Source organism: Solanum stenotomum, chromosome 5, assembly GCF_019186545.1.
Source record: "Solanum stenotomum isolate F172 chromosome 5, ASM1918654v1, whole genome shotgun sequence".
Taxonomy (NCBI): Eukaryota; Viridiplantae; Streptophyta; class Magnoliopsida; order Solanales; family Solanaceae; genus Solanum; species Solanum stenotomum.
Window position 1 is genome coordinate 22,975,465 of NC_064286.1, and position 72,089 is coordinate 23,047,553.

General features: G+C 34.8%; 1 protein-coding gene across 1 annotated transcript; it reads right to left on the minus strand.

The window, feature by feature from the left end:
- Positions 1-19,501: 19,501 nt before the first annotated feature.
- LOC125865071 (protein EI24 homolog) lies at positions 19,502-56,321 on the minus strand. The gene is made up of 11 exons (XM_049545244.1): positions 56,178-56,321; positions 56,041-56,106; positions 49,985-50,135; positions 35,644-35,696; positions 30,292-30,426; positions 30,091-30,154; positions 29,893-29,978; positions 29,733-29,815; positions 29,192-29,268; positions 25,818-25,933; positions 19,502-19,594 (listed from the first exon to the last, which is right to left on the minus strand). Exons 1-11 carry the CDS (start codon positions 56,297-56,299, stop codon positions 19,528-19,530), a joined length of 1,020 nt encoding a protein of 339 aa, XP_049401201.1. The 5' UTR covers positions 56,300-56,321; the 3' UTR covers positions 19,502-19,527.
- Positions 56,322-72,089: the final 15,768 nt, after the last annotated feature.

The following is a 72,089-nucleotide window of genomic DNA, read 5'->3' on the forward strand; positions in this document are numbered from 1 at the left end:
GTCGTAAAAAGTATATTTTTTGTAGATAATAGTATGTTTTGTCACTAAAAAGGTTATTACTACCGACAAAATTATATCGGCGCTAATGACTATATTTTATATACCAAAAATTATTTTGTTATTATATGTATTAATTAGGGACAATTTTATTATTATAAAAAAAAATCAATTTTCTTATTGTCACTAAAAGCGAACAATTAGTGACGAATTTGATGTCGTAGCTAATAATTTTGTAGCTATATATCATATTTGTTGTAGTATATTATTTAAACCTTGTTCAAGATATTTAACAAATTCACATTTATTAGAAGAATAAAGACCAAGTTTATGTTTCATTCTACCATGGGTACCTACCCGAGGCAAAGAAGTTTGAGGATTTTCAACATTGTCTAAGGAACAATATTTATCATACATTTCTTTAGCAAGTAATCTGATACTATTTTGACATGTTACCAAATCAAGTTTTTCATCTAGTTGAATATCTAAATTTTGATAAATGCATTCAACTAAAGCTTTTGGACCATATTCTTTATATTCAGGGTTGAAAAGAATTGCAGTTAAATAAATTTCAGCAATAGGAAAAAAAATTCTTAAATTTTGTAATCATATCTTCAATAAAATTTGTAAATAATTCATTTGTTTTATATTCAGAAAAGAGAGATGAAATCTCACATACATGTATTAAAATTTCAAAAATAGTAGGATAATACATTCCAGAAAAAAATTTAGTAGCATCATAAAATGATTTTCAAAAATATTCCAGGTTCATTTACTTTCGTCCAAACACTAATCATTAAGTTTTAGATCATGATAAATATTATGATCATTAAATTGCATAGTAATAGATTTTCTATATGCATAAGCAACTTCAAACATATCATAAAAGGAATTCCATCTAGTTTTTACATGCTTTGGAACTTTTCTATACTGAAGCTTACAAGTATTACAAAGCTCTTTAAATTGATTAATTCCCCTACTACTATGCATATGAAAAATAAAAATAAAAAGCATTTTCAACTTTTACAACTATTTTCAAATAATTTCACATCATCACCAACAACCAAATTTAATATATCCGCAGCACATCTTACATGAAAAGCATATTTACTAATCGAACAAAGTCTAGGTTCTAGCATATTAATAACATTAAAATTAGCAAAATCATTATCTAAAGTAATAATAATGACTTTATCACAAAGACCAAAATATCTAAAATTTTCAACACAGTAGTAGCAATATAAATCCCAGTTTTTTATGTTCACAAATTTTATAACCGATAATTCTTTTTTGTAAATTCCAATTATAATCAATCCAATGCTCAGTAACAGTTAAATTAATAAAAACTATTAGGACTACGACCCATATCAGTGGTAATAGCAACTCTACAATTCATTATTTCAAAATAGAAACACAAATATTGATAATATTTTTCTTGAAATTCAAAAATGTCTCATTTTACCATGCTTCTTGATAAACCATCAAAACTAGGATTATATGCATCATGAATATATACATTAAAACTCGAATGTTCTCCAAAACTAAAATGTAAACCACAAACAACAATGAATTTAGCAAAATTTTCACGATCACGGTCCTTATTATAGGGTCGTTGTGTAAGAGGACCACTTGGGTTTGAAGGATTTAGTCACCTTGAACCATATTTGACCCTCTAACCGATGCTCCAACTCTAGAATCTTCACAAACACCAAGAGAAGATAAATATGCAAACCACTCTTTACTATGTTTTTGAACCAAATATTTTTTTAAACCACCGTTGAACCTCCAGTCCCACTAGATTTATATTTAAAATGTTGTTTACAAAGATTACAATACTAAAAGTTCTTTCATCATTCAAATAACAAAATTTCCACACATGTGATTTTAAAGTATATTGTACCTTGGTCTTACCCCTACTTGGAACAATAGGGGGACGACTAGTTCCAACTAGAGGATTGTCTTAAGGTGGAGCTTCGATACATTGATGACAGGACTAGTCGATGTATCATCTAAATCTAGTGCTTCATCAATTTCTACTTCTTTATTTTCTTGACAATTACCATAATATCTTTTATAAACCTCTACGGGAACTAAAAGAGTATCTGAATTAATTTCTATACGACCGGGTTGAGAAAAACTAGTTTCATTCACATGTGTAAATTCATTTATATTCATTCTAACAAGAGAAAATTTAGATTTAGAAGAACTAGAACATTTATCCTTTTTTATTAAACAAATTTTTTACTCCTTGTGTAATCGATTTTTTACGTCCGCTGTTTTTAGAAGAATCCACGATATAAAATATGAAATTTAACAAGAACAAATAAAATATAATAAATATAACAAGAATATCTTACATATAATAAATACAAAAATAAATATACGATTAGAGAGTGGAATGAAGGTACCAAACGTTTGTGTAAAGAATAAATGGTTATAACCGAAAATTGAAAAATTGATGTCAAAACTTGAAGTTTGAAGAAGATTGCTCCTCCAAAATACACCAAATGATAATTCAAATCTTCAAAATTACAAAATAATATGATTGGAAGTTGAAACTTGAAACTTTGAGAGAGATTAAGAGTTGAGAGAAAATTAATAATTGATATTGTAAATTTATGATTAAAAATGTAAAGAGAGGGAGTATTTATAGTTTTTAGAAATAAAAGGGGAGTAGGGGACTTGAGGGTCAAAATTTGATTTTGACCTTTAGAAAAAAAGTGTCGTTGAAGTCAGACATGAAAAAAATGTGTCGTTGGCACTTGGCAATTTTGCATATTTGAAAATTGCAATTTTGCTTGCATAAATGCACTGCCAATTTGAAAAGAGTGTGACACATGTTGTCAGTAGCTCTGCATGTCTGCCACTGCCACATGCTGGCCTTTTCAATTTTTTAAAAAAGATTTCACGGGACTAGACCAGACCGAATCGGACTGGAATCTGGATGAACCGAGATTATCGGTACCAAATTATGATACCGTACTGTTTCAAGTACCGGTTCAATGTATCACATTCCATCCCGACGGAGGGAAACGGACCGGAAAGTTAACCAAAATGAACCGAAACGGTACCGGTATAACCTGGTCTGGTCCCCAATCTTTCTTGAGAGTAAGGGAAAGTGATATCTCAAAGATGACTTTTCGAACTCGATATGGTCACTATGAGATTTTGGTGATGTTGTTTGATTCGACTAATTCCCCAACAACATTCATGGATCTTATGAACAGAGTGTTCAAACAATATCTTGACATGTTTGTGATTGTATTTATTGATGATATTTTAATTTATTCAAGGAGTGAGGATGAACATATTGACCATTTCAGGATAGTTTTGCAAATTCTAAAGGATCGTCAATTGTTTGCTAAGTTTAGCAAGTGTAGACTTTTATTGAAGTTCATTGCTTTCCTTGGCCATATTGTCTACAGAGAGGGTATTCAAGTTGATTCTAAAAATATTGAGGTAGTTAAGAGCTAGCCTAGACCTCTTTCCATTTCAGCTATTTGGAGTTTCTTGGGTTCGAACGATTATTATAGAAGGCTTGTGGAAGGATTTTCCTCTATTCCTTTGTCGCTGACTATGTTGACTCAAAAGAAGGTGAAATTCCAATGGTCAGAAGCTTTTGAGAAAAGTTTCCAAGAGTTGAAAGATAGACTCATTTTAGCCCCTATTTTAACCTTACCGAAATGATCTGATGGTTTTGTGGTTTATTGTGATGCTTTGTGGATTGATCTTGGTTGTGTTATTATGCAACATGGGAAAGTAAGTGCTTATGCTTCAACACAATTGAAGGTGCATGAAAATAATTATCTGACTCATAATTTGGAGTTAGCGACGGTGGTTTTTGCTTTGAAGATTTGGAGATAGTATCTTTATGGTGTTCATGTTGATGTGTTCACGAATCACAAGAATTTACAATACGTCTTTAAGCAAAAGGATTTGAATATTCACAAAAGGAGATGGTTGGAATTATTGAAAGATTACGATATAAGTGTCCTTTATCATCTAGGTTAGGTGAATGTGGTTACCGATTCTCTTAGTCAATTGTCGATGGGTAGTGTTTCTCACGTTTAATGGTAAGAAAGATTAAGTTTTTGGTGTTCATAGACTAGCCTGGTTGGGTGTTCGCTTAGTTGATTCTGAGGATGGTAGTGTCATTATTCAAAATGGTTTAGAATTGTCTCTTGTTTTGGTTGTGAATGCTAAGGAAGATCTTGATCCGATTATGATGGAGGTGAAGAAGTTAGTTTTAAAAAAATCCATTGAAGCTTTATCCCAAGGAGGAGATGGTGCGCTTCATAACCAAGGTTGGTTGTGTGTTCCGAATGTTGATTAGTTAAGAAATCAGATTTTGGTAGAAGCTCAGAGTTCTTGATATTTTATTCATCTGGGATCCACCAAGATGTACTATGACTTGTAGGAGGTCTATTGGTTGAATGGGATGAAGAAAGATATTGCAAAATTTGTGGCGAAGTATCCTAATTGTCAACATGTGAAGGTTAAACATCAGAAATCCAGAGGTTTGTCTCAAGACATTAGAATTCCTACTTGGAAATGAGAATATTTGAATATGGACTTACGATTTTACCTCATATTCATCATCAATTTGATTCAGTTTGGGTTATTGTGGACCGAATGACTAAGTCGGCTCATTTTCTCCCGGTGAAAATTTCATTTTCAATTGACGACTATGATAGGCTTTACATACGAGAAATGGTGACGTTGCACGGGGTTCTTTTATCCATCATTTTACATAGAGGTACTCAGTTCACTTCAGTTTTGGAGATCCTTTCAGAGAGGAATTGTTACTCAAGTTAAGCTTAGCACAACGTTTTACCCACAGAAAGATGGTCAAGCTGAGCGGACTATTCATATTTTGAAAGATATGGTGAGAGCTTGTGTGATTGACTTTAAAGGTAATTGGGATTTTCATATACATTTTATTGAGTTTGCTTATAATAATAGTTATCACACAAATATTCAAATAGCTCTTTTTGAGGCTCTCTATTAGAGAAGGTGTAAGTCTCATGTTGGTTGGTTTGAAGTTGGTGAGGTCACTTTGATAGGGTCTGAGTTGGTTCATGATGTTATGAAGGAGGTTTGACTTATGAGAAAAAGGCTGAGAACAGCTCAAAGTTGATAAAAGTTATATGCCAATGTTAGAAAGAGAGAGCTTGAATTTGATGTTGATGATTGGGTTTACTTAAAAATCTCACCTATGAAGAGTGTGATGAGATTTGAGAAGAAAGGGGATCTTAGTCCCTGTTATGTAGGCTCATATCATATTTTGAGGCATTTTGGTAAGGTAGCTTATGAATTGAATTTTCCATCCGATTTGGCATCGGTGCATCTGGTTTTTTGTGTTTCTTTGTTGAAAAAGTATGTTGGTGATCCTACCTCTATTGTACCATTGGTAGTGTTGGTATTAAGGAAATTCTTTTGTATGAAGAGGTTCTGGTCAAAATTTTGGATCGACAAGTCTGGAAGTTGAGAGATAAAGAAGTTGTTTCCATGAAGGTTCTTTAGAGGAATCAATTAATTGAGGGTGCTATTTGGGAGGCCAAAACATATATGATGTCCAAGTATCCTCATCTTTTTCCCTCCACTCCTATTCTAGCTTGAGGTATTAGTTCCTCATGTTCACTCTTTTGGAATCATGAATTTTAGTCATCCTCACATTTCCATATGCATGCATGTTCATGAAAACTTATTTTAAGTTTATGTTTTAGTTTGGGGTTGATTACTCTTTGTTGATGTGCATTTTTATGTGATTTGTGTTCCTATTGGATTGTTAGATCTCTCTCTACTCTATTCATTCTTTCTTGAGTCCCATTCGAGGATAAATGTTTTCGGGGGAGATATTGTAACACCTCAGAAATTGGTAAGTTGAGTTTGAAAAGAAAAGTTTAGAAAGGTTGTTGGTGCACTGGTCTACGAACGGGTCTACGGTCCGTAGAACCCAGTCGTACAAGGTGAGTTGAAAAATTGGAAGATGTCAAGTCCCAGATTAGGGTCTATGGACCACCAAGACAGTCCATAGAAGGTCAATGGGTCATAGGATGGTCCTTAGGAAGGTTCAAGACTTAGTGAAAATTGGGACGACCTTGGGTTCTACGGATGGGGTCTACGAGTCCTACAAAGGTCAATGGTCCACAAAAGGCTCTCGTGGATATATTTTAGAAATTGGGTCCCCAATAAATGGTTCTACGGGTGATCAGTATAGTCCATAGAAAGTTATACGCATAGTAGGTCGACCCGTAGAAGCTGCCCGACAAATGTTTGATCAAGGTCATTTGGGTCTTTTCCTACTCTTTTAACACCTAAACCACATCATGTTGATCATATATATAAGCCTTGTAACAACTTTTACTCTTCTAAAACTAATTGTTCCCTCATATTCACTCAAAATCCAAATTTCCTCCAAGTTCATTTTCCTCTCTCAAGCTCTCAAGGGAAAAGGCTAGGTTTCTTGAAGCTACAAGGTTTCTTCTTCACTCTTTAGGAATTTGATCTCCAAGGTATGTGGAAACTTCACCAATAGATTCCTTTCATCCATTTGGTCCCAAGAGAAACTCAATGTTTCCTTTTGATTTCAATCCAATTTTTCTAGGGTTTCATGAAATTCTTCATGGCTTCAATTGTTTATGATTTATTTTTTTATAATTAATCTATTTGTGCATTATTTGATTCAAGTACATGTTTTCCAATGAATTTCATATGAACTTATATCTTATGCTTATAATATGATTATGAACTATGATTATGAAATTATGCATGAATCATAAAATTGAGAAATTTATGAATAAAAGATGTTTTAGATAAAGTATCAATATGATTTGTGAAAGATTTTCTCACTATGAAATATGATCATGATTTTTGATGCTTAGATAAGTGTCTTATTAACATGTTATGAAATCATGAATTTGAAAAGAGCTATTTTATGATATGAAGTTATTATTAGATTTGTATGACTAGATTACTACTTTTCCAAGTTTTATGATATGATTATGATTATGTTTATTACCGTGGGATTTTACTTAGCACTGAGAGGACTTTGGAATGGAGGCCCTACTACTAGTAGAGATTTGGTCTTTCAAAGCACTTTTGTTGTCTCTAACTATATGCCCATGTAGGATTTATCTTAGAATGACTTAGCTAGCGGATCCACCTAAGCTAATATGTATGGTACTTTCCTTGGCAAGTAGAACAATCTCTTTTCAGTGTGGTAAAGACACAAGATTCCATGTTATATATCACATGGCTTATGTCGGTTAATGGTTAAATATCCTACAAAAAAACTATGATTTACTTCAAATGGTTGTATGACTTCCTCAATGTTGATGACTTAAGCTTTTCTCATGACTTTCCAATGTGCATTGACCTTGTCCCATCATTCATGATTTAGCTTATTGAGCTTTAATATGTTTTACGTGGCCATGCATTATATTTCTTTAAACTCATTATGATATGATGTTTATATTAATGTATTTCCTCATACTCGGTACATTCAAAGTACTGACGCATACATTGTGCCTATATTAATTCAGAATAGGATCTGACGCTCCTCCGACTAGTTATGGCTAGTTGGATTGCTCCACTTAGCACTTGGATTGGTGAGTCCTCATAGTTCGAGGGCAAGGTAATTGTCATTTTATTGTTTTTGATGTATTTTCAAGTTTTTAGACTGTGTACGTGGTTTAGGGGTTTGTCCTAACCACATCTATGGTAGTAAAAGATTTGTCATACATAGTTGATTTCCCCATTATGTTAGTCATGTACTCTCTTGATGAGTTTCCTATGAGTTGGAAAGAATTTTGAGACTTACATTATGTTCTTATGTTGTATTCTCTTTATTTGATATTTATAGTATCATGCTTATGTCAATGGCTTGTTTAGGGCCTCATGGGTTCCTATTCGCCATGTCATGTCTCGAGTATAGTTTGGTTCGTGACACAAATTCTATAGAAAATTAAGAAACTATGATAACTATTACAGTAATTGTGATAGATAGTTGTTGCAGCAACTATGGTAATTACTAGAGCAATTACGATAGTTGTTGAAACAGGTATCGCAATTGCTTGAATTGTTACAACAACTTCAACAATTGTTTGAGTTTTTGCAACAATAGTTGAATTATTATAGCAACTTTTGCATAGTTGTTGCAGTAACTTCGACAATTGTTTGATTTTTTTGTTAGAAAATAAGGTGAAAGATGAACTGGTGAAGGAGATAGTGGTTGTGACAGAGGAGAAGGCTGGTGGTGATGGTGGAAGAAGAGATAATGATTGTTATGGTGACGGTGAAGGAGGAGAAAGTGGATGAGGTGGTAGTAGAGGAGGAAAAAACGTGGTGATGGTGGTGGTAGTGATGGAGGAGGAGACGATGGTAGTGACAACGATAGCGGCGGTAAAAAAGGGTGGGAATAATGGTAGTGGCAAAGAGGGAGGGTGAGGGGGAGGGAGAGGGTATGAGAAAATAGTATCTTTGTGTAAATAATAAAACTTAAGGATTTAAAATTAGTATTATTAACACTAATCTTAAAATTTTCACCTCTACTCAATTAATTAACTTGTATCACTTTTTCTTAGTTTTGAAACTTTTTTTTTGTCACCTTTAATTACTTTTGTCGAGTTGCTCAAGAAACTTGGGTAATTTGCTGATCAGACAGATGAAGCGTTTGTGCATAGGAGTTACTGGCTTTGTTGACTTGTCATCAATTTGCATTAAAGTAGTAGTAGATTTGGATTGGTTTTCTCAAGGAGCATCATTCAATACAGATGAATAAATTGTAAGGTGTTTTCAGAGGATTTTGGTTCCATTTTTTCTTTTCTTTATCCATCATTATGTCCTCTAGTGTTCTGTCTCCCTTCATTTTTATATTGTAATTTTAATTCTACTTGAGCTTCATCTAATTTTCATCCCCAATTTAAAATTGTAAATCTTGAATTATAATTTTATGTAATACGGACTTTAATTTAAGGTTTCAATCATATTATTCTCATAAATACTTCTAGTAAATGAAAATATTTGTTTGTACTCATTTATAATTAATAAAACCATAGGAAAATTATCTACAACTATGTATTACACTATTTAAATATGTTTTGATGTGAATAATCATATTGATGGTCAATCAAAATTAATATGGTTGTCAACAATATATAAGATGTTCTTTTCAGTCACAGCTAAGATTTGACGAAATAATAAACAAGACAAAACTAATATATATATACTTGAAAGAAAGTTAAATGAGGTAAAAATGAATGAAACAATTCTTAGGTAAATGAGTGATATTTTATTGATAACTCAATTTTTTCATAAAAAGGGAGAGTTCAAAATATTGAAGCTAACAATTGTAAACACAAACACAACTTAATGGGCCTTGATTTCCACCAGTACAAACACTATGGGCTAGGTATCACTTTTGATGAGAAAACACCATAACAACGTTTTGACCTTACAAGTGAAGAATTTAAGATTTATATACATATATTGTCATGGTTTTCGAAATCCATGACAACAAAGAGTGAAACTTCATTACAGATTCTGGAATTTCATCCTGAATAATATGATGGAGTTTGATAAACTCATGAATTCCCAAAAGAAAGAGAGACTATTTTTAATGATTTTTTTAATTTGCGGCTATTTTTCAATTAACAAGTCTAAAAATTGCCATTTTAAAAATTTTATCAAAAGAATTAGCATTGTTTTCTTTTATCATAAACACAACAATAAACATAGAAAAAACAATTTGGATACTGATTAATTTTTTTTAAAAAAAAATGAAATGATGAGAAAGAAGCAAATGATAGAGCTCAAAAACTTGGCCATATTGCTTATAGAATTTGATAAACTCAAATGTTTAAAGGAATTTCTAGAGTTGTGTGTTTTGGTAGAGCAAGGTGAAAAGGGCTTTTATAGTGTGAATTTTTTAGATCTATAATATACAACTTAATGGACAATTCAAATAAAAGAAATCATTAATGATATACAATTACATTACTAAACTTTCAAGATTATGACGTTGCTCTCATAAATGCTCTATTAATGCATTAAAATGAGCATTTTTGTCCTTAATTTTTTTATGTTTAGCTAAAAATTGTTCAAATTATAGATTTTCAAATTATATTAGTGAAAAAATTTAAAACAAGAAATTAAAATATCATCAATTTGAGATGAAAATGTTATATATTAAATAATATATTTCTTAAAATATTACATTATATTTAAAAAAGAATTACAAATATTAGATATTTAATTAATAGCATTATATGTAAAATAATATGTTCATTACAAAATAATACAAATAATATTAAAATAATGAAAAAGTGAATAGAGAAGTGAATAGTAGTTCTCCAAATTTGAAGAACTAGTATTCATCCCTCTATAAATAGTATTGTAATCTTTTATGAAAAAAAGTATTTCTTTATATATAGTAAAAGTTTTTTAAAATATTTTAAGCAATGTAATCATATCATATATATATATATATATAAAAGAGAATCCTAGGCCCGCCTACGTGGCGCAACCATAAATCAGAATTCCCTTTTAATTTATTTATTTCCAATACTAGCATTTCCTTTTCATGAAAAGTTGTGACTTTTATGAAAAGTTGTAACTTTTATGAAAACTTGTAACTTTTAGGAAGAGTTGCGACTTTTATATCAAAAGTTGTAACTTTTATGAAAAGTTGTGATTTTTATGAAGATGCGATTTTTATGAAAATTTGTGACTTTTATGAAAGGTTGTGACCTTTCCGAAGGGTTGTAACTTTTCCAAAGAGTTGTGACATTTCCGATAAGCCATAATAAACATTTGTTCACACTACCCTTTGTTGTCTATAAATAGAGGGATTTTCTGCTACAATTATTTGTAGGTGTTTTTCCGTTGTAGGGTAGTCGAATTTAAATACATTAATTAAGCTTCTTATGAAGTTTGTTTGATTCCTCAAAGTTTTCTTCCTCCTATTTCATGGAGCTTAGTGATTCATGTAATTATGACAATTTCTTTTTGTTATTTTGGTGACTTTTTTTTAACTCTGTTAAAAATTCAGCAAAATGATTGAAAATTGATCTTCTCTTTTGTCCTTTCTACAGGTTTCTTCGTATAAACAAAGAATATTGATTTTGATTGCAATGCAACATTACTATTCTTGCACCTCTCATTCAACAACTCATAACGTTTTTGAAATGGTTAAATTCATTACATTGGTTCTTCAGTAAACAAAACTTTTATTTTTGTCACTATTATTTGTAGGTTTTTTTTGCTATAGGGAGTCGAATTCAAGTACATTAATTAAACTTCTTATGAAGTGTGTTTCATTCCTCAAAGTTTTCTTCCTCATATTTCATGAAGCTTAATTTTTTACTGTAAGTCATAGTGATTCATGTATCTATTGCAATTTCTATTTGCTATTTTGGTGACTTTTTCTGAACTCTGTTAAAAATTTCAGTGAGGATGATTGAAAATTTATCTTCTCTTTTGTCCCTTTCTGTAGTTTTTTTCATGTACTTTTTGGGAAAATTTCTTGTGGGTCGTTGTGTTATATTTTATAGCACACAACTAGGGGTGTCAAATGGGCGGGTTGGGTTGAAATATAAATCGGGTTGGGTGTTGACCAGCTCAAGTTTACTTTGGGCTTAATGGGTTGGGCTCAAATGGGCTAAAAAATGGGTTGGGTCTTGACCCGCTTAATCTCAATAATTTTAACATAGTGATATTTAACTTTTATAATCACAATTTAAATTTCAACTCAAGATTTTTTATTTTTTTTAAAGTAATAAATTGATAGATAAATCCTAAACGATATTAAATAGATAATAATTCATACCTTCAATATAGGAACATATTTTAATAAAGAGTTTTAAAACAAGTTGAAATTAGAGATTGAATTGGACTCAATTGAGGATTCTCTTAAAATGGGTTAGGCTTGAAAGGGTTGAGATTGAACCCAATTCAAATTATCTTGAGCCCAACCCTTAAAATTTTGGGCAGGTTGGGCGGGTTACCTATGTTTGGGTTCATTTTTGACACCCCTACACATAACAACAAATATGTGATAACTAATACAGAACCAATGATGAAGTTACAAAGCAGATTGCTCTCTTGCTTGCCATAGTTAATATATTATTTTGATTGCTTTTTCTTAGGTACAAACAATTTTTATGTCATTGCACTCTTCCTAGAATATTAGTATAGGCACAATTAGTCCACTTCTTTTGTCGCAGGTTAAGTAGTTTGTCATATTTCTTCGTCTCTTCTTTTTGGGCATAATAAGAGATCAAGTTTTCTTGAAACAAACAAATATCTAGACTACACTATAATAAAAATAATTATCGGCAATAAATATGAACATTAATGAAAAGTGCTAGAGGCTTTACCGACATTAATTAATTGTCATTAGATTCAATGTTGCTATAAACTTTAGGGACATTTATAGAGAGTAACAATTGCCTCTGAAAATACATATTTAGCGACAATTAAGCTCTTAATTGCCGTTAAACATCATTTTTATGGTAGTGGTGACTCTTTATTTTGATATTCTCTTTGGTTTTTTTATAAAGAAGTAAGAACTCTTTCTCTTGGATTATTTCAATTAAATTTGTGAACTGTAAACTTGGATACAACTCAATACGCTATCTTTTTGAAAATATGTTAAGCAATATGCCTTTTTCTTCTTGATTGCTAGGAAAGTAAGGTTGTCTTTATTATTAGGCAGAATGGTCTGGTGGACCCTTGTACTTGTATCTATTTGTATTGTGAACCCTTATACTTATCCTTTTGTCATCTGGACCCCTGAACCCATCCAAACTCAACATTTTAAACACTTTTTTTGATGTGGCATCCTATGTGGAAAGACTCCACATGGAGCGTGTGATACACACAAGGTAAGAGCGTGAGATGCCTTAAAAATAAAGTAACGGTCAGATTTTGACCTTTAAAGGCCATCTTTCTTCTTTATTTTCACTCAAACACCATTGTTGGACAAATTTGAGCTTTTTTCTCCTCTTTTTCTCGATTTTGTCTTTTCAAATTTTTTTCTCTTTTATTTTTGGTGCCTTTATTTTTTCCTTCGATCTACTCATCTTTTTTTTGTGTGTGATTCTATTGTATTTTTGTTTCATCTTTTTTTTTTTTGTGGTTCTATTGTATTTTTGTTGGTTTGATTTTGTTGGTCTTCACAATGACGGTTCGATGTTGCTACTGTGGAATATATGCTGAACTAAAGACATCAAGAACACCAACTAATCCTGGAAGAATGTTTTGGGGTTGCCAAAAATATTCATCCGGTAATGGGTGTGGATTCTTCCGATGGGCTGATGCAAATGATTCAACATGCCAAGAACAATACAACACTAAGAATCCATCAACGAGTTCAGGGCAAGGAAGACAAGGAAGACAAGGAAGACATAGAAGACATAGAAGACAAGGAAGGCAAGGAAGACAAGGATCAAACACTAGTATTGATATCACTGTTATTGTGATTGTTGTTATTTGGTTTGTAGCCGTTATTTTTAAGATATATTAATTTGTACTAGGTGTTATTTGATAATGAAATGGACTGCATTTGCTTTAGAAATCTAAATAGCAACTTCATTCAAACACAAATTCATACAGAAAAACAAAGTCTTCCTAATAGCAACATAACACAAATTCATGTAGGCGCCATTCATATACAAAAACAAAGTCTTCCTAATAGCATAACCAAAACAATTGGGATCAAGTCATTAATCAAAATAAAGTTAGTTGGGATCAAGTCATTAAGCTAAACCAAGTGAAATCTAATGTGTGCCTTGAGTGCTTGGTGTGCCTTGAGTGCTTCTGTAACTCTCCTCCCGTAGCTGCCTTTGAGTAATTGCAGCTCTTCCCTTCCACCTTAGTCCATTGGGTTTGTAACCAAGATCAATATTGGTAGGAGTTGAACTTGACAATGTAGCACTATGTAATACCCTATCAGTATTTCCAGACTGAGAGAACAACAAAAATCTTAACTTAAAGATGAGCTAATATCAATTAAAGCAATTTAATGTGTTTAAATGATAAAATACATACCCTCGCAGTTACACTGCCACCTGATCCAAATAAGAGACCATAACCAGTTGTCTTTGCTTTTTTTGGTCTTGGTTTCTTATATGCAAGAGTTGCACCACCTCTCAAAGCTGTGCTAGTCTTTCTTTTTTGGCCACCTGCACTAGAAGTTGATTGTTGAGCACTAATTAGACCTGCACTTGGAGTGCAACCTGCACTTGGACCTGCACTTGGACATGCACTTGGACCTGCACTTGGACCTGCACTTGGAGTGCAACCTGCACTTGGACCTGCATTTACACTTGACTGGCTTCCAGCAGTTGCAGCACTTGCAACACTTGTTCCAGCAGCAACATTTGAAGTTGCAGCACCTGTTCCAGCAGCAACATTTTTCTACAAACATATTTTAAAGTCAAAAGTATAACAAGAGTAAAATTCAGTAACAAAGAGACATTAAAGCACAACTTACCAGAGTTGGACATCCTTTCTTGTTATGTCCAAAAGTCTTACACACAGAACATTTCATTTTTCTTCCCTTCCTTGTAGCCTTTCCAAACTTCTTCTTAACTGGCTCATCACTATCTTTTCTTCTATTTTTTCCTGGTCTTCCTGGCATAGCTGTAATTTCAGGTGGTTCAATGGCTGGTCTATCACTTTTTGGCCACATCTTCATGTTTGTCATAGGTTGAATAAACCTATTATATGCTTTCAAGTATGTTTCCTTCTTATACCAGTGATCAACAAATGTATCAACAACCCAATCCTTATAATGAATTGCTGTAAGTGCATGACCACAAGGAATTCCCTTTAATTGCCATGACCTACAACTACACACCTTCTTTCTTAGGTCAACAACATGTTTATATGGTGGATCATGAATCTCAAAGCCAAGATCACCATTAAACTTTACCTCACAATTATCTGCAATTTCAGCATTTTTTCTAAGAATATCCATAGCCATTGGTGCTACATCAGTAATCCATTTTTCTGAAAATTCTCTCATGTGATTCATTCTTTCCATAACTTTGACTCTTATTTCCTCTAGCATAGTGATTATTGATTTGAACCTAGCACCTAAAATCCAACTGTTGAAAGTCTCACACATGTTGTTCTCAACCACATCACACTTGCTATGTTCTTTAAAATATGCCCTACACCATGCTTCTTTGTTATACTTTAACAAAGCTTCTACAATGCCTACTCCTAACTCACTCAAGTCATCAAGTTTGGACTGTAAAAGTACCTCAAATGATGCCCTGGCAACCTGCCAGAATTTTCTTCTCCTTTCTTCACCCCTCCAGTCTTTCTTCCAGTTTGCCCATATATGCCTAGCACACCATCTAATTTCAGCATTTGGCAATACATCAATAAGTGCAAGATGAAGACCCTGTCAAATAAAGAACATTTGACATACAACAATGTTAAATATTAATTACTCCAAAAATGAAGAAATAAATTTAACAAATAATATAGTAATACCTTTTGCATATCAGACATCACTGTTAGTCCTTCACCTTCTGTAAGCTCCAAATCATGTTTGATGCACTTGAGAAACCAAGACCATGTGTCCTTGGTTTCTTTATCAACTACTGCCCATGCTATAGGGTACATCTGATTATTTCCATCTTTGGAAATGCAAGATAACAATTCACCTTTACATACACTTTTAAGAAATGCACCATCTAAACCAATAATCCTTCTACACCCTTCTTTCCATCCAATTTTTAAGGAACCAAGACAAATATAGATGCTCATAAACACCTCTTTTCCTGGAATTGTGTTCTTGGATGTCCTAATAGATACAGTAGTTCCAGGATTTGTGGTCTTTAATTGCTCAGCATAATCATACAACCTAGCAAACTCCTCTCTGAAATCTCCCATATGTTCATTCATAACTCTCAGTTTTGCCTTTCTACAACTTGTCTTACTAACATACAAACCATATTGCTTTTGTATCAAAAACTGAATCTGATGTAGTTTGATGGTAGGCTCACTCATAATCCTCTCCTTGTAATGTTTACTAATCCAAATGGGGGTACACAGTTTGTTTCTTGTTCTTTTAAAACACTTATGGACAGGAAAATATGTTTTAACACTGAAATTTCCAGTGTTACCATCAATACTTCCAAGAATATGCCAAGGACAACCTTTTTTATTACACTTTGCCCTTATCCTTTCCTTCTCATTAGGTTTCAACTTAATATTAACACCCTTCTGAATAGAGTAAGTTTGCAGTGCCTCCCTGAACTCTATGTGATTCAAAAATACCATATACAGTTGAAATAAAACCTTTTTAGCAGTTGGATCAAAGTAGATCTTTGTACTTTCCTTCCTAGGTGCTAGATCTACCACTTCATCATTCTCAACAGGATCCCCTTCATCTTCACTAATGTCACTACCAGGATCTGAGCTATCAAAATAAGGGTCATCACCACCCAAATTGCCTTCAAATCTCCCCCTCTTCTCCTTATAAATGTCTTCAAAACCAGCATCTATACCTACAGGACCAGATGGTATCTCATCTAGATTTACTCTAGCAGTCTTTTCTTTAACTTGTTCTTGAATATTAGACTGCCTAGCTTGAAGCAACTCCTCATCCAAATCACTCAAATCATCAATATTTTCATCAATATCATAGAGTGAATCAGAATCAGAATGTTCTTCAACTCTAGGGGCAGGGGCTTGTTCTTCAACTAAAGGGGACTGCTCTTCAACTAAAAGGGGCTGATTTTGGTTTAAATCCCTATTTTCATTTTCATCAAATGGTTGAGATGAAGACACATCAGCCCTATCTATTTGTGGGGAGGATGACAGATCAGCCCTATTTTTGTGTGGGGAGGAGGACACATCAGCATTATCTTGTTGTGGAGATGAGGACACATCAGCATTAGTGCTAGGCAATACAAGTATCTCCTCTACAACTAAAGGTATACTAATGGGATGTACAACATATACATCAACAAAATCAGCACCCTTCAAACCATTCAGAAAGTTTAAAACATCAGAATCAGTATTTAACATGTAAAAAACACCCTTCTTGTTGACTCTACATCCAAATGTCTCAACATTTTCAACACCCAATTCCATTGCTATTTTATGAAATAACATAATATGCAACTCATCTACATCTATATTAATCTTTTCAACACTACTGATTCCATTGACATACCTTAAAGTAGGATTAGATACAAAACAGCCCCCATAGTGAAATTGAAGTGTCACTATAGTTAAAGCCATGACCTTACGATGCCTGTAAAGTCAAAAATAATAACTACAGTTAAACCATAAACTTACCATGACTGTAACACAAAAATCCCTAATTTTTTTAAGGAAATAATGAATTGTTGTAACAGTTAAAGCCATTAACTTACCATGACTGTAATTGATGTAATAATGCTCAACTAACACTATCAATACCCAAGACAATTGACCAGAAATAAAATATTAATTTTAGTTGAAATTGGGATTTTACGAATAAACCCTAGAATCTACTCGAATTCACGAAATATGCCATTGAAGTCACTCAAAGTCATACATCAACTAAGAAAGCATATTACACTAATATTACATCTAAACCAAAGTAAAATCCCCAAAAAATTTCAGAAAATCGAATGACAATCGACCCTAAAATCAAACAGATACGCGCGAGAAAATGAAAAAGATCAGAACTAACGCAAAAGGCAAGAACTTACAACGAAAATCGGAGTGGAACTGAGCTTCAACTGAGCGAAGGTTTGGAGGAAAATCACAGATGAACGTCGCGGAGAGGAGAAGAGAAGAGGAGAAGAGGAGAAGTGTAAAAGTCGCGAAGGTTTGAAAAATTTCGCCGGAGTTAGGACTATTCTTAGTTTAAGGTGAGTCATTTGCCACGTGGAATATAATATCATACGTGGATTATTTTTTTTTCTTTTTGGCCAACGTGTACGTGTTTGTGCAACACGCTCCATACCACATCAAAAAAAGTGTTTAAAATGTTGAGTTTGGATGGGTTCAGGGGTCCAGATGACAAAAGGATAAGTATAAGGGTTCACAATACAAATAGATACAAGTACAAGGGTCCACCAGACCATTCTGCCTTATTATTATTTGTGAGTTCAAGTGCTCATAAAATTATGTTGTGAGATTTTAATATGTTATGTGTCAAAATTTTGGTTTAGAATATCCAGTTGTGAACAGTTCCATTCAGACCAAATAAGTTGGGGTCGGTGATATGAAACCTAAGCAATAGTAATGACTACTCTAAGACAATGAGGAAAAACATTTATAATACTAACAATTTTAGGGTCATTTTTAACATATATATGATACGTCATACTATAATAAAAACAGATTGATGGAGGTTCATAAGAAAGGAGTTGAAGGTCTTCCATTTGAGTTTAGTTAATTATGTTTTTGTATGGACGCGATGTTCCACTTTACTTGGGAGTGTTGTTGTTCGAGGCTTTTTGGTCTCTTCCTAAACGTCTGATGTTGTTCTTTATAACTTTTTTGGAATTTAGCAAATTTCATTACTTCTGACCAACTATTTCTATGGAGATTTTCTTAAGACTTCTTTTTTATACTTAAAATCTCTCTCTGACTCATAATTTTTCTATAACAAAAAATTAAAAATATAGCATTTAAGATTTCGGAGGAACGCTTTGTCTTAACCTAAAATGTTCTTGACAATGTAGTGTATGTATCGAAAATATGAATATTATAGAAAGATCATATGTAAGCTTAATGAAATAGTTCAATCCCATGCAAAGCACAAGTAATTTACCTAGTATAAATATATATTAAAGATTAATAACAATATCATGAACTTAATAGATTTCGATGAAATTCTTGATTACCAAAGATAAATAAATAATAATGTTTTAATTGAAACAAGTAATAGAACGTTAAATAGTGGTAAGGAAATTATTTTTCACTCATAAGCAGAGAGATTATTTTTCTTCTTTCATTGTATTAATTACCAAAAAATAACAATCTTTAATATAGGTGAGTACAAACTCAATATTTTCAAGTATAGCAACAAAGGAATTCATGAGCCCACCTCTACTTGGGAGTGTGTGGATGGAAGTGGGAATAGAGTTGAATAACAAATACTTGAGGATAAGTAATTTATGAGAATAATATGATTGAAACCATAAATTAAAGTTCGTCTGACATAAAATTAATCAGCATTCAGCTATGACAAAATTAAAGAAACATCACCCTCGTTTTTAATAACCTAGTACATAGAGATTTGTTAATATGAATGAACGACCAAACCAGTTACTAATTACTATGTACATAAAGATACAGAAAGAATCACCCCAAGTTGCTATCTTCAGCAGCACATCAGGATTTACTTCTTCCTCTTTTCCCTAAAAATTGATATATTATGAGCACGTGTTCATATTGTGATCGTGGATGAATTAGGAACATCTTTGACCCATACAAATGTAAATTTCATAAATAAAATACAAATTATCCATAGATATGGAGTGTTGGCAGTAGATCAGACATGTTTGTTCTATTTCAGAGTGCCTTGTTCTCTTTAATTTGATGGTGCGATTTCAAAGAAAATAATTTTAAGACTCGCATCCTGCAAAAGAAGACAGCAAAAAAATGAGTATTAACGCATAAAGAGGCAACCAGTATGACTAAGGCTGAAAGCAGAATAGCTAGAAAAGTTGGCATGAGAAAATTATTCAATATATGTTGTGTCATAAGTTTAGGACTGTAGGAGAGTATTATACTATTATACTTTTGAGGGGGAAGTAGATTTGATAAAAGGGAGGAATCAATTTAGGAGAGGAATTTCAGAGATATCATAGTAACAAAGGTTTACTCAGTGTGCTGTGATGATTTTAGCAGTACAAGGGATCAGGGTTTATGCACTTCAAGCAAGTAATTGGAAAGCTAGAAGAGAAGCTATTCAAGAGTACAGCAGCAAATGGGGCAAGAAGAAAATCCGCAGAGAATCCCACATAGATTAGGTAACGCTATAAGAATAATTAAATAAACGACTCAACTACATAGAAAGATTTTCCATAGAAATTAATCATGCTTTTCTACTATCGTCAATGGGAGGCCAAGAATAAATTAAGAAAAGGAAATTCAGACTAGCAAAGAAATGATAGGTTGTTCTCACTTCTTTTCTGAATTTAATTTAATTAGAGAATAGGTAGAAGCAAGAGAAAATTTCTCAAGGTAAAGCCCAAATCAAGAATGCCCTTCACTAAGTCATTTTTATCAGACTTATGTTTCTCCAACCGTGGCAGGTCCAGTAGAGCTCCCAAACTAAGTTATCAAATTATCCAATGAGAAAGGTCATCAAAACTATGTCTCTAATGTCTCCTATGCTTGTTTGTATGTACAGTAGTTTCTCAAATCCTACAAGGAAGAAGGTCCCAGTATTCACTTTCAGATAAACTCTTCAGAGATGGAAAATGATCAAGTTAATTGTTGTTTACGTAGATTCTTTAACATGGGGACATTCTGATGCAAAACCATTTGACTATTTTGAGTATTATGGAAGAGAGGGAGCATTCTGCCCTTATTAAAGAAGAAAAAATGGCAGAAATGTGGATTGCAGGATTTTTGGTCGAACATTGTAACCATGTCTCAGCCTACTAGTTGCTATTCTCTTTTAAAAAAAAAACTGATAATGTTGTATTCCTCAGCATTAAGGTACGCTAGAGACCTCCAAAAAGGTAACAAACTAAAACAAGAGATTAATTACAATAATCATAAAAGATCTACCGACTGTTCAGCATTTTCTATACAATATTCGTTACACCAAAAGTAGAAAGTTGCAATGCAACTCCCTTTGATATTCTGAATGTTGTTGAATCTATCTTCAAAGCTTCTTCCATTCCTCTCCCTCCAGATAGTCTATACAGTGTGGGATTATTCTCCACCACTTCTTTTATGTCTTGCTTCCCCCGCTCCGAATCCAACAACTTAACAAGTCTATTGTGTGCTCTGGCATTGACTATTTGGTATCTGTTAAACTGAGGATCAGACCATTCCTCTCCCTCTAGATAGTCTATACAGTGTGGGATCATTCTTCACTTCTTCTGTGTCTTACTTCCCCCACTCCTAATCCAACAACTTAATAAGTCTGTTGTGTGCTCTGGCATTGACCATTTGGCATCTGTTAAACAGAGGAACAGAGTCCAAAGCTGAGATGTGACTTAACAATGGAGAAACAGAGTCCGTTGTCTCTATCCTCTCTTTTTCATTCACCTTCTCTGTTTCATAGCCAAAAAATTTCTTAACCTAAAAAATTCTATCATCCTTTATCCCAACAAAATGACATCATTTGCATCCGGTAGTCTTAAGGGAAAGGGTTTTATGAGACCACCAAAAAAGTGTTGGAGTAGATTTTGATGACAAACCATTATGCAATCGTGTTAAATTTCAGCTGCAACCAATTAAAGATGTATATGGGAAAAAAGGGTTGTTGATTGTTCGGATGGATGGCTCGACACTAAAAGACAACCTTTAACCAATATAATGGCATCATCTAGTGGGAGTCCCATGTTTTTAAATTCAACCAATTCTAGTGCGATCATTAAGGATGTGGAATATATTGCTAAATTATTTATTATTGAAGCAATAGAAAATATAGGTCCAAATAATGTTGTTCAGTTATTACGAATAACACAAGTAATATGAAACTTGTCGGTTCTATCGTGGAACAAAAATTTCCTTGTATATTTTGGACCCCTTGTGTTGTTCATTGTTTGAATTTGTCTTTGAAAATTATGTGCCAACCTTCGGATAAATCTCCTCACTTTACTAATTGCAAATGGATTTTAGAGTTACTTAATGAAGTGAGTAATTTGAACAACTTTGCTGTGAATCATGATTTGACACATGCACTTTTTCAAAAACATTTAGATTTATGTTTATTGGAAATTGGTGAAACAAGATTTGCCTAGCATATTATTATGACCATCGTGTTCACAAAGTGAAATCGTTCTTAGAGAAGATGGTCATGGATTATGAATGGAAGAATTATTAGGGGGTAAGGGAATTGAAGCCAAGACCCGTGAAATAAAATCATTTATAATGAATGATGAGAAGTGGAATAGTATAGACTACTTTTTGAAATTTACGAAACCTATTGTGGATATGCTTAGAAGTGTTGATATTGATGGTTCGAAATTACATCACATTGATGAGATGTGGGACTCAATGATTGAGAAGGTTATGAAAGTAATCTTTGAGCACGAGGAGGAAAATCTCATTTCCGGTCGATCAAACTTTTTTTATACTATATATGATATTCTTGTGGTTAGGTGGAACAAAAGCAATACCCCTTTACATTGTATGGCATTCTTTGATTCCCAAATACTATCACGAATCATGGCTTCAAGTAGAGAATGGGATTCGAGGCAAGCTCCTAATGAAGCTAGAGAAATTTCATCGAATAGAATCAAGTGCTTTCAAAGGTACTTAAAAGAATCTAATGAATTGAAATAAGCTTCGTTGGAGTATGGATCATTTTCTAGCGTGAGTGGATATTTTGGTGAGCCTCATGTGATTGAGGCTATGATGTATGAAGATCCTCCTCTTTCTTGGTGGGTAAATCATGGTGTCTCGGCTCCACTATTGCAACAATTAGCTGACAAGTTGTTTATTCAACCGACTTCTTCCTCTTGTTGTGAAAGAAATTGGAGTACGTATTCTTTGATTCACAACATCAAGAGAAATAGGTTAGCAACTTCAAGAGCCAAAAATTCAGTTTGTACTTTATAATCTACGGTTGCTATGTCATAAGAAAGAAAAATATATATATGGGCTGAGCAAGTATTGGGACATAGGTATGTTAGCATTTTTTATTATTATTGTCCTCAATTATTTATTTTGCATGATAATTCTTTTCTCTTTATAAAAAAACCTTCTAATATCTATTCTTTTTTAATTTGTTTTAGGTGAAAATCAGTTTGATATTGACGAGACAATTAATTTCTTAACTGAGCTATCAATAGATGAACCTCAATTGAAAGGTGTGGTATTTAAGGAAGAAGTTGAAGAAGATGCAGAAGAGTGGCCAACTTAAATAACTTGACAGTTGACAATACCTTGTTATGTTAGTTATGAGTTATGACTTAAGTTGAGACTTGAGATGCTCTCTTGTTTTTTTTGTTGAATAGTGAATTCTTACTTGGTGTACTGAAATAGATTGGCCATGTGATTCACAGTCACTAATTACAAATAGCTAAATTTAGGATGAATGTATTTGTTTATGTCTAAAAGCAAGTTTGGCATTGCTATTGGGAGGCAAAAAGCACTTATTTTGAGGGGAAAAAAACTTTTTTGGGAAAACTAAGGTGCTCGGATAATGAGTAAAACTGATTTTAATTGAAAGTAAAAGCAATTTTTCTGCTATTGGGGAGAAGCTAAAAATTTCTGCTTCTTAAAAAAAACAAAAGTAGAAAAATATTTTTTTCAAGATCAAACTATCCTTGTCATATATACATTTTACCAATATATCCCTTGTATTTATTTATTTTTGTGATGAATTTCGTATGTAATAATTTAATTTGTGAAATGATTTTTAATTTATTTTGCTTGATATTTTTAATTATATTTAAATTATTATGTTAATATTATATCAATATTTAATTTAATTTTTATTTATCTATGTATAATATTGAATGAAAATTTGAATATGTACATATTAATTTAATAAAAATAAAAAATTAATTAAAATTTTAATATAAATATTTAACATAATTCTCTCTATAAAATAATCTTAATACTAAAAGTGCATTGATACTTGTCCTTTTTTGTAATTTGATTCTCAAAAGAACTTTGTAAAAATGATTAGTCAAACACAATCTACTGAGCAAAAGCACTTAACAAATAATTAGTAAAACACAAATTGCTTTTTTTCAAAAGCACTTTTCTAAAAAGCTATTTTAAAAAAAGTGCTTCTAAAAATAAGCTATTTTTAGCAGTAATGCCAACATGCTCTTGAGTTTTTTTTTTGAAAAAAAAGAAGTTCTAATAATTCTAGTTTTCCACTTTCACTTTGTTTCAAGAGTTGTTGTCCTTGTTCTAAGGTTAGTTCTTTTTTTTCAATTTATTTTTGATTCTTTTTGTTACATTTATTCTGTTGTTATATGCTTTTAATGCTTCTTTGAAGCTCCTCCTCTCCATTAATGTAATGAGATAAAGCATTTCTCGTAGTATTGCACCTTGTACTCTTGCATATCTATTAATGAAGTTCTCAATTCTAGTAACACGACCACTCCAACCTTCATTAAATTTGTTTTCTGGCATGATGATGACAGCTCTTGTTTGGCCATTAACCATAATAACCGAAATGAATCTGCCATATTTGTAGGAACTTTAAAGAACAGTTAGAGATATCCCTACCCCTCCAAGATTTAAAGCTATAGCCTATAGGACTTACCCCTAGTCTGAAATAGATTTGATTTCCATCAATGAAAAAAGGCTGCAGAAAAAGAGAGTAAAGAGGAGCTCCAGTGATCGAATACAACCAGGGTAAGGGTTCCAAAGGTCCTGGAGGGACCTTAAGTGTTGTACCTTGGGAATAGTGCCTGGGAGCATTTTCCATCTCTAATACAATGACTTGAAGTTGGTATTCTAACACTTCTATTTTGCATTCGCTTTCATGGTAGCTATCTTTTGACTTGAGTCGCAGAATCTATTGTCGCATATTTCAAAAAAAAAATATTGTATTCCTCTGTTATTTAATCTAGAGAGATTTTTATATTGAGAAGAATTGTTTTAAGGAATGGGGTAGAATGAGGTGTTTTACAAATCAGGGGACTGAACAGAAGCATCAAGAATATTATAAATTGAATGCTTTCAAAAATAAAAATAATGTTATGGGAAAAACACTAAAATCGTAGAAAACTAAAAAAAAACCAAAATTACAACAATGTAGGGAAAGTAATCCGAGGTTTAGGTACAGAACACTATAGTTACTTGTACTTTGGTGTATCCCTGTTGAGAAGCACACTATAATTTCAATGTAAAGTGGAAAGTGAAATGTATATTTGGGTCACAATGGTAGAAAACACTAGTTAGAGCATTAAAACAAAAGGAATAAGTCCTAATATGCCTTTGAAGTTTGCACAATGGTTCAAATTAATCCTCCGCTAATAGTTAGGTCAAATCTATCCTTGTCGTTACAAAAGTAGGCTAGATTTGCTCTTATTAACTAAGGGCAGAAGCTTTTCAATAAGCACAACCTTTTTTTGCAAGGGAAAAGGAACAAAATTATGTTTGAACCATGCGAAATGGTTCATATTTGCCCCTAACCTACGCGAAATTTCAGATTTGATCACCATTTTTCCCATCCCTTATCTCTCTAAATGGATCATCACCATAATAATTGTTTCTCTCCACTCTCAAAAACACCACTTGAAGATCCCCATTCCACATCTCACTCCCACAACACTCACAAAAAGAACAGAGAAATTTTTTCCATTAAAACCACCCCATTCAGGTGAGATCCCTCTCACACCTTTAACTTTACCACTTTCCGAAACAACATTTTACCTCCTCCTCAGGACCACTGGCCTTCAACCACTATAAACCCATCTTGACTGCACCAATAATGCTATAAATGATTTAGGAGCTTATTTATATGGAGCTCTGGCATTGCTATTGGTGATTTGAGAAAGATTGGTATGGAATGTCTTCCAACAAAGATGATGATGAGAAGATTGCCGAAATTCAATAATGACACCCAATGGACATATATTATAGTTTAAAAGTTACAGCACCAATACTAACAAGCATATCCAAAACATCCAAAAGGCAAAATCCAGAAAACTTACGACATGTAATCGGCAATGAAAAATATTGGTACCCTTCCTAATTCAGCACCTCTCCATTTTCCTCTAGGTAAGGCAACAATCTTGTCAGCTTCCGAGCCTGTTGCGGTCAAAACAAACTACGGGAGATAACAATTAGCTTGAGATAAGAACCTACTGGGGACAAACATTTCCATCATAGCTGATACTAAACTAAATTGTATGTATCAAAGAAACATGAAACCATGAGCAGAGAATTTTCTCAAGCATGTACATATGCAAGATAATTTGTGGCGGGTTAGAATCATAACATGAATTCTATTCATATTTGCCCAGAAGTATTACATCCTTCTATTAGCTATTTCATATACAGACGGCAAGAGAATTCAAGCATACTGAAAGCCAGGAGACAAGCATAACCATCATAGCTGATACTAACTTAAATTGTATGTGTCAAAGAAACATGAAACCATGAGCAGAGAATTTTCTCAAGCATGTACATATGCAAGATAATTTGTGGCCAGTTAGAATCATAACNCCCCCCCCCCCCCCCCCCCTCCCAAGTGTTCAGACGTATTTTGGAGCAAGTCTCTCCTGTATCACAATTGGAAAGAGAGAGGAAGAATGAATTTTAGGAAAGGGGATGCAACAAAGCTTCAACCATTTATCTAAATCTTGCTTGTTGGGATACAACAGTCTAAATAATGAGCATGAATTTAATGCACTATGAAATGAGAAAAATACTAGAAGCAAATATTTACATCAACTTCACGTTGAGAAATGCTTTTAAGAAATTGAAAAGGTATGTTCCTAAGCAAAATTTATTGGGTGACTCGTAAGTTCCCTTCTTCCTATGCAGTACATCACATCCAGCTCAAAAGCCTCAAGCTCACAAATGATCTGTCACATCAAAGTTCATGAAGTGCAACCTTGTAAATGAGCTACCTCTTCAACCTATTCGAGAAATCTGTTAGAATAGGAATAGTGACAAGAATAATATATAAAATCCTACTTGTAAAGGGAATGTAATGTAGTGTCCTAGTTGGAAAAGGAGTCTAATGTAGTGTCTATAAATAGTCTCAATGTAATAGTAGATATAAAATTCAATAATATTTTTCTCTTATAATTCTCACATGGTAACAGAGACTCTATGATCTTGGTAGAGAATTTTTTTTTAGAAAAAATAAGTTTCCGCAGCCGATGGGAGGTTATAACTCCTATAGCTGCTCGTCTTGCCAATGATTATGTTAGCAAAAGTTGGAGCAATACAATATGCATGAAAAAAAATCATGTTTAGAAAGATTGATTAGAGAAGCATCCGGGACAAAGAAAGTAGTCACCGTGCTTCTTTCCAGTTACTTCTTAGATCTAATTTGTGCAGCACCGTGCATATCTCTGGTGACTACTTTCTCATATCCGATTTGCATAGCACTGCGCATCTTTCCGGTGACTACTTTCTCATATCTAATTTGTGTAGCACCATGCATCTTTCCACTGACTCCTTTCTCATATCTGATTTTATACCAATTTCCGACAATTTTTCAGTTTGTTATGTTTCAACTGAGGTTTCCCAGACGTCCAAAGAAGTCCTTACTAGTTCTCTTTCAAATATCTTACAAGGTAGCATGTTTCATTTGGCTTCTATCTAAGGAAGCTGTCCTTACACAAGATAATCTGATGAAAAAGGGGATAACTTCATACCCCAGATGTGTTTTTTGTGGAGAACAAGCAGAGACTGTTTGACATTTGTTCCTTCACTGCAAATTCACAGACCAGCTTTGGAGGCTATTCTTAAACCTTAAAGGTTTCTCTTGGTTTATGCCAGGAAAGGTTATAGAGGCCCTGCAAAGCTGGGAGGAAGCTGAGGTTCAAGCAAGAAGCAGAAGTAGGTGGAGAATTATACCAGCCAGCATATGGTGGACAATTTGGAAGGAGAGAAATGCTAGGTGTTTTGAGAGCATAGAGAATAGTATAGAGCAGATCAAATTGAATTGTATCTTGATTCTATGTTTTTGGTGAAATCAGATCTGGTCTAATGATCCTATATCTATTATTGATGTGTTAGATTCATTATAGACACAGGATCATAGGTTCTGGAATTACTTGTAAATATGGCCCTAGTACAGCTCATGTACTGATCTGTTCGTATCAATATACAAAAAGTTACCAGTTTCAAAAAAAAATCTCTCACTGGTCCTCATATTAATCATATCTATAACAAGCTTGATACATATGACATGTATGCAACACAGTAGCAGCTTGAGAGGGAGTGTTGGAATAGGAGTAGTAACAAGAATAGTATATAAAATCCTACTTGGAAAGGGATTGTAATGCAGTATCCTAGTTGGAAAAGGAGTCTAATGTAGTATCTATAAATAGGGTCTCAATATAATAGAGTAGATGCACAATTTAATAGTATTTTTCTCCTATATTTCTCACAAAATCCAAATTCAATTACCCTTTATGTTTGCATGGCTTGAAAAAACATGGATATCTAAGTATTTTAGAAGTCTTGATAATAGATCATTAATCTCCTGCCAATGCAGACACTATTTGAAGTGATTCTAGAAATCTATAACAGTCGTCATTCGATCACATAATAAGAATTCTTTTGGGTAACTGAGAAATCATCAAAGAGCAGTGGTGCACAGTTTGAAACCCGATGGTTAATGGGCCTGCCCCTCCACCCTTCTCCATTTAAGAAATTGTAGAGTCCAAAACCTAAAGGAAAAATTACACAAGTGAAGGTCTTTTATTTAATAATTACCACTTTTAAGTACACTTTTAATTTATTACCATTTTTGTCAACTTTTAGCAATACTGATTTAAAACAATTTTGTTCCTTTAAACTTAGCAAAAAGTGCTGCCATTCGCAACTTTTAGCAATACTGCCATTCAGCCAAATTGTTATATATGGTTAAAAGAATAATGTTGACATATGTCGTAATTATTTTTTAAAAAGTGTACACGCAAGTGATTTTCCCTTTTAAGAAATTATTCCAAAACTAAGACTTGTTATATGATCCATTTTTCTGCATGTTTCGCAATTGAAACTATCTCAAGACAGCTAACCAAAAGCTATGGCCCCTCAACAAGTACTATAAGAAGCAATTTTGGATGCACTTTTTTCCTGTGTGTTGGTAGTTTTCTAGCAGTTCTTCAAAATTTCCATTTCTAATTCCTTTCCCAGTCAAAGGTAAAGCACACAAGGATTTTGCGCTCATCACCTCCAATGATGACGACATGATGCAATAAGATTCATGCAAAAAAGTATAAAGTTGTGAGCAGACACAGAAACAGTAAAAATAACAGCTTACAATTTTAATCATCACCATGCAAACCTTGTTATAAGCAAAAGAACTAGACAAGAAATCACAGAAATTGGAACTTGTATTTACCAGTGGAAACAACATAGCCATAACCCCACAGCTCACTAGTGGAGAGAAAAGAAATATTGCCAGGACACATGGATTTCCTGGATAATTAAAAGACATATTAACTTTTGCAAGAAAGATGATCCATGTAACTTAAAAGAAAATTCTGAAAATGTTCAACACTACTTGGTGTTGAAACAGAAAAATGCCTCGGAAGATCTAAAAAATACAATAGAAAAACTCTAAACGACAATGTGACAGCAGGACCATTCAAATTGTCGATTTGACTCAGGAGAACTTCTGTTTTGAAATGTTTACTAATGATATAAACAGAAGCTGACAATTACCAGAATGTTATTCAAGGACACCAATGGGTCAATTTTGTATTAATGAGTTTACAAGCAATTTAATCTCAGATATCAATCTAGGGAAAATAATGTCAAAATTAGGAAATAAGAAAGAGCGCTCATGAGGTTTCTAAGACAACTACATCATATCTTTGAACATAAAATGCTAAAGCAAACCATACGCAAAGAATGGAAATCGATATGAAGGAATATAGTACCAAAACCAGCAAAAAATGCCCAGTTTGATTCAAAGAAGTCCAGCCTCTTGTCTAAGCTTAGTCCAGACAGATTCCACTTATACCTGGAAAGTTATGCCCTTTTTAATGAACATCCATATCAATACTTACTAGCAATATCGAGCTAAAAAGAAGCACTTACTCAAAACAATAGTATGCATACAACCATGACAGAAGCATAAAATTTAGAGCTTTCCCTATGTAGGGGATAAATCCAGTAACATAAACCTGCACAGTATTGAGAACCAATGGCATTTGAAGACAGAATTTGAGGAAACGGATAAGCAAGGACATATAAAGAAGTAGTTCACCTCCTTGGAAAAGAAAATAAAAAGATCACCTCCATGAAGAAGAAAGTCAGCAAGAGGACCGAATAAAGCTGTTCCGCTATACTGATCATAACCCTGCATAAAATAAAAAGCAAAATAGAACTCTCACAACTGGTGAATGAAGGCACATAGCTCTGCATAGAACATATTGTTTTAAGTAAGAAAATATTGCTTCAGTGTACACCATTAACCAGAGAAAAACAAAACAATACCCTTCGAGATCAGTTGGTTTTTCCCTATGAACTGTGTTTTGCGAAGTTTGGGGCTCCTTTTGATCAGATAACTTTGTATCACGATCCCCATAATTCTCCAAAGCAAAAAACCCATATTTAGCAATATCAATGTACCTGAGTTAAAACACCGGAGAAATAAATCGTTTCAAACATAAAAGATCTAGGCAGTGTCCTAAGTGAGTATGTATGCATTGTAAACATGGATGTTGATGTATGCTTACCATGGTCATGATCGCATATTTTTATTTTTTTTGATAAAGGTAATGTTGTATTCATCAGCATTAAGGATATTCTGGAGACCTCCAAAAATTGGTTTCCAACAAGAGAAAAAACAAAACAGGCTAATAGATTACAAAGTGCCTATAAAATCCAAAATTTGTGCAGTTTCTTCTATCCCTTCCTCTTTACACCAAAAATAAAAAGTAGTCAAGCAGTTCCATTTGACTTTCTCTATTGAATTAGCTTTGTTATCATAGCATCTGCTATTTCTTTCTTTCCAAATACACCACCAAATGCATGATGGTATTATACTCCACCACTTTTTCTTAGATTTTCTCCCCCCTCTGCTGATCCAGCAACTAAGTAGATCTGCTGTATGCTCAGGCATAATCCATTCTGTATGTGTTAGTCCCAAAAAAAGGTTCCACAATTGTGTTGTCACTTTGCAATGGAGGAACAAATGGTTGTTGGTTTCCTCAGTCCCATTACAAAGAGAGCACCAAGAAGCAATATAGAAACCCCTCCTTTTCAATTTCTCATGAGTGGAGCATGCTCTTCTGGCAACCAACCAGGAGAAACACTTTACCTTGGTTGGCACCTTGTTCCTCCAAATCTGCTTCCAAGGGCCAAGTTTACCACCTGGATACTCATTCACCTCCTTAATATATAGCTTGTTAACAGAAAGGCTTCCATCTCTAGAGTGTTTCCATATGATAGAATCTTTTTCTGCTGATAACCCATTAAAACCATTGAGAACATGTAATAGCTCAGCCACTCTCCCAATCTCCCAGTCATTTAAATGCCTTCTAAACTCAATATTCCATCCATGAATAGACCATACCTCAGCCACTGTTTCTTCCGGATTGGTACACAAGGAGAATAGGTCATGAAAATAAGCCCATCAGTGCCTCATTTCCATTCCAATTCTCTTTCCAGAATTGGATTTTCGTCCCATTTCCCACCTTGTAGGCTATGTTTCTACTTAGATCAGGCCACAAATTTCTTATTGTTCTCCAAGCTGACACCCCGTAAGTGCTATTCACAGAGTTGGAGACCCAATTCCCATTCAACCCGTACTTGTTGACTATCACCTCCCTCCACAGTGCTTCTTCCTTAGTGTTGAACCTCTATAGCCATTTTGACAAGAGACATCTATTCTGCAACCCCAAGTTTCTGATTCCAAGTCCACCAGATTGTTTATGTAACTGTGCAGTCTGCCATTTGACTAAATGCAAACCCTTCCCTTCTTTATTCCCTTTCCACAAGAAATCTCTTCTCAGTTTGTCAAGTCTTTCTTCCACTTTGGCAGGCATAGGGAATAAAGACATAACATAAATTGGAAGAGAGTCCAACACAGAGTTTATTAAAGTGACTCTCCCTCCCAAAGAGATATACTGCGCTTTCCAATTGGCCAATTTCTTCTCTGTCTTTTCAATTATGCCGTCCCAAATTTCTAGCTCCTTATGATTGTGTCCCAATGGCATGCCCAAGTAAGTAGTGGGAAGATGCTCTACTTTACACCCCAATATCCTTGCTAGGCTCTGAAGTTGAGGGACTTCTTTAATTGGAAAGATGCTGCTTTTCCTCCAATTTACTGATAAACCCGAGACTGCTTCAAAAACCACCAAAGTCATTCTTATAAAGGCAACCTGTTCTGCCTTGGCTTCACAGAAAATAATGGTGTCATCTGCATAAAGCAGATGACAAATCTGCATTTCCCTTCCTGAAGAGTTGCGGACCTTGAAGCCTTTTAACCAATTGTTTTGGATAGCTACTCTCATCATACTATTATAGCCCTCCATGGCTAGGATGAAAAGGAAAGGAGAGAGAGGGTCTCCCTGCCTTAGACCCCTTTCTGATGGGAAAAAACCAACAGGTTCTCCATTCACTAAAATGGAGAACCTGACAGTTTTTATGCAATAATCAATCCACTTCAGCCATTTATCCCCAAAACCCATTTGCTTTAGAATCATGATTAGGAAGCCCCAATTGACATGATCATAAGCCTTCTCTATGTCCAGCTTGCACATAATTCCTGGATCATCTCCTTTGACTCTGGTGTCCACACACTCACTTGCTATAAGTGTTGCATCAATGATCTGCCTACCTTTTATGAAGGCCATCTGGTGTTTATTCACAAGCTTACTGATCACTTTCTTTAACCTTTCTGCTAGTATCTTGGCAATGATCTTGTATATTCCACCTATCAAGCTTATAGGTCTGAAATCTCTCAGTTCCACAGCTCCCACTTTCTTGGGGATCAATGCCACATAGGTTGCATTTAGGCTCTTCTCAAACACTTGGTGATCATGAAATTGCCTCAAGGTGCTCAGTATGTCTTCCTTAAGCATTTCCCAGAAGCTTTGATAAAAACTCATCGGGAAACCATCCGGGCCTGGGGCCTTGTCACTGGAACACAACTTGAGTGTCTCAAGGACTTCATCTTCCTCAAATTGTCTTTGTAGCCACTCTTTTTCCTCCACACTGATGCTTTCACTCCCTTGGAGATTAAAATGTGGCCTCCATTGTTCTGATTCCTTGTAGAGTTTCTGGTAAAAGCTTACAACTTCGTTCTTGATCACCTCTGGTTCGGAAATAATCACACCTTCCACTTCTAACTTCTCGATTGTATTGAATCTTCTGTGTGATGTAGCCATTTTCTGAAAGTATTTGGTATTTTTATCCTCTTGCTTGAGCCATTGTACCCTGGACCTTTGTCTCCACGCTATTTCCTCATTCTTGGAAATTTCTGCAAACTCATTGAATAACTTAGCTTTGTGTAGACTCTCCTCCACATTGAGTGTTCTCTGCTCCTGGATAGTTTCAAGACTAGCAATCTGGTTCAGCACATCCTCCTTTCTATGTTTCCAGTTGCCTCTATTCTCCAGCTCCCATTCCTTCAATCTCCCTTTGAGTAGCTTTAGTTTTGTTGCCAACCTAAAAGAAGCTGTTCCATTTACAGTGAAGGAGACCCACCATTCTTTTACTTTTTCTCTGAACCCTTCCACCCTCATCCACCATTGCTCAAACTTAAAATAAGTCTTCTTGAGATTTAGCTTTCCACAGTTTAGAGCTATTGGACTATGATCAGAGCCTACTCTCGGGAGCACACTTTGTCTAATTTGCGGGAACAATTCTTCCCAATGATTAGAGTAGAGGAATCTGTCAATTCTGGAGGCAGTTGTGTGGTTCTCACCCCTTCTCCAAGTATAAGATCCTCCAAATAAAGGAGGGTCAAATAACTCTATCTCGTTGATCCAGTCAGTGAACTCTGTCATTTCTCCAGACAGATAATGGCTACCAGTTCTTTCGTTTGGGTATCTTGTAACATTGAAGTCGCCACACACCACCCATGGTCCTTCGAAGGAGTTTCTAATTGTTGTCAGCTCCCTCCACAGTTCCTTTCTTATTATTGGGTTGCAGTCAGCATAAACTGCACTTAAAAACCAAGTGAGATTTTGTACTATGCCTTCTAGTTTACATGTAAGCATCTGACCAGCAGTCCCTATTAGCTCCCCCTTCCAATACCTTTTGTCCCACATTACTACAATCCCTCCACTTCTACCCACTGCATCTAAGTGGAACTCACCCATCCACCTATTTGCCCACACCTCTTTGAATAAAGCATTGTCAACTCCCCTCAACTTTGTCTCTACAAAGACATAGACGTCAGCCCCCCACTGTTTAGTTAAACTCCTAATGAGACTCCTTTTGCTCCCCCCATTCAGCCCCCTTACATTCCAAGAAATAATGTTTATCTTCATTTGAGTCTAAGAGGTGTTGTTCTCCTTCTACCTCTAGGTTCCCCGTCTTTAAAGTTCATATGAAATTCTAAGTTTCTTAGCTTCTTTGGGACGCTATTCTGGTTGTATTCCTTCTTGGTGGCCTCTTCTTTTTTATCCAAGTAGCCTCTCTTTTGGTCTATCTTCATGAGTAATTCAAAGGCTATTTTATCACATCCCTCGAAAGCTGCTCCAAACCTCCTGCTGAATTCAAGAACGTTAGACTGCACCCATATAGTGGCTCTATCTTCAATCTCCTTTTCTGAGAGAGGTTCTTCCATCTGTAATGGCATCGGCTCTTCAAAAATTATCATTTGTCCCTTGGACTTCTCCCCCTGATCACCTTCATCCTTTTTATTCGAACCATAATCCTTCTTCTTAGAAGAAATTGAGCTGACTTCGTCTCTTACCTCAGTGTGATGAAAGTCAGAATTTATCAATTCTTTGCCGCCGTTTTTTCTCACCGTTGGCAAATTTGACTCCATTCTCATCATATTCTCCAGCTCTGTTTCTGTCTATGAGTTTGGAGAAGTTAGAACGAAGATCTGGGCTTCTTGAGAAGATATAAGAAGGGGGTCTGGGCTTATTCCTTTAATGAAGTCACACTTTGGGCTTTTAGAAGCTTGGACCTTAGGAGGCCCAAAACATTTCCCACAAACCCAAAAACCTTTTAAACTCTCAACATCTCCTGGGTCCACCTCCTCATATGAAACCACGTATACATATACATGTTCAATCATGAATCTTGGTTTGTGCGTTTTTTGCTAACAAAAGGATATTCTACATATTGATGTCTTACCCTTCAAGAGTCCTTTTATTTTGGGTTAGATACTTGTATTTTCATGTAGCTATCAACAGCGAGATTTACAGAAATCCTATTTGTGTCCCAACACAAATTATTTACTATTGAAATAAATTAGATTTAAATAGAATGTGATGGACACAGAGGATTCATATATCTAACTCCACTATTGAATTGAGGATAGATTGATTGATTGACACTACAATAACCCCTCCAAGACACCAAGACAATCTTAAGTGCAACTTTAGAAACCTTGATGTGCAGGGGCGTCTATAGTTTTACCATGTATTTGTATTAAAAATCACTTAATATATATGAATAATTTATCAAGAACCTAGTGAACCTTCTTTTCTAGAATCAAGAACCCATAAACTTAATATCCTGGCCATGCCTCTATTGAAGGCTAACTACGCCTAAGATAAATCTCAATGTAATATAAGTTCTATACATATTATGTTAGTATTGATCCAAAATGAGAAGGCTATATATATATATATATATATATGAAAAGGTAAAGGAAGCTATTACCAGATATTGCTGAGAATAAGGCTGAATATGTACAATGGGTAAAACCAGAAAACCTGCAAGGAACAATGAAACAGAGATATTACGCAAACATCAGCAAATAATACAGATGAAACACTGAACACTTTTTGTATAAATTAGCTAGCCATATTAGGCAAACACCAGCGAGTAATGAGTCCTTCGTCTTCTTCATCAAATTGTCATGATTATTAGCATTAATTTTTATTTTACACCCCCACCCCACCCTTAGCATGTAAAGATGAACACTTGAAAATGGAAAAGTAATACACCAGAGTTAACTCATGGATATTGACTTCTAATTTACACCTTTATTCCCCACTATCATATTAATTTATTTTTTTCAATCTATTTATAATCATTATACTTTAAGATATTTAGGCTATTCGGACACACACGTATGTACTATTGCCCATAGATCGAACCTGAAGCGTAAAATATTTAATGAATAACTACAAAAAGTGTGCAAATAAGGAAGATATGGGAACTCAACCCCATGTTAGAAAACTGCAAAATTTCTATCAAATTAGTAAAGAAAAAAAAATAGAATAACACGACTCACCCTAATTACTTATCTTTTTAAGAGAAAAGAGAATCCCTTTTTCTGTTATAACTCGACATATGTCAATTTCTCAAAGCAGAGTGAATTTCAAATATGGATAATTTTTGTTCAAATAATTTATACCTAAACCCAAATAAAGAACAAACAAATAAGTTTCACAAGTGGCATTTCACATTGATTATGTCTTCCCCACCCTCAAACACACCTCATCTTCACCCCTACCTCCCATTTACTTACCAAACACAAAAAATATTTTACAAGAACACACTTTTCATGACAAAACATATATATATATTCCATCATACCGAACACACCCTTAATTAATCATAAGTCAAACACCCCATATTTTAAAATATTCAAGTGCCATATATGTACATGGGTAACTGTTTATTTTATCGTTGCTAAGTATAATGTTGATAATAATAGCATGTTATTCTTCTCATTAAAGAACATCAAGTACATATAAAAGATCTATCAATGGGTTATCAACCTTTAATAAAATTCTATGTAATATACTAATAATAAGAAGTATTTTCATGTATATCAAATTACCAAAACTACTTTTTAATCAATTTTTCCATTCAAGAAAAGTACACGTATATATCATTTTCGTGATCTCAAGATAATTGGCAAGTATTAATGTAAGTCTATTTCATGTTTTTATAACCTTGAAAATAATTTACATCCGGCATGCTACCACCAAATTGTATATCAACTAAACGTTTTTATTTGGTCAAACGAATAAAAAAAATATATTCAAGCATATGTTAATCCTAATCATGGATATAATTTAATATATACAATATGAGATCATCAAATAATAAGTATATACCATAATAAATGTAGTTTTCTCATTTTATAAATCACATAGCGCTCTAAAGTTGCCAATTTCAAAAAAAAAATCACATAGGGCAGAAAAATTAAAGAATGAGTAGCAAAAGTAAACTCCAATTAATTGTCACTTTCTCATTGATATGGCTTTGGTATTGTCTTCTGCCGACCCGCAGTCAATATTATTATCATGATAAATGATCGTCCACCAGTATCAAGCAAGATCACCATGAGAACTTAAAAATTCTTATTTTTAACATGAATGTGATGGTTAATGAATTGAAGTGTTCATGCCTCTTCATTTTCTTCTTTGTTTGCACAGGTCGTGGATTTAATATAATTTGCTTTGTAAATCCCGTTGCTTTCATCATATTGATATCTAGAGGGTTTAAATTAATTATACTAAATAGATCCTCTATTCTGGAAGAAATTTGAGTCCTATTTGTCTTTGTATTCTTTTTGCCAAGAAAGGGCACTTTTTCATGTCCTTGAATTATCCGTATGTTGTGGTTGTGAGGAAATGTTCCAAACCTTTGGAGAGCCTGACAGGTATGGTTAAGCATGAAGAGTTGTGACTTGTGATGGTAATTTTCTTGGGGCTTTTAATTAGGCTATTTGGGATGATTAAGGTATTTAATTATTTTTTGAGACAAGGGTAACTTTGTATTCACACCAAAAAATTCATCATCCCAAAAATATGATGAATTGGAAACTTACATCCCACCCATGGGTATACTTTACAAGTTTCCTTTAAAATCAACTAAATCTACTATATCCCCTACAAGATTCTGTTTACACCAAAAAAACAAAAGGCTTATACAATTCATTCTAATCCTCTGTAAGTTAGTCTTTTGTCCCTCAAAACTTCTTAAATTTCTTTCTTTCCAGAGGGTCCACCATATGCAAGCAGGGATAGTTCTCCACCAGTGTTCATTTCTTCCTCTGTTCCCAATACCTTTCCAGCTATTTAGTAGTTCCTTTATTGTGCTAGGCATCACCCATTTAACTCCCAACAGAGCCAAAAACATGTTCCATAGGCTCACCGCTGCCTTACAATGAAGGAACAAATGGTCATTGACTTCTGTTTCCTGTTCACACATGACACATCTTGAACAAAATTGCCATCCCCTTTTCTGTAAAGTTTCATGTGTTAGACAAGCCTTTCTACAAACCAACCAACAAAAACAAGCTACTTTTGGGGGGCATTTGGTCTTCCAGATTAACTTCCAAGGCCAAATGTCTACCATTGACTGCCTTGTGTTAAGATTCCAGTAACATGATTTCACTGTGAACACACCCTTGTTATGTAATTTCCATCTAGGTTTGTCAGGCCTCATAGATAAAGCAGGGTGTGAGTTTAGTACTCCCAATAGGTTAGCAACTTCCCCAATTTCCTAGTCATTTAGTGCTCTTCTAAAAACAAGGTCCCATCCTTGCTGACTCCAAGCTTGGGATACAGAGACATTCCTTTGCATACTCAAAGTGTAAAGATGTGAAAAGGAGTTTCTAAGACTGTCTTCTCCAATCCACACCTCATTCCAGAAATCAGTTTTCAAACCATTTCCAACAGTGATTGACATGTTGTTGAAATGAAGGCCATAATCTTCTTATGGTTTTCCAGACACTACATCCAAAGGTTCCCGCAACCTCCTCAGTTGTCCAGTGATTGAGTAAACCATACTTTCCGGTTATGAATCTTCTCCAAATGGCCCTCTCTTCTGAGGAGAACCTCCAAAGCCATTTCTGCAAGAGAGAGGTGTTTTGTTTGCTGAGGTTCTTCAGGTTGAGCCCCCCTTGTTGAGTGTTGAGAGTCAGTTCATCCCATTTCACAAGGTTATAACCTCTCTTCTCCTTGTTTCCTTGCCATAGAAAGGCTCTCCTAACTCTATTGAGTTTTTTTTCAATGCTCTTTGGTATGAGAAAAAGGCTCATCATGTATGTAGGCATGCCATCAAGAACTGACTTAGTGAGAGTCAATCTGCCCCCTAAAGAGAGATATTGACTTTTTTTTTTTTTAAATCAGTAACTTTGTATCATTTCAAGGATCAAAACAGTACTTGGGTAGTACTGAAACCATATTTACAATAGAGCTCTAGTGTCTTTCCTTTCTAGCTATAGAGAATCTAGAACATCTATGATAGACACAGTATCATTAGAATAAATTTGATTACACCAAAAACATAGCAGTAAAATGAAGTTCAACTTGATCTTCTGCACATCATTCTCTAAGCTCTCAAAACATCTGGAATTCCTCTCCTTCCAGATTGTCCACCAGATACAAGCTGGGACAATTCTCCATCTACTCCTATCCTTTGCATGTGAACATATTCCCTCCCAGCTGCTAAGAGCCTCTATTATCTTGCCTGGCATTGTCCATGCTATACCCTTAAGGTTTATGATGATTCTCCACAAATGAGCTATGAATGGACAATGCATAAATAGATGGTTGACTGTCTCAGTTGTTTCTTTACACAGGAAGCATCTTGAGCACAGTGTCATACCTCTGCTCATCAAGTTGTCCACTGTTAAAGTGGCCTCCTTTGCTAGTAACCATACAAAAATTGATACCTTGTGGGGAACTTTTATCCTCCAAATCTGCTTCCATGGCCAGTTTGCTATCTGTTGGTTGGATTGGTTCATAATTTTATATGCAGCATTGACCTTAAAAATGCCTTTGGAGTTGCCCTGCCACCATAAATGATCTTCACCAGCTTGAACCCCAGGAAATTGATCAAGTTTGCTGAGGAAATCAGCCACTCTTTGAACCTCCCAATCATTGCAATGTCTTCTAAAATTCAAGCTCCACCCGTCAGATGTCCACATTTCAGCTATAGTATACTGTTGGTGAAGTACTAGGTTGAAGATATCTGGAAAGACCAGTTCCATGATACCAACCTCATGCCAATTATCCTTCCAAAATCTGGTTTTGTTTCCGTTTGCCACTTTGATTCTTGATTGAGTTTTCAACTCACTCCAGAGGGATCTGATAGACCTCCATAGGCTGACCCCATATGGAGTATTGACTTCCTTGGTCATCCAGCTATCCTCTTGTTCATATTTGGCTTTAATCACTCTTCCCCATAATAAGTGGTTTTCTTTGGTGAACTTCCACAACCACTTCATCATTAGAGCTGTACTTTGGATTTTCAGGTTCTTGATACCCAAACCACCCCATTTTTTGTCACAAATGACTGAGCTCCACTTGACCAAATGGTAGCCTTTCTTCTCCTTGTCACCATGCCACAAGAAGTTCCTCCTAATTCTATCCAATCTCTTGATGACCCCTGCTGGAATGGGAAACAAGGACATCATGTATGTTGGAAGAGCATCAAGGACTGTGTTGATTTGGTCAGTCTACCTCCTCTTGACAAGTATTGGGTCTTCCATCTTGCTAATTTCTTTTCACATTTCTCAATAACAGTATCCCAAATCTCAATGGACTTTGAATTGGCCCCCAAAGGCATTCCCAGATAAAGGGTTGGCAAAGACCCTACCTCTCCTCCTAGAATAGATGCCAGCAGATTCATGTGGGGCACATCATTAATGGGGTAAAGAAAGCTCTTACCCCAATTTATGTGAAGGCCTGAGATGCCTTCGAAGAGCACTAGGATTATTCTGAGATGTCTCAATTGGTTTCTATCAGCATCACAAAATATGAGGGTATCATCAGCGTATTGCAAATGAGTCACCTCTAGGCTATCACTCCCAGCCCTAGCTACCTCAAAACCCTTTATCCATCCATACAAATTAGCTGTTTTGAACATACTATTCAGTCCTTCCATGGCAATGATAAACAAGAAGGGAGACAGAGGATCTCCTTGCCTGAGACCCCTTTGAGCCTTAAAGAAGCCAGCAGGTGATCCGTTAATCAACACAGAATAACTAACAGTGGATATACAAAATTTAATCCAATGTATCCATTTCTTCCCAAAGCCCAACTTCTTCAGCATGCGTAGCAAGTACTCCCAGTTTACATGATCATATGCTTTTTCAATATCTAGTTTGCATAGGATACCAGGCTTCTTTTGCTGCACTCTTGAGTCTATTGCTTCATTTGCCACTAAAACTGCATCCATGATTTGTCTGCCTTTGATGAAAGCCATTTGCTGAACATCCACCAGATTGGAGATCACTCCTTTCAGCCTCTCTGTCAATACTTTGGAGAATAATTTGTAGATGCTTCCTATCAAGCTAATAGGCCTATAATCTCTTAATTCTTTAGCACCTTTCTTCTTAGGGATAAGAGTTATGAATGTTGCATTGAAGCTTCTTTCAAAAACTTCTTGCTCATGGAAGTTATGAAAGGCATTCATAATGTCCTGTTTCACAATCTCCCAGCACTTAATGAAGAAACCCATGGAGAAACCATCTGGACCAGGAGCTTTATCTCCTGCGCACAGTTTCAGACACCTTAAGACTTCCTCCTCAGTGAAGTTTTCCTGCAATCTCACCTTGTTTTCCACTGAAAGAGTTGCACAATTATTGAGCATGTTGATGGGTCTCCAGTGAGTGGTCTCTGTATACAACTTTTGATAGAAGTCGATAATGGCACTTTCTATTCTTGTAGACTCCTCGGTTAATTCACCTTGCACCATTAGCTGGTCTATGTAGTTGAACCTTTTATGAGCGTTTGCCACTTTATGAAAGAACTTGGTGTTCCTATCGCCTTCCTTTAACCATAAGGCCCTTGACTTCTACCTCCACGCAACTTCTTCATTTTTAATCAGACCCTCCAATTCTAAGGTTAAATCTGCTTTCTTGGCTGATTCTTGTTCTGTCAAAGGTTTATATTCCAGTATCATATCCATTTCAGCCAATTGTTCTAAAGTTTGTTTTCTTTGGATCACTAGGTTGCCAGCCTCACTCCTGCTCCAGTCCTTCAGTTTATGTTTGAGTGCCTTCAATTTACATGATAGCACAAAGTCAGGCCTGCCTTTAAAACTGAAGGAATTCCACCACTCTTTGATCCTGTCATTGAAGCCTGCAGTCCCAAGCCACCAGTTTTCAAATTTAAAATAATTCTTCTTTTTTATCCAGGAACCACCCTGTAAAGCCAAAGGAATGTGATCAGAGGCCAACCTTTGCAAAGGGGACTGCTTTATGTTGCTGAAACAGTCATCCCACTCTTCTGAGAGTAAGAATCTGTCGATCCTGGAAGCTGTGTCGTGATTGTCCCCCTTGAACCAAGTATAATTGCCATCTTGCAGCTGAAGGTCGATTAAGTTCATATCTTCAATGAAATCTGAGAACTCTATCATCCCTCTTGATCTCCTGTTGCAATTTCTCTTCTCCGAGACATATCTTGTAGTGTTGAAATCACCACAAATAGCCCAAGGACCTTCCATTAAACCCCTGACATCTGCAATTTCTTCCCATACCTTTCTTCTTTCAATATAACAGTTTGGAGCATAGACTCCAGTTAAATGGCAAGAGAAGCTCTGAAATTGTGCCTCAAATTTACATGTTAATGTATAGGCCCCAATTTCCAAAACTTCCCCCTTCCAGGCTCTGCAATCCCACATCATCATGATACCTCCTCTAGTGCCACTTGCTTCAAGGTAGGCAAATTTGATCCATCTTCCCCCCCATATTTGTTTAACTAAGTTTGTAATTTCCCCCTCCAGTTTAGTCTCCTGGAAGCATACTATGTCTGCTTTCCAGTCAACTACCAATGTCTGCACCAATCTTATTTTTTCCCTATCGTTCAGCCCCCTGACATTCCACGAGACTAGTTTGAATTGCATGGGTCACTATTTAGCAACTTTCTCCGGTTGTTTCTGCATCCACTATCTTTGAATTTAACATCAAAGGTGACAAGACTTTTAAGTTCTTGCACCCCTTTGCATCTACTCCTTTTACTAATGCCAACAGATTCCATCCTTCTTGCTTGTCTACAACTATCAACCTGTAGAAGTAATTCTAAGGCCTCCTCTTCATGTCCTTGGAAGTCGATCCCCAGTAATTTGCTCAATTTGATCATGTTTTGTTGGACCCATGCTGATGTCTCCCTCTCTTCTTCGATGATAGCTTGTTCTTGATGAATGTGAAGAGGTACCACCTCTTCAATCTCCAGAATTTCAGCCGGAATCATTGACTTTTGGCCAGAATCAACGATCCTGCTTTCAATTTCCAGTGTTCCGTTAGAGTTTTCCTCCCTTGCTTTCTCCATCACGGAGATTCCTTGCGGAGTCCCCCCTTGCACTGCTTCTACTAAATTCAATATCGCCTTGTCCCAGGCATTTGTCGAATTTGTGAGTTGAAGTTGTGCATGCGTCTGTTCTAAATCAACAGTGTTCACCAGCACTTCGAAGAATTGATCGAAGCCTACATGTGTGTTCTGATTTCCTTGCAAGTCATTAAAAATGACATGGCCTGCAAGATCAGGCCCAATTTGTCCACTGTAGACTTTCCCCTTTTTGGGCTCCAACTGTTGGCCCAACATAAGGCCTTGGCCCACATTAATTTCATCACTTAAAAAAGGCATGTGCTCCTCATGTGCATGTACTCTAATCTGTCCACCAGCTGCCAAGCACTTTTCTCCCATGTGGGTTATGTCCACAGAATCCCTAGAAAAAGGGGATACTTGTACTTTTTTGCAGAAGCTTTTCTCTTTTATCTGCTGGGTCATCACATTAACCGGAAATAAACCTGCATCTTCTTCTCCAGCCACTTCCTCCTCTACTTCCGGTGATATTTCGAATCTCGCCTTGCTTTCCGGCCAAATCGGGATATAGTAAGTGATTCCTCCTTGAGTTATGACTACCTCTCTTGGTAAGGATCTCCCGTCATTCTCCACCAGAATACGTGCCCATTTCAGATGGTTCTTGAGTTCTGATTCTTCCTCAGTGGCTACCCATCCCCCACAAAATTCCCCTATCTCTCTGAAAGTTTTCTGTGACCACAGATGAAGAGGGACTCCGACTGCTTTTATCCAGGTTTTAGTCACTTTGCTGGAATTTGGGATGCAGCCAACCGTTCGACTCCACCATTTGAGTTGTACTTTCTGATTGTTCCATAACCACTGTCCTTGAAGGATTGTCTCAGCCATGAATCTATTCAGGAATTTGAATAGGAACATCTCACCATTCATCTCATAGATGTTTACTCCAAAAGCCTTTTTCCATGCAGAGACAGACCACTTCCTTACTTCTGAAAGGGTGGGTCTTTCTTTTAGCCCTAAACCAAAACTTCCGACCAAACTTCTCTTCAGAAGTTCATTCTCCTACCCCTCATCAACTTTTGATATGGTGATATCGCCTTTCCTGCTTGTCCCATCAGCTTTGTGGAGGGTCTTGGTGTGCCATTTGCTCTCTTGGACAGCACTAGAGTATGGATAGTTGACTTCCGTAAATCTTGGGGGATCATTCAATGTGATGCTTTTGGAGCTTTTAATGAACCTCTCAATCTTGAATGCAATTTCCTTCCAGCCAGCATTCAATGCTATTTCAGGAATAATTAGGACATCTCTTTCCCCTCTATTTAATGAGACAAGGCTCATAAATCTCCCGTATGAGTTATGTTTCCTGCTGAAGAAATGCTCAGTTCCCTGTTCTGTAAACTTCCATTTCCTAAGATTTTTTCCTTTGTCATGGGAAGCTTCTTTGAGAGTGAAACAAATCCAGTCCATACACTTACTGCTCATGGTGGATCTGTGCATCATCTTTCGGCTTCTCTCTACCCATTCAAACCAGAGTGACCTGCTGCACTGCCATCGAGTGATGTCAAAAGACTTGAAACCGGCGTTAAAATAGATTCTATTTTCCCCCATTTCAGTGGTTGACGATTCAAAGGCACGAGAAAGAAGTTAGGCTCACACGGAAGGTGATTGCCTGAGTGGAAGAAGAAAGAATGAGATTTCCACCTAGATAGTTTATTCTCGCACCTTTCCAACACCCCACTCCACACCTCTAATTCTTTGTTTTTAGCACCTAGTGGCAGTCCCAAATATTTAGTTGGTAAAGATTCCACTTGGCAGCCCAGAATAACAGCCAGATCTTGCAAATTCCAAACCTGGTTGATAGGAGAAATGTGACTTTTCAGCCAATTTACATGGAGACCTGAGATACCTTCAAAAATTGTTAGGATGGCTCTCAAATGCCTGATCTGACTTGTCTCTGCTTCACAAAAAATTAAGGCATCATCTGCATAAAACAAATGAGACACTTCAAGATCTTCACCTCTACCTGTCTACGCACTGAAACCTTTCACCCATCTATTAGCATTTGCTGTTCTGAGCATATGATTTAACCCTTCCATAGCTAATACAAACAAAAAAGGTGACATGAGATCCCCTTGCCTAAGACCCATGTGGGATTGAAAGAAGCCTTTTGTGTTGCCATTTATTATGAGGGAGAACTTCACACTGGAAATACAGAAACTGATCCATTTAATCCACCTACTACCAAAACCCATGTCTTTCAGAATTTTGAGAAGGAAATTCCAATTGACATGGTCATAAGCCTTTTCAATATCCAATTTACATAGGATTCCAGGTTGCTTCTGTTTAACCCTTGAATCAACTAGTTCATTAGCCAACAAGGATGCATCAAGTATTTGTCTCCCTTTCAAGAATGCCATTTGGTGTTCATCTACTAGCTTCCCAATAACTGTTTTAAGCCTTTCAGTTATGAGTTTAGAGATGATTTTGTAAACCCCCCCGATTAGGCTAATAGGTCTGAAATCCTTAAGCTCAACAGCTCCAGGCTTCTTTGGGATCAATGCTACAAGGGTGGCATTGAAAGATTTTTCAAAGACTCCCCTCTGGTGGAAATTATGAATAGTTTGCATCAGGTCCTCCTTCAAGATCTCCCAGCATGCCTTGAAAAATTTCAAGGTGTAACCATCAGGACCAGGGGCTTTGTCTCCATCACACTGTTGGATAGTTTGCAACACTTCTGTTTCTGTAAATGGTCTCTGAAGCATTCATTCTCCTCATTGGTGACTATAGGACAGCCTGTCAAATCAAAAGTAGGTCTCCATGGCTCATTCTCAGTGTAAAGATTGGAATAGAACTCTATCATAGCACTTTTGATTTCATCAGGTTCTTGCATCTCTTCCCCCCTTACAACCAGCCTATCAATTGTGTTGTACCTTCTGTATGCTGTTGCTAATCTCTGAAAGAACCTGGTGTTCTTATCCCCTTCTTTTAGCCAAAGTGCTCTAGATTTTTGTCTCCATCTCTCTTCATCATGATTGGCCAGTACTTCAAGTTCGACCAGTATTGTTGCCCTAACCATCAACTCTTCTTTGGATAATTCTTTGTCTTCTTGTGCTCTGTCAAGAACTACCAGTTCTTCAAGTAGGTTGTTTTTCCTGTTAGTCATTTCAGAAAATGTGTTCCTACTCCAATCTTTCAGTTTCTGTTTCAGCAATTTCAATTTAGTACATAATTTATAATCAGGGCACCCTATAACTGTGAAGCCATTCCACCATTCCTAGACCAGTTCATTAAAACCCTCGACCTTAAGCCACCAATTTTCAAATTTAAAATAAGAATTCCTTTTTTCCCAGTCTCCGCACTCCAAAAGGATAGGGTTGTGGTCTGAGGTTACTCTGGGCATGATCCTTAGTCTGATATTCTTGAAGCTTTCCTCCCATTCCGTTGAGTATAAGAATTTGTCTAGCCTTGCATTACTTTGATGGTTTAGTCCCCTAACCCAAGTGTATTTACCTCCAATTAGAATAGGGTCATGTAATTCAAGATCTTCAATCCATTTGGAGAAATCAGCCATAATGTTAGTTATTCTAGAGCATCCCCTTCTTTCCAACATATGTCTGACTGTATTAAAATCTCCCCCTGTTACCCATGGCCCTTCGGACGGTCCCTTCATTGCAGCCATTTCCTCCCAACATTCAAGCTTTTCCTTCCTGGTATGAGGAGCATAGACACCAGTAAAGGTCCAACAAAAAGAATCTTGCAGCGCTTCAAATTTATATGTGATTGAGAAGTTACCTTCCTCTACTTTTGAACCTTTCCACACCCTACTGTCCCACATTAAGAGGATACCCCCTTTGCTACCATCTGCTACCATAAAACCACACCTCATCCATCTACTTGGCCATAATTGGAATGCCACTCTTTCTACTCCCTTGTTTACCTTAGTCTCCTGTAAACATATCACGTCAGCCTTCCACTTCTGTAGGCAGGTCTTAACTAAGTTTTTTGATGCCTCATTGTTAAGACCCCTAAACATTCCATGTTAAGATCTTGACCTTCATTTAAAAGTTAAGCATAGATTCCTCCCCCTGTTCCTTACCCCTTCCACTTCCTTATTGAGACTAGACTGAAGGTTTTTTAATTCATTTTTCCCTCTACCTCTGCTTTTTGGAGTTGTGGTTTCCTTCGGCTGTTTCGTTTTGTCAATTTCCATCTTCCTTTCATCAATTCTCATGAGGAGCTCCAGAGCTTCACTTTCAAAACCCTCGAAAGCTACCCCATATGTATTACTCAACTCCAGTATATGAGAATTCACCCAATTAGATGCCTTTGTCTCAATCACCTCGGGCTCTATTGGATTCAGTATGTCAACTGGTTATGGTTGGTGTATCTGTTGAATTTGTAGCTCTGCCTTCTCTCGACTCAGCTTGGTTGGCAGCTGTATTCGTGGATTCCCCTTGTGTCTGTCTATGTGAGTCGTTATTCTTCAACTGTGCGTGCGTGTGTGAGGTTTCCTCTACACTTGGGCCTTCTTCTCTTCTTTCGTGTGTCGCCTTGGAGGAAACTTCCCAGTTCTTCATTGCTAAGATGAAATTCTCAGCCAAAACCTTAATATCTTCAAGCCCCTTTAAAGAGGTCATGTGCTGGGCATGTGCATCTTTAATGAAAAGGGCCTTAGAAGCTTCTGTCACTTTTGGGGTGAGGCCCAATATAACTTTAGGGTCCAGCATACTAAGCCCATCAACATTAGCCCTATTTCTCACTCCACTAGACTCTGCAGAATCACATGGGAGTGCATGTGACAGTGGTCTAGTCCCTTTCAACTGACCCATGTCAGTCCACATCCCTTTATCCAATGGATCTTGGTCAACAACCTTCTGGGTAAAGAGGTTAGAAGCTCCCCTATCTCCGACGTAGGCTCTCGCTGGAGGTTCAGCCCAAATCTGCATCTCGAAGATCACTCCACCATTCTCGACTTTGACCTCCCTCGGAATATTATTTCCATCGCTGCATACTCTAATTCTCGCCCATTTGAGGTAGTTCCTTAGTGTGGTCTCCTCCTCTGTTTCGAGCCAGCCACCACAAAGATTTCCAATGGCTTTGAAATATTTTTGCAACCAAAGATGGAGTGGTAAACCTAGAATCTTCACCCAAGTCGATTTGCTTGTACTCCTCTCTTCTACAGTGGCAACTAAAGGATTCCACCAGATTAGCTTAACTGGGGTTTTTTTCCATTCCCAGATCCCTTCCATGACTTGTTGTGCTAGTTGTATGGACTTGAATTCAAAGAGAAAAAAATTGTTGCCCATTTCATATACATTCAAACCATATGCTTGTTTCCAGGTATTGTAGGACCATTTCCGGACTTCTGTCAGTGTGGCATCTGCATTAAATTTCCCCACCAAACTCCTCTTGAGCGCTTCACTATGATTGCATATAGGTTCTTTAATGGTAATGACTCATTTTTGCATTGTCACCTCTGCATTTGCATTTACTCCCCTCCCTTCTCTGTTTTCCCATTTAGAACTTCTGACCATCTCGGCGTAGGGAATGTTTTCATCAACAGTTCTGTATGCCTCCAGGTTGTTTGTGGTCTTGTGAGCACTTATAAACCTTGCCACCTTCTCTGCAATGTCTGCCCACCCTGAATTGCAGGTCAGTTCTGGGATGATGAGAACTGATCTTCTTCTACCCCTTACACTTATCAAACTGATGTACCTCCCATACTTATTATAGTTACGAGCACCAAAGATCTCAGCTATATCATCTGTTTTCCTCCACCTACGAACTGAGTTCCCTTTAGTTTGGGAAGCCTCCTTGAGAACCTTACTATCCATTCCATAGATCCTTTGTTGAAAGTTGTCCTCGTGACTGCTTTTCTGCTTCTCTCTGTCCATTCAAACCATATACCAGAGGTCCCTGATATCCTTTCTACATCGAACAATTTGAAACCAACCACAAAATAAATGAAATTATCCATATCGGTTGAAAATAAACTTTCTAGATCCTGTGTTTACTCCTCTTGATTGAATGCTAAGGATGGAGAGAAAAACTATTGTATCAGGAGATAGCTGGAGAAAGGGGAAGAAAGTTGGTGGTTCTCAGGTGACCCACCGGAAAGAGAGTTTCTCTCTCTCCTAGGAAGTAGGAGAGAGAGAGTTTTTGGGAACTGTGCCTGAGAGCATTTTTTGCAAGCTAATACTTTTATAGTAGTATATGTTATTTTGATTAAGGTATTTAATTATTTATAAGGATATTTAGGTAATTTAACTTTCAAGTAGAGAGTTCATGTTTTTAATATAACAAAAACTATTTACACCTCCACAGCTGCTTTAAGCCTTTCAAGGACTGATTATCACTTATCTCCGGATGCAGTCTTGCTTCACTGAAGTGGAGCTCCACAATATACTGCTATTAAAATGTTAGATTTCCCAAAGAAAATACACCGGAAGTTCCTTTCTTGAACTCAAACTGCATGCATCTAAATTCTGTAGTGAAATTTAGTACGTAAAGGAAGCCAATTTGATCTAATCCAGTCCTCACTTGTGTAGCACAGAATCAGATAACAGTAAAGACGAGGAAACAAATGTTTGTCATTCCTCTAAGCACAGATTTGGGTTTTGTTAAGCTTCTGTTAAATTAAATTAGCATGTCTACAAAAGTAGGCTACTACATTTTCACAGAAAAAACTATCTAAAAAAGAAAAAGAATCCATGTTGATCACGTGATTAATGAAGAGGTCACTGCTAGCCTCACATTGAGAAGGGTATACTCACATAAAACAGTTGTACGAGTCCAACACGTAGGAATCGATAGAACTCCAAAATACTGCTAAATGAACATGGCTGTTGTGAATTGATTAGTCGGCAATGACCAGGTAATATCCATTCCAATGCAGGGATGATAACTGATTTCAGAACAAGGATACTGCAAATGAAAAATAAATCATATATCACAAGGCTAACACTATATTGTGCCTCTTAAATTGAGTTTTATAAGCCAGCATAAGAACTATAAGATGATGTAAGAAAACGATGTCAGTCATTCTCATATCAGAGCATACTCAAAATTTCAGGGGTGGATGCACATTGAGCTGAGTGGTGCCATCCGACACCACTTTGTTGAAAAAAATCATTTAATGTACCTATGTACATAATTTGTGAGGGAAAAATATATAATATTGAATGATACCACTTGACAAGTGTATACTCCCAGGTCCAGTGGTGATGCTGTTTTGTTACTTAAGAGAGGCGACAGGTTCGAATTTCCTATGTGAATTTCTTCAGTGCTTCTTCTTCTCTTTTAACAATTGAGTATAAAAACATCATTTCAAGGCTCATTTAGTAATTTAGTTGAAGATCTAATAAACAACATTTTGTATATCAAATTTCCCTGCTTTTTTTGGGATCAAGTAATGTAGTTATATTTTTCATTGAAAAGCATCAAATAGATGCACGAATTACACACATAACAAAAAAAAAGAAAAAAAGAAAAGCTCCAGTAGAAGGATTCCTATATGTGTTCTAAGGAGATGACAAAGTCAATAAATTGGTTGGAACTGTCTATAGTATGATGCCTACTCCAACAAAAAGGGCAAGTGAGGTATCTCGCTTTAAGTATGTCTAATGGAGTTAACAATCCATCAAAGCATCTGTGGTTCCTTTCTGTCCATAACACCAAAATATGCAAGCTGTCACCATCTGCCATAACTTCTAGAGAGGTTTCCTGACATCCCATTGATCCCAACTCTTGAGGCTTCCTTGATTCTGTAGGGCATTACCTACTATACCCCAAAAAGGCAGTAGAACATGGACCAAATTTCTCTAGGTAGATGACAGTGGAGTAGGAGGTGACATGTATCTTCAGACTGTCAGAAGCACATATAACACCTGCCGCTGATTGAGACATCCCTTTTTATCAAGTTTTCATGTGTTAAACACCCACCAGAGAGGGCTGTCCAGCTAAAGCATGCAATCTTGGTAGGAATCTTGACTTTCCTCACTAGTTTTCCATGGCCATTTTTTGATGATGTTGCTGCTGGTGGACATATAGTAACATGATTCACGGTAAACGTACCAGCTTTGCTATGATTCCATACCAATGTGTCTTTCATTAGAGGGTTATTAACAATTCCATCCAGTTTTGCCAAAAGATTCGTAACCTCCTCCTCAGTTCCATCTTGTATGTTTCTACTTTCTTCTAAGAAATAAAATCCAGTGGTCATCTCTGCTATATTAGTTAACTGTGGCATGTGAAGCAAAGACAGCTGATAGAGCTTCTGGAATTGCACTTGTAAGGTGATTTTTTTTTATAAGCATGGTGTCCGGTCTAGCTTATGCACACCTCAATTAATTTCATGGGGTACTTGCGACATTCCACCAGCACTGGTAGCGGGTTACTCTATCCACCAAGACTTGAACAGATAGGAAGAAATCATCTAGTGTTTTTTTTGTCTCCGCTAGGAATTGAACTTGAGACCTCATGGGACTCATCCCACTTCATTGACCACTCAGCCACACCCTTGAGTGCTGCTCTTGTAAGGTGATATTACCGAGCAATTTGTTCTTCAAAACCTGACATATGCACCATTACCTACTTTACAGTGAATATTGCAGCTGATTTCATCCAATAGCTTACTTATGAACTTCCATGGGCCATCTCATATGGGATTGAGTTAATTTAGTATGCCAGTAGTTATCTTCACCATGTTTAGCCCTTATGATCTGCCTCCATTATGCATTATCCTCATTAGAATATATCTATAGCCACTTCATAAGTAAACTCTAGTTATGCAAGGTAAGATTCCTTATTGGCTTAGTCCGAGACCTCCACAATGTTATAGAAGCACAACTTTGTCTCGTTTAACCAAGTGAAATTTGTGTTGAGAGCTATTTCTAGAGAAAATTCCTCTTTAATCTGCCCATCTACTTAAAACCTTGATTGGGATGGAGAACAGGGACATGTACTATGTTGGTATGCCATTTATCACACTACTTATTGAAGACAACCACCCCATGGACAAATACTGCCTTTGCCAGGTGACCAAAATACGCTCGAATCTCTCCACTATTCCCTGCCATATCTGTATAGACTTGAATTTAGCACCTGGTGGTAGGCCAATATAAGTGGTAGGAACTCTACCTGCTGCAACTGTAAATTTCAGCAAGCTCCAGGTAGTATTTCATTCACAGGATATATTATGTCCCCCGTATTATTATGCAGTCCTGATAGAGCTTTAAAGATGTGAAGGATCACTCTTGGGTGTAGGACTTGACAATGTTTTTCCTTGCAAAAAGTTGAAATGTCATATCCATAAATTAAGTGAGTAACATTGATTAAACCATCATTCCTGTAGCCAATGCTAAACCCCTTGATCCATTGCCTTTGTACTGCCATTTCTGGTAGATTATTTGGTCCTTCCCATATCTAGTATTAGCAGGAAGGGGAATAAAGGGTCTCCTTGTCTAATATATTATATACTGTTAATAAGGATTGAGTACTAACTATTGATATGCAAAATTTTACCCATTTCAACCATCTGTTACCAAAGTTTGTTTTTGTAGCACCAGTAATAGAACTGACCAGCTAAGATGGCCATATATCATTTCAAATACCAGATAACAGATCCAATCCAATCCATGTACGCAGGCACTTTGGTAACAGGAAGTCAGTTTATTTATTGCTGTCTTCATCCTTTCGGCAAGTACCTTGATTAAGATTTTATACACACTTCCAGTTAGACTTGTAGGCCTGAAATCTTTTACTTCACTTGTCCTTCCTTCTTTGGCATCAACACTGTAAGAAGCATTACTGCATTAATCATCTGGCAGTTTTGATGGAAGTGTTCTAGGGCTCTCGGGATGTCTATTTTTATTATATACCATGATTTCTAGAAAAATGACATTGTAAGTTGTTAGGGCAGGAGGCTCTGGCTGGGGCACCGGAACTGTCACTGATCACTTTCAAATGGTGTCTCCAACAGATCCTTTTCCTCTTCGGTGATATCAAGGAACTAAGTTCCTCCCGTCCAGCTTGGCAGTTGGTCTTCACAGTTCACTTTTTGTGTATAGCAGCCGGTAGAAGGTAGGAATTGCATTTTCTATGTTGTCCTCGTCTTCAATAATTTCCACTCTCACCAATAATTTGTTGATGTGGTTGTTTCTTTTGTTTGCGTCAGCCACTCTCTGAAAGAACTTCATGACCTTGTCCCCTTCTTTCAACCAAAGGCATGTAAACTTTTGTCTCCATGAGTTTCTTCTTCTTTGCCTAATTCTTGAAGTCCAAAGGAAAGTGTGATTTTCTCATGTTTCTCCTGTTGTGTTAGTGGGCTATTTTCAGCACTACTGTCAATTACAGCAAAGGTCCCCAAAATTATTATTTATTTATTTTTGGGAGAGGCAAGATATACTATTAATCTTTCGGCACAAGGGTAATATTGAAGCCATTTTAACAGTTCCAGAAAAGCACCAAACACAGAGCCTGTTCGAATTGACTTATAAGCCAAAAGTCATAAGTTAGAATTGGCTGGGTGTTTGGATTGGCTTAAAAGTTGATCAAACCTACTTTTAAGTCGGTTTTTGACTACTGAAAGTGTTTGGCAAACATAAAAATAACTTAAAATAAGTCAAAAAATGACTTAAAATAAGTTAGGAAGTGTTTGGCAATGTTAAAAATAACTTGAAATAAGTTTAAAATGACTTAAAATAAGTTAAAAATCAAAAGTAGGTCTCCCCCTACTTTTTATTTTTTGACTTAAAAGTCATTTAAGTTTTGACTTTTTTATTTTTGACTTAAAAGCTACTTTTTTAAAGTCAATCCAAACGGGCTCATTTTTTGTTATTTTGGCTCAACAACAAGTGCTTATAAGCACTTTTTTTAGTTTATTCAAACACTAAAAACTGCTTAAAAGCACCTAAAATAAGTCGATCCAAACAGGTTCATAATCCTTTCTTTTTTTCAATTCTACCAAATATCTCCTTATTGCCCAGGCCTTGATATCCCTTTTTAAAGCTTCTGCACTAAAATATAGTCAAGACTGCCATTTACATTATAACTCTAGTATTCTACTTTATCAATAAAACCATCTACTTGTAACCACATATTTTTAAGTTTGAAATATGATGTGGGTGTCTCCCAATTCACATTCAGCAAGATGGGCCAGTGATCTGATAAAACTTAAGGCAGGGTGGTTAGCTTTATTCTTCTGAAGGCTTCACTCCATTCCCCTGATGTGAGAAATCTGTCAATTCGAGAGGCTTGGTCACTGTGCTCTCCCCTTGACCACATGTATCTTGCCCCTTACAATGGGGGGTCTACCAAGGATGTCTTGTATTAGATTAGAGAACATCAACATTACCCGTGACCTACCGCTGCAATTTTTCCTTTCACCTCCAAACCTTGTTACACTAAAATCTCCACCTATTACCCATGGGATATCCCATATCACCGCTGGTAATTTAAAATCCATAAGTCCTTCGCCTATTGTTATGTGGACCATAAACACCTGTGAAAAATGTTCTCCATAAAGCCTTCCAGTACAATACACATCAAATAGAATAGGCGGCATACTGATAGTCAACGCCTTTCCATGAACTTTTTCCTGTAATACTAGAATGTAACCTTTACTACACAAACTCAATCAGCCCATTTATTCCCCCATATATTTTCTATTATTGTTTCTGTCGATTCTTTCCACCTATGCCTGTTGAAAACACCAAATATCCGCCTTCAATTTATGCATGATTAATTTGATAACTCTGCACTTATTACTATCATTAAGGACCCTTACATTTACAGATCCCTTCTTTGCAACCCAACTTCCTTCCATATGACAAAATTATGATTCACAAAGATAATTCCACTGAACCACTAAGTACTTGAGAAACAGTTTACCTGTCGTTATGCAATGTTTATAATATTTTCGAATTTCTAGGTGACATAAGTGCATTCTAAACCTAATATATAGTTTTGTCACCACATAGAATCATCAAGACCTTTTGATTTCTCCCCTTACATTTGTACATTGCAAGCACACGACTTTTCTAAGAGGAAAACCTTTTTTATCATTAGCATGTTTGTGAGCATCATACTTCAGTCAATCAGCAAATTAGATTGAGCCGGCTATTCAAATAGAGTGTATCGATTGAAATCAACTTCATTATAATATAAACCCTGGTAGCAGACTACTTCTAATATAATTTACTAAAACTCGCATATGGACATGCGTGATACTTTTAATGTATAGTCAATAGTGAAGCTCTTTAGAAACTTGCATAAAATCATTGTATAATTATTATCAGGAAACCCATCTTTTGGTTTTTCAATAATAATGGTGTCGGGAGGATTCCACTGGGTACCTCACAGTCAATGGCGAAGCCAGGATTTTCATTAAAGAGTGTCAATGGTTATAGTAACAAATATAATTATGAGGCTAGCAAGGCTTGAACACGCCACTCAAAGAATTTTAACGCCTTAACCACTAGACTAAATCTTCAACTAATGTTGAGAGATGTCAATACTTGTGTGTGTGTGTGTATATATCTATATATATATATATATATATATATATATATATTAAACCAAAATTTGACATTCCAGCAAAGGTTGTCGCTTGATACCCCTTGGGCAAACAGTCCACTACAGCAGGTTCTAGATAGTTGGGAAGATATCACCAAACTTTTTGGTCGATCTGAATCAGAGTCTTCCTAGGTCTTCCTTACTTATTCATAGACCACTAGAAACCTAGCATTCAATTAATAACCGACTCCCCACCCAAAACAAAAGTAAAATACATTATTATCCTACATACAAAAGAGAGAGAGCGAGAGAGAACCTTCCTAAGAAGATGAATCCATTCAACAAAAAACACTGACCCGTACGGATGGCAAGCTGTTTTGACCTACAAATAATGAATACATATAATCAAAACAATGAATAGATATGATTGAGCAATTGAAAAGGGATCATAACCTGAGAGAGTAGATGATCACACGATGGAGACAGCAAGCTTCTCTTACGCCGTCCACCCACTGTAGCAACGCTTGCTTTGACTTGCTTTGAACTCTCTCCACTAATGGGCCCATGCTTTCCATCTCACAAGACAAATCCCGAACTGATCTCATCAACCATTAGCAAGTTTTGTTATATATATATACTAGATAAGGGTGCCCGTGCAAGGCACGGGCAATATTAATTAGCCCTACGTGAAAATTTTTGATTGGTTTGGTAGTATTTGAGAGCAAAAAAAAAGTCCTAAAAGAAAGAAATATTAATTAGCTCTACGTGGCTATTTTTGATTGGTTTGGTAGCATTTGAGAGCAAAAAAAAAGTGCTAAAAGAAAGAAATATTAATTAGCCCTACGTGGCCATTTTTGATAGGTTTGGTAGTATTGGTAGGAGCTTTTTTAAGGAAGGAAATGACGGGAATACCCTTGGTAGTCCAAGGGAACCACCACTTATATAGTATGAGATATTGGTAGGAGCTCTTTTAAGGAAGGAAATGATGGGAATACCCTTGGTAGTCCAACGGAACCACCACTTATATAGTATGATGAAAATAATATAAAATAATATAAAGAAATATTAATTAGCCCTATGTGGTTATTTTTGATAGGTTTGGTAGTATTGGTAGGAGATCTTTTAAGGAAGGAAATGACGGGAATACCCTTGGTACTCCAAGGGAACCACCACTTATATAGTATGAATGAATGATGATTATTATATATGATGATGAAGAAAGAAATATTAATTAGCCCTACATGGCCATTTTTGATAGGCTTGGTAGTATTGGTAGGAGCTCTTTTAAGGAAGGAAATGACGGGAATATCCTTGGTAGTTCAAGGGAACCACCACTTATATAGTATGAGATATTGGTAGGAGCTCTTTTAAGGAAGGAAATGACGGGAATACCCTTGGTAGTCCAACGGAACCACCATTTATATAGTATGATGAAAATAATATAAAATAATATAAAGATATTTATTAGCCCTACGTGGCCATTTTTGATAGGTTTGGTAGTATTGGTAGGAGCTCTTTTAAGGAAGAAAATGACGAGAATACCCTTGGTAGTCCCAGGGAACCACCACTTACATAGTTTAGGAAGGAAATGACGGGAATATCGTTAGTAGTCCAAGGGAACCACCACTTATATATTATGAATGATGATTATTATATATGATGATGAAGAAAGAAATATTAATTAGCCCTACATGGACATTTTTGATAGGTTTGGTAGTATTGGTAGGAGCTCTTTTAAGGAAGGAAATGACGGGAATACCCTTGGTAGTCCAAGGGAATCACCACTTATATAGTATAGGAAGGAAATGACGGGAATACCGTTGGTAGTCCAAGGGAGTCACCACTTATATAGTATGAATGATGATTATTATATATGATGATGAAGAAAGAAATATTAATTAGCCCTACGTGGCCATTTTTGATAGGTTTGGTAGTATTGGTAGGAGCTCTTTTAAGGAAGGAAATGACGGGAATACCCTTGGTAGTCCAAGGGAACCATCACTTAAATAGTATGAATGACTGATGATTATTATATATGATGATGAAGAAAGAAATATTAATTAGCCCTACGTGGCCATTTTTGATAGGTTTGGTAGTATTGGTAGGAGCTTTTTTAAGGAAGAAAATGACGGGAATACCCTTGGTAGTCCAAGGGAACCACCACTTATATAGTATGAGATATTGGTAGGAGCTCTTTTAAGGAAGGAAATGACGGGAATACCCTTGGTAGTCCAACGGAACCACCATTTATATAGTATGATGAAAATAATATAAAATAATATAAAGAAATATTAATTAGCCCTATGTGGCTATTTTTGATAGGTTTGGTAGTATTGGTAGGAGCTCTTTTAAGGAAGGAAATGACGGGACTACCGTTGGTAGTCGAAGGGAACCACCACTTATATAGTATGAATGATGATTATATTATATATGATGATGAAGAAAGAAATATTAATTAATTAGCCCTACGTGTCCATTTTTGATAGGTTTGGTAGTATTGGTAGGAGCTCTTTTAAGGAAGGAAATGACGGGAATACCCTTGGTAGTCCAAGGGAACCAGCACTTACATAGTATAGGAAGGAAATGACGGGAATACCTTTGGTAGTCCAAGGGAACCACCACTTATATAGTATGATAGGAAGGAAATGACGGGAATACCGTTGGTAGTCCAAGTGAGCCACCACTTATATAGTATGAATGATGATTATTATATATGATGATGACGAAAGAAATATTAATTAGTCCTACGTGGCCATTTTTGATAGGTTTGGTAGTATTGGTAGGAGCTCTTCTAAGGAAGGAAATGACAGGAATACCCTTGGTAGTCCAAGGGAACCGCCACTTATATAATATGATGAAAAAAATAAAATAAAGTATATATATATATAGAGTATGAAGTATGATGATGATGATATATAGTAAGTTGATAGTCCAAGGGAACCACGACTTATATAGTATGATAGGAGCTCTTTTAAAGAAGGAAATGACGGAAATACCCTTGGTAGTCCAAGGGAACCACCACTTATATAGTATGAAGTATGATGATGATATATAGTAAGTTGGTAGTCCAAGGGAACCACCACTTATATAGTATTATATATATATATAGTATGAAGTATGATGATATATAGTAAGTTGGTAGTCCGAGGGAACCACGACTTATATAGTATGATAGGAACTCTTTTAAGGAAGGAAATGACGGGAATACCCTTGGTAGTCCAAGGGAACCATCACTTATATAGTATGATGATGAAAATATATTTATATATAGTATGAAGTATGATGATGATATATAGTAAGTTGGTAGTCCAAGGGAACCACCACTTATATAGTATGAAGTATGATGATGATGAAGTATGATGATGATATATAGTAAGTAAAAAAAAAAAATAGATAGAAGTAGAATAGAAAATAGAATATAATAGAAAGAAATAGAAAGTAGAAATAGAAAATATTATATAAAAGAAAGAAATATTAATAGAAAGAAATAGCAAGTAGAAATAGAACATATTATATAAAAGAAAAAAATATTAATTAGCCCCACGTGACAATTTTTGATTGGTTTGGTAGTAGTTGAGGAACCACCACTTATATAGTATGACTAGACTACATACAAAAGTCCGGACAAACTCGAGCCCAATATATATTAGTTTAGTTATTTTAATTTATGTGATACATATAAAGTTGGAAGAGTCAATTAAGTTGTTAAATATTTTTTATTGTTAATTATTTTTATAATATTTTTAGCGTACTTCTCAAATAATATATGTAACACATGTGATATCTTAAGAGTTAACTAATTTCTTAATATATATTTTTAATTTTAAGTTGTTAATTATTGTGATTTATGTGACACGTGTGAAATTTTGAGAGTTAATCAAATTTAATATATTTTAAAAATATTTTAAGTATGTAATTTTCAAATAATATATGTTACTCCCTTTGTCTCAATTTATGTGGCACATGTTAAATTTTGAGAGTTAATCACATTTTAATATGTTTTAAAATATTTTAAGTTGTTAATTATTATGATTTATGGTACTTTTAATGTAATTTTCGAATAATATATGTCACTCCCTCATTCGGGTGAAATTTCGAGAATTAACCAAATTTATAATATTTTAAGTTGATTTTTAGTACTATAGTTTGCTATAATTACCACTCGCGACTAACATTAACCATTAATTTTGTGGGCTGACTTTGAGTTGTATAATTAGGTACGTTTGTATAATTCACCACATTTGTATAATTCGCAACTAATAATTCTTTATTTGATTTGTATTTGTATATGTGGATTATATTTGTATATGACGATTAACCAAATTTTCAATCAATATTTTAAATTGTTAATCATTATAATTTATATTTATTATATTAATTGAAAGCAAATTAGTTGGGAGCTTTTCACAACCCCACGTGACCGTTAATGAACAACTAAAGTTTAAAGACACAACAGAAAATTCAATTGGCTCACAAATTTGGTAATTCCCAAAATAACCTCAAAATTTATATTATTATAAAAAAGCTCATAATTTTGTTGGTCAAAATTACTATCTAGAGGTTAAAGTTCAAAAGAAAGTTAACCTTTCACTTAAGTCGCACAAATTATAATGAGTTAAAAAAAACTCTTTTAAACTTATATGTGTTGACAATCTAATTCTTATTATAGCATCTAGTGTAATGCCACTTATACAAAAAACTATTTAATAAAATTAATTACTAAAGCTATTTGGCTAAGTTATTCTTTATATTTTTTTAATGTCAATTAGAATTTATTGTTTAGCCTCTCTTTTTTTTTTGTCTTGCAGATGTTTTAAGTTATTAATTATTGTAATTCATAGTACTTTTTATGTAATTTTTAAATAACATATGTTATTTTTCATATTCCAATTTATGTGACGTTGATAGAATTATAAGAGTTAACCGATTTTTTTATATGTCTTTTAAATATTTTAAGTTTTCAATTATTGAGATTTATAGGAAACTAGTGAAATTGTCTGCGCTTCACGCGGTTATATGAAATTTTATAATATTTATATTTAGATTAATATCGAATATATAATATAATATTAATATATTTTTTCATCTGCGACATGATACATTTTTTCATTTTTTAAAACATATAAAATAGAATATTTTTTTGCATCTTTTTAAGTGCAGCTATTCATATGTATATAGTAGAACAAAATATTCACTGTGGCGAAGTAGATTGAATAAGAGGTTATATGGTGACATAACAATCTATTGTCTTACGTTGAAAATATTTTATATGTTTGAATTTTCTCTATCTTTAGTAGGAGTACTAATTTTCTATACAAATTTAGATATTGTAAAAAAACTTTTAATTTCTTATTATGTCTTTATTATAATTTTTTAAACGCTAATTAAATATTTATAAGAATTATGAAAAATGAAACATACAAAAGTTATAAATAATATTTAAGATTAGAAGTTACAAGTAGAAGAGACATGAGTTATAAATAATTCAAATGTACAATTTTATTACATTAAATGTATTAATAATTATGCATTGATTTTATTTGTAAAATAAATAAATGAAAATAAGGGATGAAAATACAAAAAAATGAACAAAAATATAATAATCGATGACTGCATAAAGATTATTAATTCATTTCAAACAAAAAAGAATGGTGAAAAAACCAAATTGTTACACACGCAAAAAAAAATGGCATCATGAAATTAATATTTTATTTTCAATTACTTCTTTTACAAGTATAATAACAATGAAACTCTTAATCATGATAAAAAAAAAATTTGTTATTGAAATGGGATAATTATATTAATTGTGCTTCATAACAAAAAAAAAAGTAGAATAATAAAAGACCAAATGATTAACATTGACAATACATGTACCTAGATTATTTATACAAAACAAAATTTTAAAAAAATCTAGGAAAAGTATCTTAAGTAACAAATACAAGTCAAAGTAAAAAAAAAATCCAGCAAAAATAATTTTAAATTATGCTTCATTTTTTTTCTACCATCTTGCTTTGCAAGTAGATCCGTCACCATATTTTGCTTCATATGTCAAACTCTTCATCATATGCAACCAATATAATAAAAAAATATTATATGAATAAATAAATAAAATATCATGTACCAATTAAAAAAATAATTATACCAAAAGAAAAAAAAATAAACTACATGAATATATTTGTACATTATTTTTTCAATAGTACTAATAATACTAAATAATAATTATTTCTTGAAATCTAACAAATATTATAATTAAACTACATTATATCTCGAAAACTGACTATTAGAAAGAACAATTACATACTGACAATACATTATTAAGAATTACAAAGGTATTTTTATTATTATACTTGCTTGGTGAATGATATATAATACATATATAAACAAAATATTAAGAAAGCATGTCCAAATATATAAAAATAAAAATAAAGACTTGAGAATGAAATATATCTTACCTGCATGTACTTCTTTTTTGTTACATGTTAGATAATTCACAAACAAATATGATGAAGAAGAGAAATGATAGTTTTAAATGTGAATCTTCATTAAACTAAATATGAATTTATATATACAAAATAGAACAAATGAAAAAATAAAGACCTGAGAATGAAATATTTTTTACCTACATGTATTTCTTTTTTGTTACATGTTAGTTCATTCACAAATCAAATATGAATTTATATAGATAAAATAGAGGAAATGAAAAAATAAAGAATTGAGAATGAAATATTTTTTACAGTCGTGTACTTCTATTTTTGTACATGTTAGTTCATTCACAAACCAATATGATGAAGAAGAGAAAGGGTAATCTTGAATGTGAATTTTCATGAAACTTAATATGAATTTATAGGCAAAATAGAGAAATACCTTAAGACATCATAAACTTACAAATTTAAGTTTGGAAGTTATGGACATAAAAATTATGGGAGTTATGAATATTATGAAAAATTAAAATTAAAGAGAGGTAAGTCATGGGTAATAACTCCTTGTGAATAAATTAAAAAATACTTAAAATATAAGAAAATATTATCATTTATAATTTATGATTAGAAGTGAGACAAACAAATAAAAAAAAAGAATGTGAAGAGTTTTGTTGTAAATGTTCATCCATTAATAAAATATTTATTTGTAATAAATTAAGTAATTACTTTTACAATACAATAATTTACAATACAATAATTAATTTAAATTTAAAAAAAAAAGTCAAAAAAGGAGAAAAAAATAAATACAAATGGATGCCATAGAGAGATGTCATATCACTTTGTCTATATTTCTCCTTTATTATATATAGACTAGACATCGGAGCCCGTGCTAGCACAGACTCAATATGTATCATTTTTTGTTTAAATTTATGTGACAAAGACAAAATTAAAGAGTTAAGCAAACTTTAATATTAATTTAAAATAGTTTAAATTTTTAATTATTATTAACTATGGTAAAATTATTTTTATGTCTTTTAACATTCTAAATTGCTAATTATTGTTGTATGATTTGTAATATCTTTTACGCAATTTTCAAATAATAAAGGTTATTTCTTCTTTCTCAATTTATGTGGTACTAATAAAATTTCGAGATTCAATCAATTTTTTTTGTCTTTAAAATATTCTATTGTTAATTACTGTAAATTATTGTACTTCTAAGTAATTTTCAATTAATATATATTATTTCATTTGTCCAATTTATGTGTGACCGATAAAATTTGAAGAACTAATCAGATCTTTTACATATTTTTATATCTTTTGAATATTTAAGTAATTATTATTGTGATTTATAATATTTTATACAATTATTTTAAAAAAATTAAACAACAAACAAAACGAATTCATCATAGGAAAATTACCAAAGCATCCTTCAATACATCAATAATGGGTCCCACTTTTTATTTAAAAAAATATGCATATTGGGAGGATATTTTTGTCCAAAGTTGAAATAGAATAAGTACAAAGCATTAAAGTCTTTTAAAATTTAAAATTGTTAATTCTTATTGTATGATTTGTAATATTTTTACACCATTTTCAAATAATAGAGGTCATTTCTTCTTTCTCAATTTATGTAGTACTAAAAAAAATATGAGATTCAATCATTTTTTTTTTTGTCTTTGAAATATTTCTAGCTGTTAATTACTGTAATTTATGGTACTTTCTAAGAAATTTTCAAATAATATATATTATTTCATTTGTCCCAATTTATGTGTCACCGCTAAAATTTGAAGAGTCAATCAGATCTTTTATATATTTTTATATCTTTTAAATATTTAAGTAATTAATTATCGTGATTTATAATATTTTATACAATTATTTAGTATAGTAAAATAAATTTAAAAGAAACAAACAAAATGAATTCATCATAGGAAATTACGGAAGCATCCTTCAATACATCAATAATGGGTCCTACTTTTTGTTTTTAAGAAATTGCACATTCGAAGGATATTTTTGTCCAAAGTGGAAATATTGTGTAAAAATGTGTATTTATTGTGATTTTGAATGTTTTGTGGAGTAATAGGACACACGCAAAGTTAAAGTGTTTTTTTGAAAATCTGGGACAACTTCAAGTATCAGATTAATAAATTCAAAAGGAATGAGTAACAAATAGCTCATACAATGACATATTTATTATTTAAAAGAAGTACTCCTTTTGGTTGAAAGCTAACAAGATAGTTACAATGTAACTAAATAGTATAAAAATATTTGCATTGTAGCTTATTATATATAGAATATATAGCTTTCATGCCATTTTCAAATGACATATACATATGTTACTTTCTTAGTCCTATTTTATGAGGCATGAAAGAATTTTGAGAATCAACTATATTTTTATGTCTTTTAAATATTTTAAATTATCAATTATTGTAATATGTAGTATTATTTATGTATTCTCAAATTTATATAAAAACTAAAAAATATAAGACAAACAAATTAGAATGGAAAACAAAAAATAAAAAAATTAAACGTCTAAAGAAAGCAATAGAGTTGTTCCATGACAAAGCAAGGGAGTGAGTCCCATTATTTTTATGACATATAAACATGGTTGGCAACGTGTTAGCCATCACAAAACAAAGGGTACAATTGTACAAGCAAAGAACTAAAAAGTGGATGTATCTTAGAAAAGCAAATAATCTGCTTTGGAAAAGCATGAATTGACCAAAATAGCCTCAAATTGAATATCAATTCCAATCAGTGTTTTAAAAGGCAGGGGAGCGAGGCGAGACGTTTTATGCAGTACAGGGCGAGACGTAATCTCGAGACACATGGCATAAGTCTTATGGATCTACGAGGCGTAATTTCATGTATATTCAATTTTATAATTTAATTATTAAAAAAATAAAAGTAAAACTTTCAATTTATTTTACAATCAAATTTTATTAAATAACCTATAATATAAAAAAAAATACTATGATTTTTATTTGAGAAAGGTATTAATCACCAATAATGAAGAAAAAATGTATTACAATTACTATTAGATGGTTTGAGACAAAGTGTTAAAGACTTTCGTTTGCTTTTATAAAAGACTTCGATTGTATGAAAATGCTTTAAACTTTCCGCATCATTTCTATTACTTTATGTTATGATATGCTAAGGGGCTTGTATGAGGCCTCTCGGGGTCTTGTACACCTTGTTACATCTAGGGGGTACCCCTAGGTTGTGACAAAGTGTCTAGACTTCCGCTTTCTTTTATGAAAAACTTTTTAAACTTGAAATGTGTTTTACTCTTAGTGTTCTATTTCTTATGTTATGAGGACTAAGTGGCTTGTATGGAGTCCTTCGGAGTTCTATACGCCATATTACGTCTAGGGGTACCGTTGGGTCGTGACAATCTAGAATTGTAGTTTCAATTCTCTCGAAATCCTCAATAACCAAGTAGAACTGTAGGTTCATACCATAGTGCATCCATAATTCATCTACCATAATTTGAACAATCTAGCCTCACATAACAACGCAGAATTTTTCACACATCATTGATTTTCAACCAAACAAAAACCCAATCTTCTTAAAATTCATTTATAAACTCTTAGTAAGTCTGTATCGAATCAACTCACGTCTCATAGTCATATCTAAATACAAAGGCAAAAATTCATACAACCTTCAACTTCGAACCAAGTATCTATACGAGATGACATATTTCTTCACCTTTATTGTATTCCTCCCATGATGTAAATTCCAAACACCTTGAACTCTCCAATAAACTTGACTCTTATTCCTTTCATAACGGTTACCAACCTTATTCTTTAACTGACAACACATGACATTTTATCTCTTACTCTATACAATAACTTTAAGTAAAATACTTCCTTCGATTCTTTAACAATCAATAGCAACGACCTTTACTATCCAAACAATGCACAAGTCCTTCCAAATTCTCAATACTCAATGTGATCGATCATTTCTTACCTCACCAATCCATACCATGATAAAACATACTACCACAAGCGTAGACTTATAATTATAAAAAAACCTAAATTGTGATTCCAACCGTACTAGTTATCAAACTTGAAAACACGAAAGCACTTACTACCACACTCGAATTGAACGCATATAGACTTCTTTCTCAAATCTTATCCAATCATTTTAACCAATTCGATGAACCCATGACACTATTACTATAATGAGAGCAAAATGGATTGAACAACGTATCCCTGGAACCAATTCTCAACCCTCTAAATATACATCTTTATCCCTTGCAATCAGAGTAAATAATCTTGCTTGCACCTCCTTTCGAAGGCTACACTACATCCCACTAATTTTTTTATACTTTTTTTTCATTATAACTCTAACTCTTTTCAATTCTATTCGAGCGGTGTCCCAACATCTCCTAAAACTTTTCATACAACCATGTTACTCACCAAATAGTAGAAAACTAGATCATTAGATACTCGCAAGTCTTCATTACCATACAAAATCCACTTAACCAACAATCTTTATCATATAATTGCATCCTAATCACAATCCATCACGAACTCTTATTACCATTATGCTCAGTTAGCCTTTGCCATTACCACGAAGTCAATCTTATCATCGACATGACACCTAAAACCCAGTTATACCAATCAAATTCAAAGGACTAACCCAATTTTATACGCACTTTCTTATTAAAATTCTTAATTGCCTTCACACAAGTATACAAGTTGGAAATTTTCTTTACCCATAAGCTTTTCATTTCGATATCGGTCCACTCCCTTAGAGCTTACGATGAAATCACTAGTCCTCATTTAGAATCTTCGAGATACATTTCACAACATAACACATTAATACGACCCAAGATTCACCACTATAAGTTTCCTTATAAACAATGTTTTAGCCCACACATCCATAGTAATAACTAGTTGGTTTCTCAAATATAAATGCAACTTCGAATCTCATTAGATAAGCATGTGGTACAATTAATAACTCCTTAAGTAGTTAGTATTCATGCTTAACAATCGACGTATCCGTTTTCATATACCACTAGTACCACATCGTGAAAGTCTATTAAGTCCACCACTAGAACACATCATACCCCTAGAGAAGATTATACTCAAATAGCTCACACGTTTCTATCCATTAAGTAACTACAATACACTACCAAATTCGTTCGCTATCTCATCCAAAACGATATGCATTCCTACGCAGATCAGATCGATAATAGGAGTACACACTCTTAACTCTTACCAAGTAAGAATTGGTGCCATTATAGTAGTCATATCATGACCCTCTTTGATATACACTAAATATATAAAGTCATAGTAAAGGTTTTGACCTCAATTGATGCAACATTATTTTCATCATTTTCAAAGCAACCCATAAAAGTTATCACAACTTTACTAACTGTATTTTCCAAAGTTACATTGTTCATTATCTAGCTATCTTTTCAATCATTCCACTTTCAATTGTCAGACCACTCAAGATATTGCTATACCACACAAGTATTATTCCCTCTACTGAATAACTAACCTAAAAAATACAGCACACTCATAAAGTCCCTCAAACCATTGTTCAACCTCATCATTCAAATATCGTCAAAATGCATCATCGAGCCATCACCTTACTCAACCCTTTCAAATTGCTGAACATTCTTAATCTGGCCACACATCTTTTTAATAACTTTATCACTTCCAAATCAGATCTAGACTCCAAGCCATACACGACACACCGACGACTCACATGAAGAACTACGCACGAGTCATCACCATAATAGAGAGAGTGTAATGAAGTGATAGGAATCAAGTCTGACCAAGGATGTACCATAGAGATTCAAAAAGTGAATATTTTTCCTAAAAGTCGTTATAGCTTCTCGAAAATAAGTACAAACGTCTCTGTACCAATCCTTGAGATTCTACTTAGACTCGACTTGTATACACGTGAGACCTATGAAACTGGGGCTCATGTATAATTTTGTCACGACCCAAAATGGATGTGATGATACTCATCTTATCCCACCAAGACAGGTCATCCTAAACTCAAATATCATCAACTATGAGGAAGTAAGACATATGGAAATCTCAAAATATCATAAGTCAACTTAATAAAAACCTTAAAACCTGGTTGTCACATGTACAAGCCTCTAAAGTATTACAATTCGAATTAAAAGAAAAATACAAGTCTCATATGACATTGTTTCTAGAGTAGAACATGATCATAAATATGAGTAAGAAGGTTCGCTGAGATGATAAACAACTACCTCACAAATCTCCAGAAAGTCTTGGAAAAGAAGAGAATAGAAAGTATCACGAAGATCCGGGCTAATAACCTATAAAAATGTAGAAGCAAGGGGTAAGTAACAAAACACGCGGTACTTAACAAGCAAACTTCTAAACACAAGCTAAGGGAATAAAATACAGGTACTCCTTACACCCCATCCAAACCTCCACAACTACAACATGCATAAAACCAACCCAACCTAACAGTTCACAGTTTACATAGCACACAACTCAACAACAACATTCTAACCATTACATATCCTCAACAACAAACTCAATATTCATCAATCACAACTTTCAGAGAAAGACACTTACAAGATCAGCAATGCACAAGATCAAGTTCATCAATGATAAAGATGTGTAATGCAATGAAATGCAATTTCAAGTATAGTGATGCATATATGACCTAACGATACATGATTTCACGTATCAAGACATTTCATCCAATACTAAGTGCCAACGATCGTTAGTCAGTAATATAACCCAACTAAGTGAGTTAGGGTCAAATCCCATATGGAGTGGTACTTATTGAGAATCAATAGAAAAACATGAATATGTTTAAGTCAATCATAGGTAAAAACATTTATGAATAAAAACATGGTTTAAGTTTGGGGTGACACAAGTATCAAATAATAGGGGATTTGGTTTCAACTATTAGCTACAACAACAAATAACACAAAAATAACAAGTATAGAGACGGTTTCTTGGGATGTGATTGGATTATGGGAAAAGGTGGGAAATTGGGTAATTGCAATTAATAGTAAATTGTTGTAAATCAGTGACTAAGCTAGACTTTAGTGGGGATAAACTTTCTCTTGAACAATTTACCCCGAATCAAATTGGTTTCTCTTGAACACCAATAAGCAGCAATTAAGAACAACTTATGCTTTAGTCCATTCACTCTCTCGAGCTGAATGTGTGGAAGAGGATTTATGATTCACTCTCTCGAGCTCAAAACCCAAATATATACACAGAACCATAGTCACAAAATGTCACAAAAGGTGGGCCTCACCCAACCACAAATAAAAATCATTTGTCCTCAAATGCAATCAAAATAATATCCAAAAGTCAAAATAAAGTAAGATAGAGAGGGAGGTAAAAAAGGGATCCTGTCTACTCAGTCACTCCATCTTCCTGGGCATCAGTGCCCGGTGTAGTGCTCGGAATCTGGGCATCAGTGCCCGGAGTCACCTCAGAAGGAACAATAGATGCACTAAGGTCAGTCAAGGGTGTATCCGCCAAAGAGGTCTGCACAACTGCATCGATCATGGCCTCCTCACTCTCTGTAAGGCCCTCGTAAGAAACCTCATCAGCCACCTCAAGCATTTCCTTATCCGTTTCAACCTCAGACTCGGGATCAACCGCCTCCTCAACTCTAACCTCATCTCCGGTGGTAGCTGGAGGTATATTTGGCACATCTAGAATCTCCACCGTCCCGAAAATCATGGTCATGTTGGTGAACTTCAGCTAATCCACATCACTCCTCAACACAGCAATAACGACCTTTAAAGCCGTCACCTCTTCAGTGGCCCCTTGGCCATGCTCACACACCGCTATCCTAGCCTCAAGGGCGTCAATAGTAGCGCTCAATAGTGTCACAACATCAACCAGTGCAGTCTGAATCATGCCCGAAATGAAGGTCTTGAGTCTGGCAGCACGACGATCGGCGGAGTGGGCAAGCTGCCCCATCCGGAGTAATGAAGACTGAGTGAGCGGGGTCCAGGAAATAACAACAACATTAGGTCTAGGAGGCAACGTAGTAGCAGAGAAACTAGGGGTGTTAGAAGGAATCCCACCTTGTCGTTGATAATTATTCTGGGAACCCCACTTGATTTCCTAAGTATTGAACTTCTTCATTATATAATGCCTCAAATTTGGCATTATCCGGGCACTGTCCACTGGTTGTTCCAACTTGATTTACCGACTTGGTTCCACCTCCCATGACATGTCTAGACAACAAATTGAGTTGGGTCATCATTTTGGCCATATTTTCATCTCTTTCATAGTCCTTCTCAACTTATTATTTGCTTAAGCTCACTTGTAGAGTGGACACTTGGTCCTCTCTAGTGTGCCATGCTCGGTTAACCTTAGTTATATCATCAAGCAACAAAGTAGCCACATCATACGGTTGTCTCATTAATCTATGTTGGACTAACTAGTCAGCCATACCTTTATTGATTGAATCAAGACTGCAATAAAAGTTTTGCAACAATAAATTATCTAGAACGCCATGCATTGTGCATTGCAAAAACAACTTCTTGAACCTCTGCCACGTCTTATGTAGAGGTTCACCTCCAATGCGTTTGAAATTCTAGATACAGGTTTGAAGTTTAACCATCTTCGAGGGTGGGAAGAATCTCTCCAAGAAGTCATCATTAGCTCTTCCCACAAAGTGATCGAATCATTTGGCAGCTCTACCAACCATCTTGTAGCCTCTCTCGTTTAAGAGAACAAGAATAATTTCAACCTTACGCACATTTGAGAGATATTGTTGAACACGAAGGGTCCACGTACCTCCATAAAATTCCTAATGTATTTATGGGGATCCTCATGAGCTAGGCCCCCAAAATTTCCTTTCATCTAGAACATTGTATCATAGTTCCAGTGATGTGAAACACAGTCCTCCCGATTTTGGGAGGTATCTGGATTACTCCCGTGGTTTGAATGGCATTAACGTGCATATCATTCAAATAACCCATATTGTCATTTCGACCATAGTGACTATTGTTGTCACTTCCATGGTCACTCATTGCAAAAACCTGCAAATCAGCCAACAACACACCAAACAACAAATCTACTACAAATAAACAAAATTAAAATCTAATTTCTCAATCACTCTTCAAAACTAATAAAAAAAGTGAGTGGTTGTAGTCAATAAAAACCCAACAAAGATTCAGAGTCAAATCCCACATAGAATGGTATATCGTGGAGAATTCCTATCAAGAGATTTGGATTTTAAGATCGTTCATTTGCAATAGTAAAAACAAGTGGGTGTATACTTCCACCAACTTTATGCAAATCTTTGGTTATCAATTATCACAATTAAACTAAAATGTCGAAGATTTCAGGAGTTAACAAGCAATCAAGGGGTGCAGGGATAGGAAATCGATGTCACATAACGGTAATTGTGTTGTTCTATAGTGATGAACATTCATGAATAGACTTAGTCATCTTCATTGACGCTAATCATCTTTCAATCGCAAAGCATCTATGCATAAAATCTCCTTTCTGTCTTATCTAAATGTCAATCAAAACAACCCAATACCTTACTCTATTCTATCTTTCAAAAATAGGGCGAACAGATCCGACCCATAATCTTTATTTTCAAGCAAGTTACAGACATCACACCTAAATTGCTAGTATTAAACTAATTACCTACTCCAATCAATCTCTTTCGAGCATCAACCAGTGATCAGAAGTAGGAATTAAATTTACAACCTTTACCCATAAATTAAATCCATAATAATTAGACCAAATTTATGTATGAACAACAACAAAACAGAGCATAGCACAATATCCTCCACTACATTAAATCAACACCCAATCCCATAATTGCACCCCTATATCTTGGGGTTTAAGCCACCCATCACAGAAAGTAAGAAGATTATACCTTCCATGAAAGCAATCATGGGTAACATCAAATTAAGCAATTAGAAGTAAACCCACTTTGGATTCAACTTCAATTTGTCAATTTC

Excerpts from the sequence above, each read along its gene's own strand:
- LOC125865071 (XM_049545244.1), bottom strand. The coding sequence starts at position 56,299 with ATGGAAAGCATGGGCCCATTAGTGGAGAGAGTTCAAAGCAAGTCAAAG. Across the intron at positions 30,427-35,643 it reads CTTATTCTCAGCAATATCTG|GTACATTGATATTGCTAAAT; the intron begins GTAATAGCTTCC and ends GTTTTAACTCAG. Across the intron at positions 29,269-29,732 it reads GGCATTTTTTGCTGGTTTTG|GAAATCCATGTGTCCTGGCA; the intron begins GTACTATATTCC and ends TTAATTATCCAG.